General features: G+C 48.0%; 2 protein-coding genes across 2 annotated transcripts; both read right to left on the bottom strand.

The window, feature by feature from the left end:
* Window positions 1-24,268: 24,268 nt before the first annotated feature.
* On the bottom strand, window positions 24,269-30,269 carry LOC127571513 (60S ribosomal protein L22-like 1). Its single transcript, XM_052017939.1, has 4 exons — window positions 30,212-30,269; window positions 28,349-28,450; window positions 27,486-27,607; window positions 24,269-24,521 (listed from the first exon to the last, which is right to left on the bottom strand). Exons 1-4 carry the CDS (start codon window positions 30,218-30,220, stop codon window positions 24,377-24,379), a joined length of 378 nt encoding a protein of 125 aa, XP_051873899.1. The 5' UTR covers window positions 30,221-30,269; the 3' UTR covers window positions 24,269-24,376.
* A 7,881-nt stretch (window positions 30,270-38,150) lies between these two features.
* LOC127571465 (eukaryotic translation initiation factor 5A-1-like) lies at window positions 38,151-52,405 on the bottom strand. The gene is made up of 5 exons (XM_052017857.1): window positions 52,252-52,405; window positions 48,268-48,456; window positions 45,680-45,784; window positions 39,542-39,673; window positions 38,151-38,911 (listed from the first exon to the last, which is right to left on the bottom strand). The coding sequence occupies exons 2-5, from the start codon at window positions 48,430-48,432 to the stop codon at window positions 38,846-38,848; spliced, it is 468 nt and encodes a 155-aa protein (XP_051873817.1). The 5' UTR covers window positions 48,433-48,456; window positions 52,252-52,405; the 3' UTR covers window positions 38,151-38,845.
* Between the last annotated feature and the right edge of the window lie 19,525 nt (window positions 52,406-71,930).

Below are 71,930 nucleotides of genomic sequence, written 5' to 3'. Positions count from 1 at the left end.
TTGGGGAGGAGGTCCAGGGTTTGGACCCAGTGATGATGAAGGAACGATGATGTATAGAGTCAAGAAGTTATGCTGAAGCTTTATAAAACTTTAGTTAGGCCGCATCTGGAGTATTGCATTCATTACAGGAAGGATGTGGAGGCTTTGGAGAGGGTGCGGAAGAGGTTCACCAGGATGCTGCCTGGACTAGAGGACATGAGCTATGAGGAGAGGTTGGACAAATGGGTTGTTTTCTCTGGAGGGGCGGAGGCTGAGGGGAGACCTGATAGAGGTTTATAAGATTATGAGAGGCATAGATAGAGTAGACAGCTGGTATCTTTTCCCCAGGGTGGAAATGTCTAATACCAGAGGACATACATTTAAGGTGGGGAGGGGGGGTAAGTTCAAAGGAGATGTGGGGGGGGGGGCAAGTTTTTTACACAGAGAGCGGTGGGTGCCTGGAATGTGCTGCCAGGGGTGGGAGTGATAGAGGCATTTAAGAGGCTCTTAGCCAGGCACATGGATGTGCAGAGAATGGAGGGATGTGGACTTTGTGTAGGCAGAAGGGATTAGTTTATTGGGCGTGTTATTGCTGATGTAATTGGTTCGACACAACATTGTGGGCCGCAGGGCCTGTTCCTGTGCTGTACTGTTCTGTGTTCTATGTTCTATATTTCCAAGTCAGGATGGTGTATGGTGAATGGAACCTGTAGGTGGTGGTGTTACCCATGTGCCTGCTTACCCGTAGCCTTCTTGATAGTAAAGCTTGTGGGTTTAGGAGGTAATTGAATCAGAGGACAATGGGGATTAATAAAAACTTGAATACTAACAACTAGTTTACTGCAAACTGTATCTGGGGTGAAGATATTTGCACCTTGCTCCGCCCCGGGAACAGATGGATTTATCGGAACTACACAACAGAAAACTATTTTTGACGGTGCAGCCTGTACCATGCACAGACGTGGCAGGGGTGGTCAGAGTTGATTTGGACATGTTCCAAATGTTGCTTTCTTCAGTGTTGGGTCAGGGAAGAGGGAAACATTCTGTGCTTCTATAAACAGGCTGGCATTGAGTTGTCGGGACCTTTTCAAGTCTTTCCTGACTGATTTCAATATGGGGAGGGGTGAAACAGTTGTTTGGGATGCTTTGGCCTACTTTTCATTTCGCCAATCTCCACAATCTACCCCACTGATTTAATTTCAAAACCGAGTGCTTACCGCAATCTCCCCAAGTGTACTGTTCCACTAAAACCAAGGCTCAGGGGTGTGTGCAAGGTCCAACAGCCACTGTTTCAAAGGGGAACAGAGGATTAGTTCCCCTGGTGTCCCGAAGCCAATACTTATGTTACAACCAATAGCACTAATGCAAATGATCCAACTATATCACACTGCTCTGTGTGTAAGCTTGTTGTGTGCAAATTCACTGGCTTTTGCCCCTCAAGTAAGCTTCTTCATTGGTTGTGAAGTGTTGAGGGCACCCTGAGGTCATCGAGCCATGCAGTCATAGAGTGATATAGCACGAAACAGGCCCTTCGGCCCAACTCGTCCATGCTGAACCACCTGAGCTAGTCCCATTTGCCCATGTTTGGCCCATATCCCTCTAAACCTTTCCTATCCATGTACTTATCCAAATGTCTTTTAAACGTTGTTATTGTACCTGCCTCAACCACTGGCAGCTCACTCCATATACGCACCACCCTCTGTGTGAAGAAGTTGCCCCTCAGGTCCCTTTTAAATCTCTCCCCCCTCACCTTAAACCCAAGCCCCCTAGTTTTTTTGTTCCCTTTCACTAGGAAAAAGATTGTGGGCATTCACCCTATCTATGCCTGTCATAGGACCCTCAGTCTCCTACGCCCCAAGGAATAAAGTCCTAACCTGCCTGACCTCTCCCCGTAACTCCGGCCCTCGAGTCCTGGCAACATTCTCGTAAATCTCCCCTGCACTCTTTCCAGCTTAATAACACCTTTCCTACAGCAAGGTGACCAAAACTGTACACAATACTCCAAGTGTGGTCTCACCAATGTCTTGGACAATATAACCTCCCAATTCCTGTACTCACTGCCCTGACTGAGAAAGGCCAGCATCCCAAACACCTTCTGCACCACCCTGTCTGCCTGCGGTACCACTTTCAGCAAAATATATTGAAAGGTACTATAGGAATGAAATCCTGTCGGATGGGGTGTCCTACACACAAAGCGCTGGAGGCAGCATCTGTGGACGGAAATAAGAGATAAGGTATCTTTTAGTCACATATTCATCGTAACACACAGTGAAATCCATCTTTTGCGTAGAGTGTGGTGGGGGCAGCCTGCAAGTGTCACTACTCTTCCAGCGCCAACATAGCATGCCCAGAACTTCCTAACCCGTACGTCCTTGGAATGTGGGAGGAAACCGGAGCACCCGGAGGAAACCCACGCAGATACGGGGAGAACGTACAAACTCCTTACAGACAGCGGCTGGAATTGAACCCGGGTCACTGGCGCTGTAATAACGTTACACTAACCGCTCCAACGTTTTGGGTCAAGACCCTTCATCAGGACTGGGTGTTCTGTTGTTCTACAAAGATTGGCGTGCCCAATATTTTCTGTACCTGGGAAGGTTCTTTGACGATAAAGGTTTGCAGTAAGGCTGTGGGGTTTTGCCAATACAAGAACAACGGCTTTAAAAATACATGTTTTCTCAATTCAGAATTATCGTAAACTCTTCCAGCTCACTGGGGAAAAATGTGGCAAACAATCAGCAGATGCCCTGCCAAGGGAGCAAGCAGTGATCAAGGTCTTTGAAGAACAAGTTGAAAGGGATTTTAGACTCCTTTACACGTTGCTGCGTGCCTGTGCACATATGGAGCACACATGGCTGCAATTGGTACCTGCCGACATCGTTAACCCAGCAGAGTACGATCTGGCACCCACTCCGCCAGACTCAGCCAGGGAGGAGGCTGCCGGTGAAGGGGAGAGGAGCTGGGGTGAGACGGAGTGAACATAGAACATAGAACATGCATGTAATGCAGTGACCACAGCTGGATCCAGTGCTCCAGCTGTGGTCCAATAGTGTCAGATACAGTTCCAGTGGAACCTCTCTGCTCATCTATTCTCCACCTCTGCCAATAACAAGCTCCCTGTTTGCTTTGCGACCTCCCCTCCCACCTTGCCGACCTGTTTTGCTTCCTTTACGGATCAGTGGACAGACGTTCCTAGGTCCCTCTGTTCCTCCACACCACTCAATATCCTCCCATTACATACATTCCTTTGCCTTTTGCACCGCCCTAAATGCATCACCTCACATTCTCTGGATTAAGCTCCATTTGCCAACCTTCTGTCCAACTGTGCAACCCATTAATACTTCCCTGCAGTCTAAAGCTTTCCCCTCACTGTCAACCACAGGGCCAACTTTTGTAAACTTCCTTATCATTCGTATATGTTACAAGCAGCAAGAGAGCAAGTTCTGAATCCTGTTGAAGCTGCTGACAGACATAAACACCCGCCTACCATCCCTCCCTGCTTCCTGCCACTGAACTAATTTCAGATTCAGTGATGTGTCTCCGTGTCAGTTGTTTAAAAGCTCCTGTGGAGCATCTTTACCATGTGAAGTGTGCAAGTCTGCAGACTTAGTGCATCCAATGCTTCCGACAGATCCGCATGGTGTCTCCCTGTTGAGAACCACAGCTTTCCCCAGTCTCACAGCCTCTCCAGGGTAGTCAGAGAGTCACAGAGTTGCAGAGTCATACAGCACAGAAACGGGCCCTTCCGCCCAACTGCTCTGTGCCGACTAAGGTTCTCATCTACGCATTTGCCTACGTATGGCCCATATCCCTCTAAACCTTTCCTATCTAATGTTGTTAATGTACCTGCCTCAACTACTTCCTCTGGCAGCTCGTTCCATATACTGACCACCCTCTGGGTGAAAAAGTTGCCCCTCAGGTTCCTATTAAATCTCTCCCCCTCACCTTAAACCTATGCCCTCTAGCTCTTGATTCCCCAACCCTGGGAAAAGACTGTGCACATTCACCCTATCTATGCCCCTCATGATTTTATACTCCATTATAAGATCACCCCTCATTCTCCTACGTTCCAGGGAATAAAGTCCTAGCCTGCCCAACCTCTCCCTATAACTCTATCCCTTGAGCACAGCAGAGGTTGTGGGGGCAGATACATTAGGGACATTTAAGAGACTCTTAGATAGCCACATGAATGATAGAAAAATGTGGGGCTATGTGGGATGGAAGGGTTAGATAGATCTTAGAGCAGGATAAAATGTCGGCACAACATTGTGGGCCGAGGGGCCTGTGCTGTGCTGTAATGTTCTATGTTCTATCTATGAGTCCCGGCAACATCCTCATAAACCTTTTCTGCACTCTTTACAGCTCAATAACATCTTTCCTATAGCAGAGTGACCAAAACTGAACACAATATTTCAGGTGCAGTCTCACCAACACCTTGTACAACTGCAACATAACGTCCCAACTTCTGTGCTCAGTGTCCTGACTGATGAAGGCCAGCGTGCCAAACGCCTTCTTCACCACCCTGTCTACCTGCGACACAACATTCAGGGAAAGCGCCCATGACAGGGTACAGGTAGGAGAACTTATAATCTCAAGTGACATTTAAGAGCACTCCAAGCTTTGCCCTGCTATTCTGTCTACAGGCAGTGTCACACTGTAGCACAGAATGGTCATTCTGACCTGCAGCACTGCCCTGAGTGGCTCCATCTCTGGGCAGGCTCACATTGGGGTGGAGACTCCTACGTCAAGGGGTTCAGTGCCGTTCCCATGACTCACAGGACATTGCAGAGTTTGTTACAGCCAATGAAGTACTATTTGAAGCTGAGTCCTCGCAATTATAGCAGGTAACTCGTGTGTTGCAAGATCGCACAAACTGCTTTGATGTAGTGTCCAGATTGTCTGTTTGATAATTGATAATTGGTTTATTATTGTCACATGTACCGAGATACAGCAAAAAGCTTTTGTCTGCGTGCCATCCAGACAGATCATTCCGTACATAAATACATCAAGGTAGTACAAAAGGAAAACAGAATATAGTGTTACAGTTACAGAGAAAGTGCAATGCAGGCAGACAGTGAGGTGGGGAGACTGAAGGGAAATGGTCCTGAGGGAGAAAAGATCAGCCGTAATTGCGATGTATGGTGGAACAAACTCAAGGGGCCGAATGGCCTAATCCTGCCTCTAATTGTATTTTCGGGCTGGTCTCTGAAACCCTCGATTGGCAGACTCAGATACACAAGGGTGGTTAGTAGGTAATTTATGGACTCTCCAGCCCTAGCTCCCCACCAACATACTTGACGTGAGCGACAAATCTTTGCAGGTTGAGGGGAAGAGCTGGGCAGCACTGCGCCTGAGCGGTGTGACGGGAAGTTGTGCCCATCATCTGAACTGAAGGAACTCACTCTGCTCCAAGTCCTTCCCTGGTTGATTCAACAGGACTGTCTCCAGTGACGACAGGGCTTTGTTCCACCTCTCTAACTTTCTGGTCGATGGTTTATGCTTGGTTTACCTTTCTATCTGTTCCTCTTGCTAGTTCTACCACTGAGTTTCTGCACTGCTCCCTGCCCGGAGGGAGAGGGGCCAAAGTTTCTACCCACCCTGCTTACCTCCAGTGCTATCAAAGGGAGGGAGCGGTTTGGGATCCTGGGATCTTCCTACTCTCGCTGCTGAGGATGGACGTGAAGAATGTGCCGCCACCACAGTGGAACAGCTCCAGCGACCCGGGTTCGATCCTGCTCCAATGGCACTGTCTGTGTGGAGTTTGCATGTCCTCCCTGTGATCTCCGGGTGCTCCGGTTTCCTCCCACGTCCCAATGACGTGCGAAGACACACAGGAGACTGCAGATGTTGCAATCCGGAGCAACAAGCAATCTGCTGCATCAGGACTCTGAACCCTGGATCAGGACTCAAAATGTCGACCACTCCTTCCCCCACCCACACAGATGTTCCTCCAGCAGACTGTTTGTTGCTCCAAAGGTGTGTGGGTTGGTCGGTTAATTGGCTGCTCTAAGTTGCACCCCCCCCACTACATGTGTGGGTGAGGGGTGGAATCTGGGGGGGATTGAGGGGAATGTGGGGAGGATTTGGGTGCTTTAGGGTTGGCACAAGCTTGATGGGTCGAAGGGCCTGTTTCCGTGCTGCATGATTCTGTAATAGCCCGCTGTTAATTGCCCACTCTATCACAGCCCCCTGTAAGTCTGTGCCAGAGGGGGTGAGACTGGTCCACGCCAGTCCCCTACCCAGAAACAACTTGTATTTATGAGCTGTCCCATCACACAGGCAGTGTGTGCGGACCCGGTGAACAGCAGCTTCAAATAATTTCAGGGCATTTAGCCTGAAATTCATGGACAGGCTTGGGAATGCTGGAAGGAACTGAACTGGAAGAATCCGTCCCGACCTGGAATTGTTTAACTGATGCCGAAGCAGATGCTGCAAACCTGAGACAAAAACAGAACTGCCGGGCATCCCCCCAACCCTGAGGAAAGGCTGAAACGTTAGCTCTGTTCCTCCCTCTACAGGTGCTGCCTGACCCTCTGAGTATTCCCAGCACCTTCCGGTTTAACCAATGCAGCGTGTTCAACAGAATCACAAGAGAGACTGCAGATTCCGGAATCTGGAGCAACACACTGGAGGAACTCAGTGGGTCGAGCAGCGTCTGTGGGGGGAAAGGGGTTGTTGACGTTTTGAGTCAAAACCCTACACATTGACAATTCCTTTCCTCCCACAGATGCTGCTGGAGCCATTGAGTTCGTCCAGCAGATCGCTTGTTGCACCAGCACGTTTAACACCTTGGACTTCAGCCGGGTACAGGCGAACCTGCATTAAGGCTGTTCAGGTAACAGAAATTTCCCCAAACAGAATTCAGAAATCACAACCCAAAACACAATCACAATCCACCCTCACAGAATTTATGTGGGAAATGTAAATAAATAACACAGAACTGATTTTTTACCATCTCGCACTTCTTGACACATGCCTGTTACAGAAAATCGTGATACAGTCCGTTATCTAGGAGCGCACCTCCCCGTAACGTGGGGGTTGCCTTTCTACCTGCTGCTGATGCTTTTGTATCTTTCTGTTCCTGTCCTGAGGAACCAGGGGAAGTGGTCCTCAGGACTCACCGGCTGTGAGGTGGGTCACATCCACCAGGCGTGGAATTCCGAACTGGAGCTCCAGTCTCGGTCTGCTGGGACTAGCACAGGCCCCAAACCCCAACACTTCCGGACACCTTGACAGGCTGGCAATTGTTGGGTTGGAGTGAGGTGCCTGAGCTTGGTCTGAGGAGCCGCTGGAGGCATGTGCTGGGGTTCACTGGGTTGTTGACTCACTGCTGAGTCTTAAGGTTCTGGGCTCAAGCCCAACTCCCGGGACTGAAGCACAGAGAGGAACAAGAATCAGGTTTATTATCACTGACTTATATGTCATGAAATGTGTGGTTTTGCAGCAGTAGTACAGTGCAAAGGCATAATTACTGTAAATCACAAAATAAATATAGTGCAACAAAAAATAACGAGGTGGTGTTCATGGGTTCATGGACAGTTCAGAAATCTGATGGCGGAGGGGAAGAAGCTGTTCCTGAAGCATTGAGTGTGGGTCTTCAGTCTCCTGTACCTCCTCCCCGATGGTAGTAACGAGAAGAGGGCATGTCCCGGGTGGTGAGGGTCCTCAGTGATGGATGCTGCCTTCTTACAGTTACTCATTTGGGTACCCAGACAGCACCTCTCAAGGAACAAGGGCAGCACTCTCTGCTGGGTCCCCACCATCCTGACTTGGAAATCTATCACCGTTCCTTCACCGTCACTGGGTCCAAACCCTGGATCTCCCTCCCCAGCAGCGCTGAGGGAGCACCTTCCCCAGAAGCGCTGGGGGAGCACCTTCCCCAGAAGGACTGCAGCAGTTCAAGAAGGCGGCTCACCTCCACTGTCTCAAGGGGCAATGCCGGTGAAGCCGACATTTTAAGGAATTAATTTAACAAAAACTTGATGCCCTCATGCAGTACTGAGGGAGTGCTGCAGTCACAGGTGTGTCCTTTAGATGTTAAACCGAGACCCCGAACTCTCCAACAAACTTCTACAGATATACTGTCGAAAGTATCCTGACTGGTTGGGTCACGGTCTAGGACGGCAATTCCAACGCGCAGGAACGTAAGAAGTTGCAGAGAGAAGTGGACTCTGCCCAATTCATCTCAGGCACATCCCTCCCCACCATCGGGAGTATCTACAGGAGGCATTGCCTCAGGAAGGCAACATCCATCATCAAAAATCCCCCACCATCCAGGCCGTGCCATCTTCTCACAGCTCCCATCGGGCAGGAGGTACAGAAGCCTGAAGTCCCCACACCGCCAGGTTCAGGAACGGCTACTTCCCTTCAACCATTCAGTTCTTGAACCAACCACGACAACCCGAATCACTGCCTCAGTACAGCAACACTGGGACAACTTTGCACTGCAATGGACTTTGTTTTGTTTCTTCCAGTTGTGTTTTTTCTCATATGATTTATGTTTAATTAAAGTTTTTCTTGTGAATGTTGTGTCTCTAATGCTATGTGCCTACTCAGGTAAGTTATTCATTGTACCTGTGCATACATGGACTTGTTCATATGAAAAAAATTTTACTTTGACTTTGGCCCTCTCAGATGCTTTTACTGTGGTTGGAGTTTCCTCAAATGGACCTCAGAATACTTAATAGACATTGTTAAAAAGTCTTCATGATTTGTTTGTTGGATTGTACCGTGCACACGCAGTCACCAGACTTGAATGAACTCTTTGGCCTTGCAATGCTCAGGGTCACCTTGGAAAGGCACAGCAGAAAGATTTCAGGGCTGTGAGTTAAGAATGAGCTGAGGAAAACGACTCAAAAGGCGATGATTTAAAGGGGGAAATGACCCGGGCCGGTCACAGCTGCCAGCTGGTGAGTTTATGAGTCATGGCTATCAGGAGACAGGAAAAGGCTTTCAGTCTGAGAGCTTGTGTTTACACAGTCCCTTCCTGCCTGCGCTCACTCACAAGCACCAGTGTCACTGAGGACATCACACAGTCAGTCTCCACTTCAAATTTACCTGCAATGACCCAGGAGATGGGAAAAAGTCACCCACAGTAATCACACTTTGCACATACAGCTGTATGACATCGCTGTGTAAAACACAGGGGGGGAATGGGAACATGTTGCATCACGTCTCAGAGAGCAGCTCAAGGTTATTGTGCAGAGCGAGCGGGGATCAGAGTGGGAGAGCGGGGAGTGGAGGGCGAAAGGGGAGAGATTGGAGGGGGGAGGATTGGTGATCAGAGAGGGAGGAGCAGGGGGTGGGGGGGGAGAGAAGGACACACACACACACACAGACCCCACTCCTCGATCCGCACTCACCCTACATCGCTCACCAATGTACGGTGCTACACATCCCAGAGATGTGCGGGGTCAATGGGTTAATCGGCCACTGTAAATTGTCCCCAGTGTGTGGGTGAGGGGTGGAATCTCGGGGGAAGTTGATGGGAATGTTTCAGGAATGGTTTGGGGAAGGATTAGTGTGAACAGGTGGTTGATGGTCAGCACAGACTCAGTGGGCCGAAGGGCCTGTTTCCATGCTGTCTCTCTACAACGAGGCAGCCTTTCCTCCTTCCAGAAGACATAAGAGCAGAATTAGGCCATTCGGCCCCTCGAGTCTGCTCCACCATTCGATCATGGCTGAGTGGACAAGTGTTAGAGTGGGGGACTGAGGCTTTGGCTCAAGAGGCTTCGGTGAGGGGTGAGAGGAGGTGGAGGCTGAGGTAAGTTTCTTTCTTTCTCTGGTTTTTCCTTTAGTGCCAGGCCAGAGTAGGGAGAATGGCTCCAGGGTCAGTGGTGTGTTCAGCTTGTGAGATGTGGGAGTTCTGGGAGACCTCCAGTCTGCCTGATAACTACATCTGAACAAGGTGCATCCAGCTGCAGCTCCTTACAAATCATGTTAGGGAACAGGAGATGCAACTGGATGACCTTCAGCTCCTACGGGAGAACGAGGAGTACATAGATAAGAGCTACAGGGAGGCAGTCACTCTGAAGCTGCAGGAGGCAGGAAGCTGGGTGACTGTCAGGAGAAGGATGGAGAATAGGCAGGTAGTGCAGAGTTACCCCTGTGGCCGTTCCCCTCAATAACAGGTACACCGCTTTGGATACTGTTGGGGTGCACGACCTACCAGAGGAAAGCTGCAGTGACCAGGTCTCTGGCACTGAGCCTGGTCGTGTGGTGCAGAAGGGAATGGGGGAGAAGAGGAGAGCGGTAGTGATTGGAGATTCCATAGTAAGGGGGGCAGACAGGAGATTCTGTGGACGTGAAAGAGAATCCCGAATTGTATGTTGCCTCCCGGGTTCCAGGGTCAGGGACGTCTCGGATCAGGTCCACAGCATTCTGAAGAGGGAGGGTGAACAGCCAGAGGTCATGGTACATATTAGTACCAATGACATAGGTAGGAAAAGAGATGAGGTCCTGAAGAGGGAATATGGGGAACTAGGTAGGAAGCTGAAAAGCAGGACCTCAAGGGCAGTAATCTCTGGATTGTTGCCTGTGCCACGTGCCAGTGAGGGTAAGAATAGGATGATTTGGCAGATGAATGTGTGGCTGAGGAGTTAGTGCAGGGGGCAGGGTTTCAGATTTGTGGATCATTGGGATCTCTTCTGGGGAAGGTACAGAGACTGCGAGGGGTGTAGGGGCCGGAGGGGGGTTACAGGGACTGCGAGGGGTGTTGGGGACGGAGGGGGGGGAGTTACAGGGACCGGGAGGGGTGTATGTTGACAGGCCGACTAGAGGGAATGCCATATTAGATCTAGTTTTGGGTAATGAACCGGGTCAGGTGACAGATCTATCGGTGGGTGAGCATTTGGGGGACAGCGACCACTGTTCCATAACCTTTAGAATTGTCATGGACAGGGATAGGACCAAAGAGGACGGGAAGATATTTAGTTGGGGAAAGGCGAATTATGAGGCTTTAAGGCGAGAACTTGAGAGTGTAAATTGGGGTGACATTTTTGAAGGGAGATGTGGTCGATGTTCAGGGATCTTTTGCAGGATGTTAGGGATAAATTTGTCCTGGTGAGGCAGAGAAGGAATGGCAGGGTGAAGGAACCGTGGGTGACGAGAGAGGTGGAACAACCAGTTAGGAAGAAGGCGGCAGCATTCATAAGGTGTAAGCAGCAAGGATCGGACAGGGCTCATGAGGAATATAGAGTAGCAAGGAAGGAACTTAAGAAAGGGCTGAGGAGACCGAGAAGGGGACGTAAAATGGCTTTGGCAAGTAGGGTTAAGGAGAATCCCAAGGCTTTTTACTCGTACGTGAAGAGCAGAAGGATGGCTAGAGTAAAGGTGGGTCTGATTAAAGACAAAGGTGGGAAGATGTGCCTGGAAGCTGTGGAAGTGGGTGAGGTTCTCAATGAATACTTCTCTTCAGTATTCACCAAGGAGAGGGGTCTTGATGCTGAGGACAGTGTTGGTAAGGGTAATGTTCTAGAGTATGTAGATATCAAGAGAGAGGATGTGTTGGAGCTGTTAGAAAATATTAGGACAGATAAGTCCCTGGGGCCTGACGGAATATTCCCCAGGCTGCTTCGTGAGGCAAGGGAGGAGACTGCTGAACTGTTGGCTAGGGTGGCGAATGTTGTCCCCTTGTTCAAAAAAGGTAGTAGGGATAGTCCAGGGAATTACAGACCAGTGAGCCTTACGTCTGTGGTGGGTAAGCTGTTGGAAAGGATTCTAAGAGATAGGATCTATGAGCATTTAGAGAATCATGGACTGATTACGGACAGCCAGCATGGCTTTGTGAAGGGAAGATCTTGCCTCACAAGCCTGATAGGGTTCTTTGAAAGGTGACCAGGAAGATTGATGAGGGTAGTGCAGTGGATGTGGTCTACATGGATTTTAGTAAGGCGTTTGACAAGGTTCCGCATGGTAGGCTTCTTCAGAAGGTCAGAGGGTATGGGATCCAGGGAGGCTTGGCCGTTTGGATTCAGAATTGGCTTGCCTGTAGAAAGCAGAGGGTTGTGGTGGAGGGAGTGCATTCGGATTGGAGGGCTGTGACTAGTGGTGTCCCACAGGGGTCTGTTCTGGGACCTCTACTTTTTGTGATATTTATTAATGACTTAGATGAGGGGGTGGAAGGCTGGGTTAGCAAGTTTGCAGATGACACAAAGAACGGTGGTGTTGTGGATAGTGTGGAGGGCTGTCGAAGCTTGCAGAGGGATATTGATAGGATGCAGAGCTGGGCTGACAAGTGGCAGATGGAGTTCAATCCGGAGAAGTGTGAGGTGGTACACTTTGGAAGGACAAACTCCAAGGCGGAGTACAAGGTAAATGGCAGGATTGTGGGCAGTGTGGAGGAGCAGAGGGATCTGGGGGTTCATATCCACAGATCACTGAAAGTTGCCTCACAGGTGGATAGGGTAGTTAAGAAAGCTTATGGGACGTTAGCTTCCATAAGTCATGGGATCGAGTTTAAGAGCCACGAAGTAATGCTGCAGCTTTACAAAACTCTGGTTAGACCACACTTAGAGTACTGTGTCCAGTTCTGGTCGCCTCATTATAGGAAGGATGTGGAGGCGTTGGAGAGGGTGCAGAGGAGATTTACCAGGATGCTGACTGGATTAGAGAGTGTGCATTATGAGGAGAGACTAAAGGAGCGAGGGCTTTATTCATTGGAGAGAAGGAGGATGAGGGGAGACATGGTAGAGGTGTACAAAATATTAAGAGGAATAGATAGAGTGGACAGCCAGCGCCTCTTTCCCAGGGCACCAATGCTCAATACAAGAGGGCATGGCTTTAAGGTAATGTGTGGGAAGTTCAAGGGAGACGTCAGAGGGAGATTTTACACCCAGAGTGTGGTTGGTGCATGGAATGTGCTTCCTGGGGTGGTGGTGGAGGCTGATACGTTGGTCAAGTTCAAGAGATTGTTAGATAAGCATATGGAGGAATTTAAGATAGAGGGATATGTGGGAGGAAGGGGTTAGATAGTCTTAGGTGTGGTTTGAAGGTCGGCACAACATGGTGGGCTGAAGGGCCTGTATTGTGCTGTATTGTTCTAAGGTTCTATGGTTCTATGGGTGTAGGGGATGGAGGGGGGGGAGTTACAGGGACCGGGTGGGTGTAGGGGCCAGAGGGGGGTTACGGGGACCAGGAGGGTGTAGGGGCCGGAGGGGGGTGTTCACTCAAGTCTGGGGGCCACCGAGGGAAAGAGAGAGGGGAAGAGAGAGAGGGGGAGGAGACAAAGGCCGTCCTTTTCACCAAATTTAGCTTTTTTCCTCAAAGCATTTTCTAGCCAGATCGGTCTCATTTTCTGCAGGAGGTGTGGCCACCACCATGCACAGCAAGATCCCACAGTCATGTGACAATGAACAGTTAGTCTGCGTTTCCTGTTGATGACTGAGCAGATCATTGGGACATACCTCCCTTCAAACCAGCAGCCGTAGGATCTGCCACTGAGCTCACAGCTCCAGAGACCCGGGCTCCATCCTGACCTCAGGCGCTGCCTGTGTGGAGTTTGGACCTTCTCACTGTGACCACATGGGTTTCCCCTGGGTGCTCCAGTTAACTCCCACATCCCAAAGATGTGTGGGGCGGTGGGGTAATTGGCCGCTGTACGTTATCCCCAGTGTAGGTAATTGGCAGGTTGTTTGACATGTCATCCAACAGATGGGCCTGGAACAGTGCAGGTCACCCTCAGTGCTGCACCGCGAGTGTTGGGTTCAGACCTGAGGGCTCTGTGGAAGTGCCAAGGACGCAGCGGTGTGAAGTTGAGTCACCAGGCGCTGTGGTGGCTGCATCTCTGCCGAGAGGGGCGCATGGTTGCAGTTTTACAAACAACGTCTCCTGAGACCCAGGCTGTTGTTTCAGAGCCACACAGCACGGAAACAGGCCCATTGGACCACTGAGTCCATGCAACCACCAACCACCCATTTACACCAATCCCAAACCAATCCCATTTCATTCTCCCAACAGCTCCCCGCAGATTCTACCCTTTACCGACACACCAGGGGCAACTTACAGTCAATCTGCACATCTATTCCCCACCTCCCTCCCTTTATTCCATGGTCCGCTGCCCTCTCCTACCAATTCCTTCTTCTTCAGCCCTTCTACCCATCACCTCCCAGCTTCTTGCATCTCCCCTGCCCCACCCACCTACCTTCCCCCTCTCACCTGGACTCACCTATCCCCTGCCAACTGGTGCTTCTCCCCCTCCCCCTCCCCCCCACCTTATTCTGGCTTCTGCCCTCTTCCTCTCCAGTCCTGACGAAGGGTCTCGGCCCGAAACGTCGACTGTTTATTTCCCTCCGTGGATGCTGCCTGACCTGCTGAGTTCCTCCAGCACTTTATGTGTGTTAATCTACCTACCTGCATGTCTTTGGGATGTGCAAGGAAACCGAAAACTGTGCTATCCCTTCTGAATTTACCAGTAGCCTCATCCCATGAACCCCCAACAAACCCTGTTGATTTTAAAGGCCCCTGTGAGATAACCCCGACACGATGGGCCAAACAGCCTCCTTCTGGCTGCTAAATTTCCAAGCTTCAACCTTCACTTTCCTGGTGGAGAGACCTGCAGCCCAGCCCCATGGCTATAACCCCTCACAACTATTGTCATCCCTGCCTCTCACCTCTCCACCTTCTCCCATCTCCAATATCCCTTTGGAACGCAGAGATTGGATCCGCTCCGAGTGTGGTCCAACCGCCAGCAGTTTGTGAACTTCCTTGCCTTTTGAATCCACTGCCCTGAAACCCAAGCCTGGCGTTGTTTACGTTTCCAGGGTCTCTGACACTGACTGATTTATGCGTCTGAATTCTAAAGGGGAGATTTCTCCAGCTGTGACCTTGTAGGGAGATATTTTATTGTGCCTGCCTTGGATCCCACTGCAAGCAGAGCTGGGCTATTTTTGCATTTTTACAGAGTGAGGTTATGACTGCTTTATGTTCCTGTACCTGGAACAGTCACAGACTCCGGACACAGCCTCTTCCCTGCAGCTTTTAACTGTCCATTGCTGAGTATGGCAGAAAAAGGGGCAGCGTGTTCCAGGGTTGGGGCCAAGCTGTCTGTCTGCCGCGAGCTCACACGATCCCTGAGGCTGGTGACAGAGGACCCAGGTCAGACCTCCGACCACAGTGAGTCGCCAGGACCTGGGGCACACAGTGCATGTAAATTCAGGAGCAACTCACGTGGGGAACCCAGGTTTGTACTTGAGGATTAAAAACTGCAGGGAGGAGATCATAGAGGACTTCTACACGGCCTCATCCTCAGGAGACCCTTGAGCTGAGTACAACCCAAGCCCCCTCCCGGAACTGCGCACAGTATCCTGACTACCTGGCGTGGGACTGACCTTCTACCCAGGGGGTGGGATGGTGTTTAGAACACAGTACAGCACAGGAACAGGCCCTTCGGCCCACAATGTCTGCACTGAACATAATGCCGAATTAAACAAAATCCCATCTGCCTGCACGCGATCCATCTCCCGCCACTCCCTGCACATTCATGTGTCTGTCTAACAGCCTCTTAAACACCTCTATCGTATCTGCCTCCACCATCACCCCTGGCAGCCCGTACCAAGCACCCACCACTCTCTGTGTGTCAGGAAGTCATGTTGCAGCCATATAAGTCTTTGTTTCGGCTGCACTTGGAGTGCAGTTCTGGTCGCCCCACTGCAGGAAGGATGTGGAGGCTTTGGAGAGGGTGCAGAAGAGATTCACCAGGATGCTGCCTGGATTAGAGGGTATGAGCTATAAGGAGAGGTTGGACAACTTGGGTTTAGGTTTATAAGATTATGAGAGGCTTCTCCTTTGAACTTTCCCCCTCTCACCTTGAGCATGTCTTCTAGTATTTGACATTTCTATCCTGGGAAAAAGATTCTGTCCACCCTGTCGATGCCTCTCATAATCTTATAAACCTCCATCAGGTCTCCCCTCAGCCTCCACCGCTCCAGAGAAAACAACTCAAGTATGCCCAACCTCTCCTTATAGCTCATACCCTCTCATTCAGGCAGCATCCTGGTAAACATCTTCTGCACCCTCTCCAAAGCCTCCACATCCTTCCTGCAGTGGGGCGACCAGAACTGCACTCCAAGTGCAACCGAAACAAAGACTTATATGGCTGCAACATGACTTCCTGACACACACTACCCTCTGGATGAGAGGGGGGGGTCATCTACACCCAGTGGACTCCACAGTATCCCGGTGGATATCTCCCTGGATCACCTGGGTGGAGCTCAAACTGGAAATGTGACAGGGAGGCAGGAATGGAGGTTTCTCATGAAAACCCCTGGGGTAGGGATGGTCTACAAATGTTTCAGTGTCACTGGGGTAGGGATGGTCTACAAGTGTTGCAGCCCCTGGCCCTGAGCTGGGGTTGGAGATATGTGTGGGTAATTCCCTCACCAAGAACTGCAGTGCAAACTGCTCCATGGACAAGGATTTCGAACAAAGGCAGGATTTTACAACTGAATTCAAATTCTCATTCAGATTTTTTTGCACTCTACTTTTGTAATTTACAGTAACTTTATGTTTTTGCACTGTACTGCTGCCGCAAAATAACAAATTTCTCGTCGTCTAAGTCAGTGATAACAAATCTGATTCTGAGATAAATTTTGAATTGCCTTGACTCTGTGGAAATAAGAACACATCACAAGTGCAGGTGATGCCAGAGGTGTCGGACTGTGTAAAACCCTGCCGCTTCACTGAGGGTGTCCGGGGGACGAGGTCTGTGTCCGTGCCCAGCCTAGACTCTTCATGACTCCGGTCCCACACAAGCATGGCTGACTCTGCCGCGGATCAAGTAAGTTGCGGAGCTGCTGGTGACAGGTGTGCATGGTCACAGCTACTGGTGACACCCACGTCCCCAGAGTAAACGACATAGAAACAGCAGGAACCCTGGCTGAATCTTTTGGTTCTATTCAGGGTCACTGAGGTGGTTGACCTCGCCCACCCTTGCATTGCTGAGGTCAGCGAGCTGGGGCGGAGGCTGGACCTCAGTCCCAAACTGCTGCATCAGAAACATCCCAATGAATGCTGTGCCACCCGTCACCTCCCAGCCACTGTCGCTATCTCCACCCTTCCCTCCCCCACTCTACGCAAAAGATGCATTTCACTGTGTGTTTCAACGTACATGTGACTAACAAAGAAATCTCATCTTATCCTCACCTGGATCTATCATTTGCCGCCCTCACCCCACCCCTCCCCCTCACGTTGTACTAGCTATCTCCCCTCTACTATTTGTCCAGATGAAGGGTCTTGACCCGAAGCATCAACTGTTCACTTCCCTCCACAGATGCTGCCCGACCCGCTGAGTTCCTCCAGCAGCTTGCAGTTTGCTCCCAGTGAATGAGTAGACAAGGACTGCCCTCTGGTGGCAGTTACACAAAGAGTAGATGGAGAGGAACATACCAGCAATGTAGGTCTGCCATGGGTTAGACATGGAAGCTCCCTCTGTACTGTACAGTCACACTCTCAGGGCAGGATCAGCGTGGGGTGGATACAGAGTAAAGCTCCTCCCACCAAACACTCCCGGGACAGGGACTGACAGAGTTCCCTGCCCTTCACTCGGACTTCTCAGGCCCTGAAGGGACAGGTGAGATGGTGGAGGAACGAGCTGCATTTCACTTGGGCTCATGGCCAGAATCTCCAGCCGTGCCGTCACAATGGGTGTCGATAGGGCCCATGAGTGTGTGGTGAACCCAACCAGGCTTGAGTCCTGCCTGGCTGCAATTGCTCATCAGACACAGACCCCGAAACTCTCTTCAGGAGCCGGTCCCACACAACAGCAGCCATCCCTCAGAAATGCGGTCTGCATTGTCGCACGAAACAAGGGAGGTGTTTCCTGTACGGGCCGCTCCTGCACACTCTCCACTCCCTCACCCTCGTCTGCCATCCGGACACACACTGGCAGTCCGTTCTGCCATCCAACAGCAAAGGACACCGAAACACTTGTAGACTATCCCTACCCCAGGGGCTGAAACACTTGTAGACTGTCCCTACCCCAGGGGCTGCAACACTTGTAGACCGTCCCTACCCCAGGGGCTGCAACACTTGTAAACTGTCCCTACCCCAGGGACACTGAAACACTTGTAGACCGTCCCTACCCCAGGGGCTGCAACACTTGTAGACCATCCCTACCCCAGGGGCTGAAACACTTGTAGACCGTCCCTACCCCAGAGCTGAAACACTTGTAGACTGTCCCTACCCCAGGGACACTGAAACATTTGTAGACCGTCCCTACCCCAGGGGCTGAAACATTTGTAGACCATCCCTACCCCAGTGGAGATCTCCCTCTGCAGGACTACTTCAGGACCTGGGCTGGAGACTCTTGCACAGGGCAGTGCTGTGCAAAACGTTGTTCAGTTGATTCACGGACCCCCAGCCGCCTGCCACTTCCGTGGCCTGAAGGAGTCCGTGTTCGACGTACATATGCAGTGTGAGAGGCTGCAGCCCCGCTGAGTGTTTGAAGGGGCTGCTTCTCAAGTTCTGGTTGCACTTCAGCCCCGCTCCCGATCATTAGGATTGCGACTGGTCACTCAGGCCACCTCTTCCTTGGTCTGCTCCGGTGCCAAGGTGATCATTCAGAGATCCAGGAATCAGACTGAGGGGGTCATCTGTACTGACTGCCCTTCTTCTGAGGATTTATTAGAGTCATAAGAGTACAACAGCACAGAAACAGGCCCTTCAGCCCATCTAGTCCATGCCAGCCTGATCTGCCTAGTCCCATCTACCCGCACCCGGACCATATCCCTCCAAACCCCTCCCATCCATGGACCTCTCTAAACTTCTCGCAAATGTTCCAATTGAACCTGCATCCACCACTTCCGCTGGCAGCTCGTTCCACACTCGCACCACCCTCTACGTGAAGTAGTTCCCCCTCAGATTACCCTTATATATTTCGTCTTTCACCCTAAACCTATGTCCTCTAGTTCTAGTGTAGCGGCTAGCTACACACTACGAAATGAAAACACAGAGTTGCTGGTTTCGAAATAGGAGGTCGAATGCCGACTGGGGCGCAGTGCGCCTTTAATAGCCGAAAACTTCCCACGCTACAGTTCCCACACTGACGTCACGCGTGGGTCACCTGACCTTCCCGCGTGCAGGCTTTCCCAGCCCAACACTGGGGAAGAAGGAGGGCCCTGCGCTATCTTGGATCGGGGCCTCCGACAACATTGCGATGTCGGGAGCCAGTTCGATGCCGGTGCGATGAGTCGCTACATAACTCCCCCCAGAACCGGCAATACCGTCGCGAAAACCAGAATTAAATAAACTATGACTTGGGTGGCCTGCCCTGCGCCGCGCTCGCTGTACCACCATGGGTTGGTCCGAGTCTAAATGAGCCGGCTTCTGGTGATACCCGCGGACGAGGTCGACCTTGGAAAAAAATGGACTGCCCATGTAGGTTGGCAGCAAAGTCCTGAATGTGCGGCACGGGGTACCAGTCCGGGGTAGTAATGTCGTTGAGGCGTCGGTAATCGCCACAGGGCCGCCAGCCTCCGGCTGCCTTGGGGACCATGTGTAGCGGAGAGGCCCAAGGGCTGTCCGACCTGCGGATGATCCCCAGCTCCTCCATTTTTTTGAATTCCTCCTTCGCAAGGCGGAGATTGTCTGGGGGTAGCCGCCGGGCGCGGGCATGGAGGCGAGTGCCCTGGGTGGGGATGTGATGCTGGATGCCGTGCTTGGGCAGGGTGGTGGAGAACTGGGGCATTAGTACGGACGGGAACTCTGCCAGGACCCTGGCAAACTCGTTGGTCGACGTGGTGACGGAGTCGAGGTGTGGGGCCGGCAGCTTGGCCTCACCCAACGAGAACATTTGGAAGGTCCTGGCATGTACCAAACGTTTACCCTGCAGGTCAACCAGCAGACTGTTGGCACGAAGGAAGTCAGCCCCAAGGAGTGGTTGCGCGACGGCGGCCGGGATGAATCTCCAAGTTGCAGGTGCCGAACTGGAGGTGTACCAACCGGGTGCCAAAGGTCCGAATGGCGCTGCCGTTGGTGGCTGTGCGGGCGGGTCCTGGTGTGCAGTTGCGAGTCTCGCGGTCGTTGGGAGGCATGACGCTGACTTCGGCTCCGGTGTCCACTAGGAACCAATGTCTGGAATGCCTGTCCCACACATGCAAGAGGCTATCGGGGTGGCCAGCCGCTGTAGCCATCAGCGGCGGCTGGCTCTGGCATTTCCCGGAAACCTGCATGGTGGCCGGCATCTGCAGATGTCAGCGCCCCACCGCTGGTGGTAGAAACACCATTGGTCAGTCAGTGCCTCAGACCTGGTGGCGGGTGGGGAGCGTTCAATCGCCGGGTCTGGCCTCCTGGGCCGCTGGATACGTGGCGCGGCAATGCGCTCGACGGACGCCCCGCTCTCCTTTTTCGCCCGCCAAAGGACATCCGCCCAGGCAGCCACCTTCTGGGGTTCGCTGAAATCGGCATCCGCCAGGATCAGGTGAATGTCATTGGGTAACTGCTCCAGGAAGATCTGCTCAAACAGCAAGCAGGGCTTATGCCCGTCGGCCAGGGCCAACATCTCATTCATGAGCGCGGAGGGGGGTCTGTCGCCCAACCCATCAAGGTGGAGCAGGCGGGAGGCTTGCCTGCGTCGGGTAAGGCCAAAAGTCTCGAGGAGGAGGGTCTTGAACATCGTACTTCTCCTCCTCCGGGGGCGCCTGGATGAAATCCTTGACCTGGGCGGCGGTGTCTTGGTCGAGGGCGCTCACCACGTAATAGTACTTGGTGTCGTCCCTGGTGATCTGGCGAACCTGGAACTGGGCCTCGGCCTGGTCAAACCAGACACTGGGCCGGAGGGTCCAGAAGGTGGGCAGTTTAAGGGCTACTGCCTGTACCTCTTGCTGTGCAGACATCGTGGATCCAAAAACCTTTGCGCCCGTCGGGGTCACCAATGTAGCGGCTAGCTACACACTATGAAATGAAAACACAGAGTCGCTGGTTTTGAAATCAGAGGTCGAATGCCGACCGGGGCGCAGTGCGCCTTTAATAGCCGAAAACTTCCCGCGTTACAGTTCCCGCGCTGACGTCACGCGTGGGTCACCTGACCTTCCCGTGCGCGGGCTTTCCCAGCCCAACGCTGGGGAAGAAAGAGGGCCCCGTGCCATCTTGGATCGGGACCTCCAAGGACGTCGCGATGTCGGGAGCGGGTTCGATGCTGGTGCGGTGAGTCGCTACACTAGTCTCACCCAACCTCAGAGGACAATAGCCTGCACGCATTCACCCTATCAATTGTCAGTGTCCAGGTGTTGCTGCCGGTGGGGCACACAGTCCGCTGGCTTGCTGGAGGAATGCAGTAACTCCCAGTTGCCCTTACCGCCCCTGTCCATTGGATGACCCGAGCTCTCTCAGGCCAATTCCAGATTTGGTTTTCACTCCACAATTTGGCGGGGAGGTCCAAATATCATTGTTGCAACTTTGCTGATGCCGCAGAGTTCAGTGGGAGGGGGTATGGGGAAGAGAATGTAAAAAGGCTTCAAGGGATGAAGGCAAGTTGACTGATCGGGCAAGAACATGACAAATCATACTGTGGGCAACAAAACAGACAGCAGAGTGATTTTTAAATGGTGAAAGACCAGAAATCCTTGAAAGCGATCCAGTACATGTTTGGGAGATCAGTTAGGTAGGAATAGAGTACATTGGCCTTTATTACCTGAGGATTTAAGTACAGATGTCTTACTGCAATTGTAATGGGCCTTAGCAAGTGAGTCCTTGGAGTTTTGTGTACAGTTTTGGTCTCCTTACCTCAGAAGCAATGGAGGTAGTGCAACTGTTTCACCAGACTGATCCCTGGGATGATATGGCACACAAGGTGAGATTGAGTAGACTTGCTCTCTATTCTCTGTTTATAAAATGAGAAATGATCTCACTAAAACTTACAACATTCTCCTAGGGCTGAGGATTCTAGGCCCAGGGTCACAGTCTCAGAATCAGTGATGTTTTACAGATGCACCATAGAAAGCATCCTATCTGGATGCATCATGGCTTGGTACAGCAAATACTCTGCACAGGACCGCAAGAAACTAGGGTTGTGGACAACTCTGTAGTTCAGCAGAGCTCAGCTCAGCACATCACAGATACCAGCCTCCCCTCCATGGACTCTGTCTACACTTCTCACTGCCTCGTTAAAACAGCCAGCATAATCAAAGACCCCTCCCACCCCGGACATTCTCTCTTCTCCCCACTCCCGTCAGGCAGAACATTCAAAAGCCTGAAAGCACGTACCATCAGGCTCAAGGACAGCTTCTATCCCACTGTTATGACTATTGAACTTCCATCGGGTAGAAGATACAGAAGCCTGAGGGCACGTACCACCAGACTTAAGGACAGCGTCTACCCCACTGTGATAAAGACTATTGAACGGTTCCCTTATACAATGAGATGGACTCTGACCTCACGATCTACCTTGTTGTGACCTTGCAGCTTATTGCACTGCACTTTCTCTGTAGCTGTGACTTTACTCTGTACTGTTACTGTTTTTACCTGTACTACATCAATGCACTCTGTACTAACCCAATGTAACTGCACTGTGTAATGAATTGACCTGTACAATCAGTTTGTAAGACAAGCTTTTCACTGCACCTCAGTACCAGTGACAATAATAAACCAATACGATAAGATGGACTCTCAACCTCACAATCTACCTCATCATGACCTTACACCTTATTGCCTGCCTGCACTGCACTTTCCCTGGAACACTTTATTCTGCATTCTGTTACTGTTTTCCCTTCTACTACCTCGATGCACTGTTGTAATGAAATGATCTGTATCGATGGCATGCCAAACATTTTACTGCACATCAGTATATGTGGCAATTAAATTTAAATTTGATATTATTTACAGCGTGGCAACAGGCCCTTCCGGTCCAACAAGTCCGCACTGCCCATTTTAAACCCCAAATTAACCTACCCATACATCTTTAGAATGTGGGAGAAAACCAGAGCACCCAGCGGAAACCCACGCAGACACGGGAGAATGTACAAACTCCTTACAGAATTGAAGCCCGATCGCTGGCGCTGTAGTAGCGTCGCGCTAACCGCTACGTTACCATGCCGCCAATTTAAATAAACCAATTTATGCCTTTTAGAATTGAAGAGAAATTTCTTCACTCAGACTGGTGAATTTTTATCCTTATTGTGTTCATCCAAAACAGATTGATATTTATGGATATTGCAAGAGATGGGGATAAGTACAGGAAGATGGCACTGAGGTACACCACCCAAGATCTTGATGAATGGTGAACCAAGCTCAAAGGGCCAGATGGGCAACTCCTGATTCTCATGTTATTAATGTACATTCACAGATCCTTAAAGGTTGCAGAACAGGTCAAGATGATTAAAAGGGAATAAAGAATGTTTCTTTTATGAGCTGAGGCGTAGAGTCACACAGCAGGGAAACAGGCCCTTCAGCCCAACTCGTCCATGCCAACTGTGTTGCCCAGCGAGCTGGTCGCATCTGTCCACGTTTGGCCCATAGCCCTCTAAACCTCTCCTATCCATGGACATCTAGAAGGCTTTTAAATGTTGCTAATGTGCCCGCCTCAACCACTATTTCTGGCAGCTCATTCCAAATACACACCACCCTTTGCGTGAAGCTGCTGCGCCGATGCCCCTTTTAAATCTCTCACCTCTGATCTTAAACCTGTGCCCTCTTGTTTTTAGCACCCCCTCCCTGGGAAAAATACTGTGTGCTTTTACCCTGTCTGTGCCCCTCATGATTTTAAATACCTCAGGTCACCCCTCAGTCTCCTACCTTCCAGGGAATAAAGTCCTAGTCTACACAACCTTTCCTTGAACTCTCCACAGAAAGCAATACCAAGTTTATACCAGAACTTCATAGTTAAAACAATTTGTACTGCACACTGCTCTGGAAAGATATCTTGCAGAGTTACAACTTTTACCAGGTCTCCGGCATTACAGCCTATGTATTTGACTATAGCACTTGTAAGGCTGTCCTGTGGTTATTACACCACATTAATCTTTTACACTGTGGTAATAACATGTTTTGAATGTTATCAAATTCTTGCATACTCGCCCCCAGTGGGGTCTGGCCTGGGACATGCGGTCTGCAAGGTGGGAACAGATTTAAGAACTTTCAAAAGTAAATGGGAGGAACTCAGGAAGGAGAAAAACGGCAAAATTTGAGGAAAGAGGGAAGGGATTAATTGGAAAGCTTTTGAAAAGACAGCACGGCTAAACAGGCTGACTGCGTCCTCCTGTGCTGTGTGTCACTGCACCACTGAAGTCAACATCTCTCCCAAAGCCCTCAGCTGGTTTCTGTCCAGCAGATGAAAGAACATGTTTTCTGCAAAGTGGTCTTTCAGTATGTGATGTTTTATTAATAATTTAATAACTGTCTGTTTTTTTGAAAATAACACACTCCTTGCGTACAGAACAGTCCTTTGTCTGTCAGTCCCGGCACCCCTTCAATCCTCCGCTTCGGACTCCTCCTCCTCCTGGCTGATCTGGAAGTAGCGGAGCTCGTAGCTTTCCTTGTCAGAGGCAACCACTCGCAGCCAGTCACGCAAGTTGTTCTTCTTCAGGTACTTTTTGGTCAGGTATTTCAGGTACCTGAGGCATGAGAGAGAGAGTTGAAGTTTCAAACGCCTCACCTTCAGTCTCTGTGCAGTCATTCCCGAGTGATGCACACAATGTGCAGGCGAGCAGAGGGCTGTAAACACAGCTCAGTCACGAAGACCCACCTCCCCTCCATGCACTGTTTACATTTTCCACTGCCTTGGGAAAGCAGCCAACATAATCAAGGACCCCTCCCACCCCAGTCATTCTCCCCTCCTGCGCCCCCCCCGCCATTGAGCAGAAGATACAAAAGCTTGAGGACACGAACCACCAGACTCAAGGACAGCTTCTATCCCACTGTTATAAGATTCTTGCATGGACCTCTTGTACAATAAAGATGAACCATTGATCTCTCAATCTGACTATTGAATGGTCCCCTCGTACAATAAGACAGACCCTTGACCTCACAATCTACATCATTATGATCTTGCACCTTATTGTCTGCCTGCACTGCACTTTCTCTGTAACTGTAACACTTTATTCTGCATTCTATTACTGTTTTCCCTTGTACTACCTCAATGCTCTGATGTGGTGAAATGGTCTGTATGGATGGCAAAGTTTTTCACTGTATTTCAGTACATGTGACAATAATAAACCAATCGACATCATCATGGCCCTTGCACCTTATTTGTCTGCCTGCACCTTCTCTGTAACCCTAACACTATATCCTGCATTCTGTTTTCCTTTTGTACTACCTCGCTGTACTTAGGTATGGAATGACCTGTCTGGATTACATGCAGACCTCAGCACATGTGACAATAATAAACCAATTAAGCCTTGCCCAAGACCAAGCACACAGCCTGCCCTGGATAAACCAAAGATGCATCTGCCCTCTCAGATGGACACAGAAGACCCCATGAGCAATAATACAGCAGGTTGCTCCCCCCACTCTCCTGTGACATCGGTGAGACAGATGGGACATTATCATACAACTGCTCCAGGAACTTGAGTGTGCAAACCAGCACTGATGAGTGGGCAACACTGGAAACAGGGGCAGGCACTTTTGGATTTACCAGAGGATCAGCCTCAGCGGGGCCCTCACAGTCTCCAGTACCACCCCAGTGCTTCCTCTCCTGCCTCAGCCCTCACCTTCCTTGAAGAGCTCAGGGTGCTGGAAGCCACCACGGCCAAGAGACCCAATGCAAGATTCTGCAGCGAGCAGGCACGACCCTCTGAAGTGGGGTACTTGAAGTACCAATCCGCACTGCACCAAGGCACTGGGCAAGACTCAGAGCCTGCTCTGGTCTACATTCCCGTCAATCACTAAGGATGACAGAAAATAAACACATGGAGCCCCTAAAACCTCTGTTCCCAAACCACCTGTTAGAATCGACTGAAAATCCCAACAATTTCTGGCTGATGCAGCTCAAAGCAGTTCTAAATTTATTTTCCATTAAATCATAAGATATAGGAGCAGAATTAGGCCATTCAGCCCATTCAGTCTGCTTCACCATTCAGTCATGGCTGATTTTTTTCAACGTCATTGTCCCACCTTCTCCCCATAACCCTTAACCCCCTTACCAATCAAGAATCTTACCCAATGACTTGGCCTCCACAGCCCTCTGTGGCAACGAATTCCAAAGACTCACCACCCTCTGGCTGAAGAAAGTCCTCCTCATCTCAGTTCTAAAGGGACGTCCCTTCATTCTGAGGCTGTGCCCTCTGGACCTGGACCCTCCCACTGATGGAAACATCCTCTCCACATCCACTCAGTCTGGGCCTTTCAATACCCAGAAGGTTTCAATGAGAACCCCCCTCATCCTGAACTCCATCCAGTACAGGCCCAGAGACATCAAACGTTCCTCAAATGTTAACCCTTTCATTCCCAGGATTATTCTTGTGAACCTTCTCTGGACCCTTTCCAGGGCCAACATGGCCTTAGATACGGGGCTCAAAATTGCTCATAATATTCCAAATGCGATCTGACCAACACCTTATAAAGCCTCAGCAGTACATCCTTGCTTTTATATTCTAGTCGTCCCCAAACAAATGTTAAGGGGGATTGGCAAGGCCAGAATTTACTGCCTACCATTAATTGACCTCAAGAAGGTGAGAGTGCTTCTTTAATTGACTGGCAGCACAGGTAGATAAGGTCGTAAAGAGAGCTTTTGGCACTTTGGCCTTCATAAATCAGGGCATTGAATACAGGAGTTGGGATGTTATGTCGAAGTTGTATAAGGCGTTGGTGAGGCCGCATTTGGAGTATTGTGTGCAGTTCCGGTCCCCTACCTACAGGAAAGATATCAATAAGCTTGAAAGAGTGCAGAGAAAATTTACACAGATGTTGCTGGGACTTGACGACCTGAGTTACAGGGATAGGTTGAATAGGTTAGGACTTTATTCCTTGGAGCGCAGGAGAATGAGGGGCGATCTTATAAAGATAGACAAAATTATCAGGGGTATAAATGGGGAGGTGGGGGGGGGGGGGGGAGAGAGAGAGAAAGCCTGCATCCTAAGGGTGGGTGAGACTAGAAGTAGAGGACACAGGTTTAGAATGAAAGGTGAAATATTTAAGGGGAATCTGCAGGGAAACTTCTTCACTCAGAGGGTAGTGCGAGTGTGGAACAAGCTGCCAGCGGAAGTGGTGGATGCGGGTTCAATTGTAACATTTAACAGAAGTTTGGATAGGACCATGGATGGGAGGGGTTTGGAGGGATATGGTCTGGGTAGATGGGACTAGGCAGAAGATCAGGCAGCATGGACGAGATGGACCGAAGGGCCTGTTTCTGTGCTGTAGTGCTCTATGACTCTATCCCCTGATCCTAAATATCTTGTGAATGCTGCTTAGATGGTGCATGTACCGTGATGCTGATATTACACATGTGCATATGACAATAAATTCGACTTTGACTTCTTATGAGCCCCAACTGACTTCCCTCCCATGGACCCTCTCTAGAGAGGTACACAGACACTAATCCACACAAGCCCTAGAGGAGGACAGATGGCGACGGGGCTCACCTCTTGGAGAACTGTTTGGCCGAGGTGACGGTGATCTGGTTTCGCAGGCGCTCGATCTGCACAACGCTGCCCAGGTTTCCGGCCTTCCCTCCAACCTTCACCTTCTCCCTCAGGAACTGCTCCTGTCAGTAAAACAAAGGCGTGGGACACTAGGGAAGGAACCCTAGGCACGAACTAGGGACGGCAACCCTAGTCAGAACAGGCAGTTAGCAGGGCCACAGCAATGACCAAGCTGAAACCCAGAGAGAATCCTGCTGCCCATTACACATTTCTTAAACTGCTTACTTCCCGCTACACCGAGAGACCAAGTGAAACCACCCACCGAACCCCAACATTAAAACCCCCACTACTACTTCTGGGCTACTTAGATGTATAATGTGAAAACTCGAGGCTGATGAAGGGATCACTGGTTTTATCATCTATGCTGGGGAGCTTTCCGTTAGAAGGGCAGGTAAACATAGAACAGTATAGTAACAGGCCCTTCGGCCTCCCATGTCTGTGCTGACCATGATACCAATTAAAACCAATCTACCTGCACATGGTCTACATCCCTCCATTCCCTGCTTGTTCACGTGTCTGTCTAAATTCCTCTTAAACCTTGCTATCATATCTGCCTCCACCACCTCCCCAGCAGTGCATTCCAGGCACCCACCGCTGTGTCCCCCACTCATCTCATTTAAACCTCCCGCTCCCACCTTAAACCTATGGCCTCTGGTATTTGACATTTCCACCCTGAGAAAACGACTCTGACTATACACCCTATCTATGCTGCTCAATGTTCTAGACTTCTATCAGAGGTACAGGGCATCAGCACCCTTTGGGGAAGGAGAAGGAACTGAAAGCCCAACAACTGAAGTCCTTACAAAGTTGGCAGAGTCAAGAATGCCATCTTCCACTGGGTTGGTGATGTTCAGCATGAACCGCCAAACCGGTTTCTTCTTGCCCTTGACCGTAGACTTCACCGTCTGTTGGGAGAGAGGAAATTCAACAAATCAAACCCTCAGCACCATCCGGGCATTGAGCTCAACAACCTCCGCACAATACAGGGAGTAAACATGTGTTCCCCACCACCTGAGCAGTCCCCACTGGGAGAGGGGTCCATCTGTAGGGCATATGTTACACTTCTAAATTTGAGGTGTAGGAAGGAAATAGTCAGTGGGGGGGTTGGCAGAGAACGAGAGGCAGGCAGCAGGAAATCAGAGGACGCAGTGCAGGAGGGACGAGGGGGAATTATAAGGGGACAGACAAGATCAGTGACAGCAGCAAGTTTTAAGAGAATTACTTTAGTTATGGGAAGACTTTGGACAGGATGGGCTGGTTCTCCCTAGAGTGAAGGAGGCTGAGGATGATCTGATAGAGGTTTGTAAGATTAAGAGGCATGGATAGCACAGTCAAAATATATTTTCCCCAAGGTAGGGTGCTGGAGCTGATCGAGGCCAAGAGTGGCCACTTCAGCCGTGACTTGGAGCTATTGCGCATTCTGACCAAGAGGGAATGTGAACCTTTTGATGCACTCTGTGAGGAGACAGAGCAAAAGGCACCTCACCACCTGCTGGGAACCACCTGACAACAGCACGGTGGTCTAGGGGCTCACTTAGTGATGGGGCAGGGAGAGGTAGGTGGGCTGAGAGATGGGGAGATCTGCTCAGTGAGTGGGAAGATTGACTGTTGGGGTAACGGCAGCGTTGGGATGCAGGACAAGTGCAGTGATGCATTTTGGGCAGTCAAACCAGGGCAGAACTTGCAGAGTGAATGACACGGCCCTGGGGAATGTTGGAGAACGGAGACCTAGGGGCACAGGTACATAGCTCCCTACAAGTGGTGACACAAGACAGGGTGGTGAAGATGGCATTTGGTACACTTGCCTTCATTGGAAGGGACACAGACATTGAGTGCAAGAGTTGGGACATCACATTGCACCTATGCAAGATGTTGGTTCAACTGCACTTGGAAGTATTGTGTGCAGTTCTGGTCTCCACACTATGGGAAGAATGTTATTGAGCCAGAGAGGGTGCAGAAAGATTTACAAGGATGTTACTGGAACAGGAGGGCTTGAGTTATAAAGAGAGACTGGACAGGCTGGGGCTTTTCTCACAGGTGTATAGGAGGCTGAGGGGAGATCTTGTAGAGCTTACACTTGTAAATTTGAGGTGTAGGAAGGAAATAGTCTATATCTATACAAGGTGGATGGTCACAGTCTTTCCCCCTGGGTTAGGGGCGTCCAAAACTGGAGGGCATAGAAGGTGAGAGGGGAAGGATCGAAAGGGAACCCGAGGGTGGTGGGTATATGGACCGAGCTGCCTGGGGAAGTGGTAGAGGCGGGTACATGGATGGGGAGGGTTTAGAGGAATATGGGCCAAATGGGACTGGCTCAGATGGGAATCCTGGTCAGCATGGACCAGTTGGGCCGAAGGGCCTGTTTCTGTGCTGTGGGGATGGAAGCCCTGCAGGACTGGAGCCCGGGGGGGGGACCCAGTGCACGGTCCGGGCTATGCTGAATGATGCCCGAGGGGGACAGCAGGGGCAGGACGGGCCGAAGGACCGGTCTCCCAGAAAAGGGGGGGGGGGGGGGAGGAGGTGTTTGGCCGGACAGTCCGGCCCGGAGGGGCCGAAGGGCCTCCCGCTGGGTTAATTCTCGGGGAGTTGGTGTTGAACGCCCCCGAGCCTCGGCGCCGCGGTGCCGGGCGGCCGGGAGGGGGGCCCCGGCCTCCCGCTCCCCCACATACCGGCGCCATCGCTCGCCGCCCCGGCGCGGAAAAGAGCGGCCGCCGCCCGCCGCCGCCTTATATACCCGACGCCCCACCCCAGCGCGCTGACCTCAGCACGTCCGAATCCGTGCGGGGGAGGGGGCCCGCATCACGTGACGGGGGGGCGCCGCGGCTGCCACGTGTTGCTCCCTGGGCTCCCCCCCTCCCGTCCCTGTGACTAGGTTCGGTCAGGGGCACACGTGGTGGGGCTGCAACCGGTTACAGAGCAATGCAGATCACCGGCTCTGCAGCGAGCAGCGACCACCCGCCTCCACTCGTTGCATTTTATTCATTCCCCCCACCCCCCCCCCCCCCCCCCCCAGTTTCTACCCCTCACCCACACACCAGGGGCAACTTAGTGACCAGTTAACCCACCAGCTCACCTCTCGCTGGGGTGTGGGAGGGAACCGGTGCATCGAGAGGGAACCCACGGGTCACAGGGAGAAGGTGCAAACCCCACGCAGGCAGCACCGAAGGTCGGGATTGAACCTGGGTCTGTGCTGCCTCGGGGGATGTCCAGTGTTAGGGTCAGGAATAAATCATTTGTTGGGAATTCAGCAGAAGCCTCCTTTCCCAGGGAAAAATGCTTTATATTTCCACTGCACCTTTCAAATCCTTCTCAGGAAGTGTCAAAGCTTCTGGCGGACAATACGTTAACTAAATATGGTCAGTGCTGTGCACAGCCCACAGCCAGCTCCCACAGACTGCATAACCTTTCCCTCCTGCTGGGATAAATACTGACCAGGATATCAGAGACTGTTCTTCAAAATGGTTGCCAGTATGTACACGTTCCTGCCCTTTGTAAACACCTAAACAGTCCTTGCAGGTGAGGCAAATATTCATGTTACTCATAGAACAATACAGTACAGAACAAGCCCTTCAGCCCACAATGTTGTGCCGATATAGCCATTCCCTCATACCTACAGAATGCCCATATCCCTCTATTTCACTCATTTATATGCCCATCCAAGCCCCCCTTAAAAGCCCCCAATGAATTTGCCTGCACCACCCTATCAGGCAACGCATTCCAGGCATCCACCACTCTCTCAGTAAAAAACATACCCCTCATGTCTGTTCTGAACCCACATCCTCTCACCTTAAATGCATGCCCTCTGGTACTGGATCGCTCAATAATGGAAAAAAGATATTGCTTGTCCACCCTATCTATACCCCTCATCATTTTACACACTTCCAACAGATCACCCCTCAGCCTCCGCCGCTCCAGAGAAAAGAGACCAAGTTTGTCCAGCCTCTCCTGATAGCACATGCCCTGTAATCCAGGCAGCATCCTAGTAAACCTCCTCCGCACCCTCTCCAAAGCCTCGACATCCTTCCTAGAGTGGGGTGACCAGAACTGCACGCAATTCTGAACTCTAACCAGAGTTCTATAGAGATGCATCATAACTTCTTGACTCCTGTACTCAATACCTCGATTAATAAATGCAAGCATTCCATAAGCTTTCTTAACCACCCTGTCTACCTGCGCAGCCATTTTCAATGAGTGATGGGCTTGCACCCCAAGGTCTCTCTGCTCTTCAACACTGTTAAGGGTCTTGACCTTAAGAGTGCCTCTTGACATTAGTCCCACCAGGGTGCAACATCTCACATTTATCCCAGTTAAACTCCATCTGCCATTTCTCTGCCCACATCTGCAGCTGATCTATATCACGCTGTATCCGTCGCCAGTCCTCTACACTATTCACAACTCCACCAATCTCGGTATCATCTGCAAACTTACTAACCCACCCATCAACATACTCGTCCAGGTCATTTATGTACATCACAAACAGCAGAGGTCCCAGTACAGATCCCTGCGGAACACCACTACTCACAGACCTCCAGCCCGAATAAGTCCCTTCAACCACCACCCTCTGTCTTCTACATGCAAGTCAGTTCTGGGTCCACACAGCCAATTCTCCACTGACCCCATGCATCTGAACTTTCTTGATTAACTGATTATATGGGGCCTTGTCAAATGCCTTACTGAAGTCTGGAGAGATGACATCCACAGCTCTACCTTCATTAATCACTTTAGTCACCCTGTCAAAAAACTCAACCAGGTTAGTAAGACATGACCTGCCCTGCACAAAGCCATGCTGGCTTTCCCTAATCAAGCCATTGGATTCCAGATGCTCGTATATCCCAAGAATTTTCTCCAGCAATTTCCCTGCAACTGACGTGAGACTCACTGGTCTATAGTTCCCCGAATTTTCCCTTGTTCCTTTCTTAAATAGAGGAACAACATTAGCCACTCGCCAGTCCTCCGGGACCTCACCTGTGGTCAAAGAGGACACAAAGATACTGGTCAAGGCCCCAGCAATTTCCCCTCTCGCCTCCCTCAGTAACCTGGGGTATATCCCATCAGTTCCTGGGGACTTATCCACCTTAATACTGTTTAGGAGATCTAACACTACCTCCTCCTTGACCTCTAAATGCCCTAACACGTTTCTGCCCTCAGTTCCAATTTCTGCCTCCTGCATGTCCCTTCTCTGGGTAAATACTGAAGAAAAATACTCATTCAGAACCTGACCCACATCCTCTGCATCCAAACATTGATTCCATTCTTTATCCTTAAGTGGTCCTACCCTTTCCCCGGTTATCCTCTTATTCTGGATGTGGGTAATAGATTGCCTTTGGATTCTCCTTAATCCTACTTGCTAAGGACTTTTCCTGGCCCTTCCTAATTCCTTTCTTGTTCCTCACCACCATCCAGGGACCTAAACAGTCCTTCCAGGTAAGACAGAGGTTCACGTGCACCTCCTTCAACCCTGTCTACTGCATTCAGTGTTCACGATTCCATACCACCCACCCCCCAATCAGCCATTTCATCTCCCTTCCAGTTCCATCCATCTATTACCCACACACTTCACCCACCAGATCCCCTGCCCCATCTGGTTGCATCTTTCTCTCTCCACTAATGGTTCCTTCCCATTCTCACCTTGCTTTCTTATCATATTCCAGCACTGGTAACCTTCATGTTCCTACTTATCACTTTCCAGCTTGTCTCCACCTTCAGCCTTCCCCCACCTCTGTTGCCCATTACTTGGCTCTTTCTTCCCCACCCTGCCATTTTATACTGGATATCCTCCCTCTCCACTCTCCTGATGCAAAAGAAAAAGAAAAATCACATCAATAAATCCTCTCCCCACCACAAATGCGGCTCCACCCACTCAGTTTCTCCACCGGTTTGGTTTTTGCTCCAGATTCTAGCACTGAAATTGGTGACACACACAAAGTGCTGGAGGAACTCAGCAGGTCAGGCAGCATCCACGGAGGGAAACAAACAGTCAACATTGAGCAGAGATCCTTCGTCAGGCTTTTTGACCAGTACTTTTTGCGTATCCTGAAGGGTCTCAGCTCGAACCATCAACTGTTTATTTCCCTCCACAGATGCTGCCTGACCTGCTGAGTTCCTCCAGAACTTGTGCATTGCTCAAGATTCCAGCATCTGCAGAATTTCTTGTCACTGAAATTGACAAATTTGTTTATTACTGTCACATGTACCGAGGTACAGTGAAAAACTGTTTTGCATGCCATCCATACAGATCATTTCAGTGTGATAAGACTATTGAACAGTTCCTTTATACGATGAGATGGACTCTGACCTCACGATCTACCTTGTTGTGACCTTGCACCTTATTGCATTGCACTCCGTAGCTGTGAAACTTTGTACTGTTATTGTTTTTACCTGCACTACAATGGACTCTGTACTAACCCAATGTAACTGCACTGTGTAATGAATTAACCTGTACGATGAGTATGCAAGACAAGTTTTTCACTGTACCTCAGTACAAGTGACAATAATAAACCAATACCAATGACAGTGCATTGAGGTAGTACAAGGGAAAACAATAACAGAATGCAGAATAAACAGTTACAGAGAAAGTGCAGTGCAGTCAGACAATAAGGTGCAAGGCCAATGACGAGGTAGATTGAGTCCACCTTATTGTACACCTGGTACTACAGAGCTCCCATATCTGGTGTATGAGAGCAACTTCACAGACTGGCCAGAACCTGAAACCTTTTGCTACAGAAAGTAGCCAAGACAGAAAAGGAGAGGAAACCACAACAGCCAGAGATGAAAAAAGGTGGAGAGGTTTGTGGTGAATGGAAGTTAGCATGGACTGGTTGGGGAGAATGACTCGTTTACTGCAGTAACGGCAGCAGCCTGAGCTTCTGGCCCTGGTTCTCCGCACCACTTACATCAGCTCTCCACCCCCGCCTCAACCCATTTGCTTCTGAAAGCAATTCCTGGCCAGTCTCCCACCTTCCAGAACCTGTAACCTCATCCAAAACTGTGTGCCCTAAATGGTCATATACCCTTGACCCTGTGCACACCGACCCACAACAGCAATCACTTACACACTTCAAAGTTAAAATTCTCTTCCTTGTGCTCTACCTCCATGCTTTGGCCTTTATCTCCAGAATCTCTTCCAGCCTGAAATCCTCTCGAGCTCGCTGCACTTCTCCATTTCTAGTCTCCTGTCTACTTTGCCTTTACTTATCCAAGACTCTCCCCCTTGGTATTAAACCTCCCATCTCTTCCAAACTTCCACATCTAAACAGTGTCCTGTTTACTCAGCTGGCTGTTTCAAATTCCATGGATGTTTTACTGTGATGTAGTTCAGTTAATGCAAGATGTTACCCCATCGGTCAAATTTTTGTAAGCCAACGTAACTATTGTAATGTCATTGCTGCTGCATTGAGGCAATGGTCACATGCATCACAAAGTAATTAGACCAGAGAACAGTACAGGCCCTTCAGCCCATTCTGTTGTGCCAAACTAATTAAACTGATGACTCCTAATTAATCTAATCCCTCTTCCCCACACATTGACAACATCCCTCCCTTCGCTGCACGTTCACGTGCCTGAGAGTCTATTAAACACTCCCATGCTATCTGGCTCCACCACCACTACCCCTAGCAGTGCACTCCAGACCCCACCACTCACCTCACCCATCTCCTTTGTATTTTCCCCACTCACCTTACACACCCTCTAGTAGTAGACTTTTCAATCCTGGGAAAAAGATACTGTGTACTTGCAAAGGAGAATGCTTAACCAACACACACGTTGCCTCCAAGCTCCTGCTGCAGGCTGCATATTCTGGTCAATATTACATCCTTAGAAAGCAAGGACACCATACAACTCTGCCTTCCAAAGGGATTCAAAATTCCATGGATTCCAGAATGGTTCCTGCAGATGGAAACAATGTAAACCACATGCACACAAATACTAACCTGTTGGCCTTGTACTGAGAAGATACTGGAATACATGATAAAGGATTAACAGAACACCTAGAAAATGATAGAATTGAGCAGAATCAGCATGGATTTACGAAAGGGAAGTTAGGTTGCACCAATCTACTTGAGTCCTTTGAGGATGTGATATAGCACAAGCCAGTTTGTGTATTTAGTTTTAGAAGGCTTTTCATATGGTCCCATGAGAGGTTGGTTAACAGAGCTAACGCACATGGAATTAGGGGTGATGTACTGAGAATTGGTTATTGGGACAGAAGGCAGATGGCGAGTGAACAGATGCTTCTCAGACTGGCGGGCTATGACTAGTGGGGAATTGCTGGGATGGATGTGAATAACTGGGGCCCACACAATCTGTATCAAGTCATGTGCTAGCTGATACAGAATCAGATATTGACAAGCCAAGTAACCCAGAAAGAACAATGTGGAAAAATGAGGTCATCATTTTGGTACACAGTATTTTTTTAAAAAATACAAAGGAGTTCAGAAAATGTTTGCAAGATTAATACCTGGAATGGTCAGGTCATCTTAGGAGGAAATGCTGGTCCCACAAGTCTTGCACAAGCTGCAGCTTCGAAGGGAGGGCAGGTGATTTAAATATGCAAGATTCTGAAAGGTTCTGACAGGGTGGATGTGGAGAGGATGTTTCCTCTTGTGGAAGAGTTTAGCCTATCCATCTCAGATTGTGGGCTCAAACTCAGCAGGTCTGTATGTCCTGGTTTTGCAGATGTGAATGCAGGAATAAAAACAATCTACTAATGACAATAAATTATCCAAACAAGGTTTAATAGTTTACATTTTTTTGCAAAATTCAAATTGGTATTTGCATCAGTTCTCTAATGGCATCACAAGCATTCAGATTTTGTTTTAAACAGTTCTCTTTGAGGCTCTCCCCCAAATGAAATATTATCCAAGGAGATTCCTTTTCTAATCTATTGGTCAAATTAAGCATTTAAGTTCTAATACATATTTCGAAAGACTATATTGTGTCACTTATCAGAACCTCAAAATTACATTTGCTTTCTATGGAGGAAAGCTCTCAATACAAACTCATCCAGTTCTTTTGCATGCGTTGACTGCAAATGTTAATTTGGTTTGTAAAGATTACATCACAATATCCAGCAAGGTTTATGGCATACACAAATACAGCACAAACCTGTCAGATGGAGCACAGTAAGCTCAAGACAGCATTTATGGAGAACCAGATTCTTGTTGACAGTTTTAGACAAGCGGATTTCAGTAATTATGAGATGTGGATCTTTTGTATTTGTATTTGCAGCTCAACGTGGCACTTGGAATAACTCCAATCATCCCTGCTCAGTGAACCAGCATGTGGTCTATTCCTCCAAATGGGTATTCCTGACAAATCCAGCATTCCAATGGAATGGGAGGAAGACTAGGATATAGGGCTGACATGCTCATTGTAAACTAAACTGTGATCACAAATGATGCACTCTCTGTAAGAGCAGGAGAAAGATTCACCAATATATTTTATGACTTTAATACTCGGAAGGGTAAGATCCTTTGCATTTTTATACACAAGGAGCAGTGCTCTGGGATAACACCCAGCACAAACCTGATGAGCTTGTGTTGTGCCAACCTATGCTCAGAACATAAAATTAAATGCATTGGGTAAGAGTGCCAAAGAGTAAACACTGATTTACTAGTTTTATCGGGCAAGCCAGCACTCTGGGAACCAGGTCAAGTTCCTGCTTCCTTCCCACTTCCCTAGTTTGTTCAACATGAGGGAAAATTTCAAGCTGTGCTAGGTTCCAAGCTGGTTCTCTGAGGGGTAAAAGGAGAGTGCCTCATTCAGTAATCTAGCATTTATGAAAGCAATAATCCCTCAAATTTCAAGCAGACCATTCAGTAGGGAATGGCAGCTCACCTGACTTTTGCCATGTTTATACCAGCAGCAGATGCCATTCAAATGCAGTACACTTCCTCGACCAAAGGTTTAATTCTGCCGCACAACAGCAAGACTATCAATTGCAAATGGTTTACCTACATTAGATATACAACACCCAACAATCGAGTATGCAAGGTTATAGGTTTGAAGTGAAATGCCAAGTGCCCAGACACTATGCACACACTTTCAGGACAGGGCAATATTCAGGTTCCTAAACAGGTAGCACAAGCAAATCACAAGAGTAGTGATGATTCAGAAATCAGCTTACAAACCAATAGGTTAAATGCTACAGGCCAGGACTAATGGTCTGGAGATGTTTTTAAAATCCCACCGAGGCAACTTCAGTTAATAACTAAATCTGGAATAAAAAAGTTATTATCAGTAATGGTAACCATATACTAGATACTTGCAAAACCACATCCAATTCACTATCATTAGGGAAGGAAATTTGTCTTCCTTGTCTAGTCTGGCCTGAGACACCACACCCACACTGATTTTAATGCATCCTGTTAAAACTAGGCAACGAAGAAAGCTGCACACTGCCAAGACATTACATTTACTTGAAGCATTTTTCTCTCTTTAGTGGACTGATGCACCTCAGTGGTGGGAGTGCATCGTTCCAGGGAAATAATGAGATTTCTTCTCCTATCACCCATCCCTGCCATTAGGGTCTGATAAGATCCCCAATGACACAGGGAACAATTCACCCCAAACCTGATAAAACCAACATCAAATGCATCTCACAAAGACAAATTCCAGGAAAATGCTTCACTCATTTTAATATCATTGCATGATAAATACAATAAAATAAGCAACCAAATAATTTCTTTTATATTTGTGTTCTCAGTCTGGTGACAAAGGCCTCGAGTGAGATTTCGCAGCATGACATCCCCACCCAACCCCTGGTCTCCAGATTTGTATCAGCATTCTTATAACGCCAGCATAAAACATTCAGAACACCCATCCAGGACAAGTGCCAGCATCGTAATAATGGAAATTTACAAGATGAGCAGCCTAAATAAAAACTTAGAAAGCGCTGGGGTTATAACCGAGGTAATACAGCTTGGTTGCTCTTGGCTGCTCAAACTATTTTTTTTACAGAAACCCTCAAAGCAAGGCAGATTGGCAGAGACAATCACAGGGCAGGTGGCTGTATGAATTCATTCTACAGGCCAGGTCTACTAACAAAGAGGACCAACTCCAGTAAACTTTACATCAAGCTTTTATTTGGGAGCACCAACAGCTGTGATTTAGTACAATGCCGATCGGCCTGCAGTGACAACTGGCAAGCTGACTGGGCAGCAAGGTCAGGTCCATCCGGCATCATCTGGAAAATAATTTGAAGGAAATGAGGTCGTGTTGTGAAGGCCATTACTTTGGCGATAATTAATCCAATTTAGATCCAAGAGTTTGGCCTGAGTGGTCAGTACTGGCTTCCCAATTCCCATTTACTGTTTGGCCATTGGCTTGATGGCAACGGCAGCCTCTTCATTCATGGCATGCTGAACTGTGATCTAGGGAGGAGGAAAAAATAAATCAGCAAGGCAAGTGAGACAGGAAGCAGCTTTGTTCACCCGGACCTCATCATTTCATTCTTTCATGTTGCAAGACCACCCAAGGTTTCTTCTCAACTCGGTCTTGAATGGCCAACTGTACTTTGAGACTGTGACCCAAATCTAGACACACCCAGACATCAGTTTTGTATCTCCTCTGCAAAGCCCCTTAAGAATCCTGTGCATTCAATAACATCACCACTTTACCCAGATACTGAAAACAGACCCTGTCCTCACCCATTCTACAGCTGCCTCAAGCACCACTTTCTGAATGTTACCCACAAAAATCAGCATTTGTCAGATGCACAGGCAGGACACTACTCAAAAAAAAATCAGTGTTCATTCACAGAAACCACGAACAAGGACACAGGATTATCTTCCCCTCCACAAAGAAAAATATCTTAAAAAGCAAGCTTCAAAATGAAGACTAGTTACTGAAATGAATAAAAGGACTTCACTCCCAGGGAGAGCTCACTTTTGTTTTGATTTGCTCAGTTTTGTGAATGACCCAACATGGTGATGTTTTGCTATCAGCACCCAACACTGATCAAGCACATACAAATTCATTATTGGACATCCAGATCACTGTACCATTAGATCTTCTCCGGCTTCATATTTCTGTTGGATTTCCTTTCCCAGATCACCTTCTGCCAGCTTAAGATCCTCACGAATTTCACCATTATCCGTCATCAGAGAGAGATAGCCATCGGTAATTCCAATCAACTATAGGAGAAAAAAATCTCAATACAAATCTTTTATCAAAATACAAGAAATTAACTGCAGAAATTTTTGGCAAATTATTGACAATTGTCAGTAGAGTTCCACATACACCACACTCAAGGACATTGCTGGTAGAGGGGAAATAGAGCACCTACCCCACAAAAGCTACTGGCATGTTCCAAGTCATACATCATTGCTAGTAGAAATGGAAAGCTATTCAATAGACAGTGGTGCTCAAACCACAGGTAATGCTAACTCATGAAGAAAGCAAAAAGTCCAAGGTCTATCTTATTCCAACTCTTAAGCTCAAGAAGAGCATAGACACCTACTAAACCATGTGTAGACTTCAAAAGTAACTGCCAAACTTTTGAAAATATTTCACAAAAACATAGAGGTAGGCCATTCAATCCTCAACACCTCTTCCGCACCATCACCAGACCCCTTAATTTCCTTAGAATCCCAAAATTTACCAGTCTCTATCTGGAATATATTCAGCAACTGAGCGTCCACAGTCCTCATGCATAGTGAATTACAAAGATTCACTACGCTGTGCAAAGAAACATTTCTGGATCTGTGTCAAGAAACAAAACCTTGAAAAGATAATAATCCATCTTCAGGTATAGACTGGGTAATACAAATTGGCAATGGTTTGGAGGACGTTCACAGAACGCATTTCTAACATTTTCCATTGGAAATAAGCGAGCTGCCCCCAGAACACGATACACAAAGGATGCATTTCACTGTGCGTTTTGATGTACATGACTAAAAGATATATCTTATCTAATTGAATCAAAATTATAGACATGTATAAAGGGCGGAGAATTTGTTAATTAAGGTATTCTCCAAGGAAGGGCATCACATTATGGTAACTTTATATTCAGTTCAAGAGGGTTTATCAATCAGAAATTAGAACCCTAAACTTGATATCAACGTGAGATTGGTAAAGGCTAAGGATTAGATTGAAAATTAGATTATTACCAGTAGATAAGCAATGCCAAACATTTACATACATTCTTCTAATTCTCAATGAATCTCCAGTCCATTGAGATATAAAACTCCACAAGGAAAGCATTCCATACATGATGAATTGAAAAGCTTAAGATCACAATAAGACTAAAATAATGCTGGAAGAGTAGCAATCCTGGGTATTGAGTGTTAGGATCAAGCTATGGGTAGTCAAAAACAAAATTGCTGTATGCCTGTGATGTTGCTGCAAGTAAGTTTTTCATTGCACCTGTGTACACATGGACGTGCACATGACAATAAACTTGACTTTGAATGAGAATAAATTAGCAATAAGTAGAAAAGATAAGGGCTTCCATATGTTCATATAAAGTGACAAACAGCGAAAGGAGATGCTGGTTTCTGAGGCAAAGACAAACTATTAGAAATAAGGAAACCAGCAGGTATTTCAATGTCTTCATTGTAGCAGCTAATAAACTTAGCAGAAAGTGTGGGGAACCAATAACTGAATGAACACAAGGAACAAAGTAACTTTTATTGAAGTACTGGAGAAATTAAAGACGGATAAATCCCCTGGATCTGACAACCTGCATCCTAGGGTTTTTAAAAATGGCATCTGCAGATAGAGTCATCAGTGGTAATCTTCCAAAATTTCCTAAATCCTGACACAGTCCCAACAGGCAAAGATAGCAAATGTGGCACTACTAGTCGAGGAAATTAAAGAAAACAGAACTACAGGTCACCGTCAAAATTCATTGGATTACATATAGTCAGCATGATTTTGTGAAAGGTCACTGATGCTTTCAGTATGATAAGGAGGGAGGATGCAAGCAGCAGTTTAAACAGGGGAAAAAAGATCAATGGATATAGCATCTCTCAGTGATATAACAGAGGTACTACAGAAAACGTGTGGCACCTTTATCAATAGAAGTCATACAGGTTTGATGAAATACAGTGAGGTCGGGTTGCAGTAAGTTAAATATTAGATTGATTAAAGGACAAAGATAATTTCCAAGGTCCAGTCTGACAGGGCGGTATCAGTCGTTGGATGCCACAAGGGTCGGAGATGGGACACTCAACCAACGACCCAGATGAAAAAAGGTAACAAGTTAGCAAATGATAACACTTATTGGTAAATAGAGGTGCAAGGACTCGAGTTCGTAAATGGATAGAGACAGGTTAAGCAACGCAGGGCAATGGCAGTTGCAATATTAAATGCACTATTCATCTTGGTAGAAATATTTTTTGTAATGACAAACAAGGAAATGCTGGTACACAGAAAGATCCCCGTGTGCTAACTAATGAAATGCAGATTCAGTAGTAATTAGCAAGACACACAGCACAAGAAGTCTTTCATCTACAAAGGGTCCTGATGAGACTGTGCAGGATGACTACATGCAGTGTTAGTCTTCAAAGCCAAAGAATGCTCTGGTGTTATGTAGAACAGAATCGCAGGATTGATCCCTGTGATGTGATGTCTGTCCCAACGACAGACAGAACTGTCTATACACAGATGAGTAAAGGATTAACACAATAGATGCTGAGAAGTAGCTGAATGTTCGGAACTTTGGGAGAGCTTCAGGATGCAGAATGTCTTTGAACTAAAATGAAAAGAAACAAGTCATAAGAGTAGTGAACCTTTAGAATTCCCTACCACTGCTGTATATCTAAAATGGAGGCACAGATTTTTGGACACTTGAAGAATCAAAGGACATACGGATCAGACAGGAAAGCAGGATCAGGATATAGAAGCAACTTAGTATAGATAGGCATAGCTGTTGGCAGATGTGGTGGGCCAATGGGCCAGTTTCTATGCTGTAACCAGTCAAATGGCAACTCTTTAATTTGAAACCGGTTCTAGATGCACCCACTAGGGTAAACACCCTCTCTGCATTCACCCTGTCAAGCCCCCTCAGAATCATGTGTTTCAATGGGACCACCTCACTCCTCCGTACTCCAATGGATATATGCTCAACCTCTCTTCATACATCAACCTCTTCATCACAGGAATCAATCTGATGAATCTGTTCTGCCCCGCCTATCCACGGAAAGCCATAATTGATGCACTAATTACAGATTTTCATCTTTCACACTGCTTGTTGAATGCATTATATTCCGGAGTACTTTCCATTAGAGAAATCTTAAAATTATAGAAACGTTTAAGACAGAAACAGGCCCTGTCAGCCACCTTGTCCATGCCGATTGCGTTATATATCTGTGCTATTCCCATTTGCCCACTTTAGAACACAGAACAGCACAGCACAATACAGGCCCTTCGGCCCACAATGTTGTGCCAACCTTTAAACCTCGCTTAAAACTATCTAATCCCTTCCTCCCACATATTCCCATTTTAAATTCCTCCATATGCTTATCTAGCAATCTCTTGAATTTGACCAATGTACCTGCCTCCACCACTGCCCCAGGCAGCACATTCCATGATACAACCACTCTCTGGGTAAAAAGCCTTCCTCTGAGATCTCCCTTGAACCCCCACCCATTACTTTAAAGCCATGTCCTCTTGGATTGAGCACTGGTGCCCTGAGAAAGGGGTGCTGGCTGTCCACTATCTATTCCTCTTAAGGTCCATATCCCTCAACGCCTTTCCTACCTGTCCAATTGCCTTTTAACACCTTGTATCTGCCTCCACTACATCCTCTGGCAGCTCGTTCCAGATATTCACCACCTTGTGAGAGAAAAATTTACCCCTTGGATCTCCTTTAAATTTCTCCTCTTTCAGTTTAAACCTATGCCCTCTAGTTCTAGACTCCCTCAAAATGAAAATAGCACAGCATACCAAAGAATCAAGCCAAGTACACCTTTCAGCCACAGGGAGTCTCAGTTAACAGAGAGAGTGAGGTGGATTCAAAACTGGCTCGGAGTTAGGAAGCAGAGGGTGGTGGTTGAAAGTTGTTTCCTGGAATGGAGGCCGGTGACTAGTGGTGTGCCGCAGGGGTCGGTGTTGGGACCCTTGTTATTCGCTATTTATATAAATGATTTGGGGGCAAATGCACAAGGCTTGATCAGTAAATTCACAGATAACACGAATTGGGAGGTGCCGTTGAAAGTGAAGGCTGTCATAGATTACAGGGGCATCTTCATCAGTTAGGGAAGTGGCAGAGTAGCAGCAAATGGATTTCAATACAGGTAAGTGTGAGGTGATGCACTTTGGAAAGTCAAACCAGCGTAGGACTTGTACTGTGAATGGTAGGGCAGTAGGGAGTGTAATGGAACAAAGGGACCTAGGAGTACAAGTGCATAGGTCGTTGAAAGCAGCACAGGTAGACAAGGTGGTGAAAAAGGCATTTAGTACCCTGGCCTTCATCAGGCAGAACACTGAAAAAAAGGAGTTGGGACATTATGTTGCAGTTGTATAAGTTGTTGGTGAGGCCCCACTTGGAGTGCCACGTACAGTTTGATTACCCTATTATAGAAAAGATGCAGTTAAACTAGAAGGCAGAGAATATTTATGAGGACGTTGCCAGGACTAGAAAGCCTGAGTTATAGGGAGAGGTTGGCCAGGCTGGATCTTTATTCCTTGGAATGTAGCAGAACGAGGGGAAACTTTATAGAAGTGTTTAAAATTATGAGGCATAGATAAGGGGGACGATAACAGTCTTTTCCCCAGGGTAGGGGTGTCCAAACTTGTGGGCATAGGTTTAGGTGAGAGGGGAAAGATTTAAAAGGACCTGAGGGCAACTTTTTCTTCAGGTAGAGGGTGGTGAGTATATGGAACGAGTTGCCAGAGGGAGTGGGTGAAGCAGGTATAACAGTATCATTTAAGCAGCACATGGATAGGTACATGGAGGAATGAGGCTTGGAGGGATATGGGCCGAATGCAGAAAATTAGGACTAATTGGGTGGGCACCGTGGTCGGCATGGACTGGTTGGGCCCAAGGGCCTGTATCCATACTATAACTGCAGCACCTGTGAAACCATTCAGGTCGGGCTCAATAAGCTGCAGGCTAAAGGGTGTGTCAGAACGAGCAGAGCATTGGTTCATCAACCAATCCCTAAACACCAAAATCAACGTTCTCTCGCTGCTAAAATACATCTTGCCTGCTCAGACGGAAACCCAGGATGAATAGGAAGCTTCCACTTTCACAAAATTTGTAATTTTCCTACAGCTATTTTTTGTTATCATGAACTTGGCAGCAAGGAAAAGGCAAACTGCCAACAGAATACACATCAGTGAGAGCAGTGATTTTACTCACTGCCGAGTCAGTCATTCCTACCATTCTACTTGTCAAACAGGTTTTGCAGTGAAAGTTTCTTCTGCTCATAATACCACATGAATCTGAAAAACTGCAAACCCATTGCATTGCCAAGGAGCCAGCCAGGCAAAACCAGCAGCTAATAGTGCATGCAGAAAATAAATCCCCATGAAATGGGCACAAAGGGTACACCGTCTCAGACTCAGCCACACTGAAAATTTGTCCAGCCCCCTGCAATCTAGGTTATTAGACAACAAGAGTTCACACCACACTGCAGTACCTGCTTCTCAGTGGTGCTTGTAGAGCAGCTGATTCAGCTCTCTCAGCACATTTACTGCATGAAAATTCTGTTTAAAGTCAACTAGTAAACAGTAAAAGACTCAATGTCACAAATTCATTTCAAAATCTACAAACTTTTGTTTAAAATCTCCTGTTGTGCCCTTTTGCACAATGAGAAATATATTTGGCTGTGGAAGCGAAGATCCGATACGACCAGCTAGCACCCTCTCGACTGCTGCCTGAATAATCCAGGCACTGGTGCACAGTGGCAAAGCATTTAAATCACAGAACTAGTTTTCAGAAGTCATGACTATTGATCCAGGGCTGTAAATTAGCTCCACCATGGCAGCTAGGGAATTTTGAACTCAACCAACTCAACCAATTTGGAATGAAAAGCTAGAACTGGATATGGTGACTATGAAACTACTGCACTGTCCTGCAAAATGCACCAGCAAGTTACAAACCAGCAGGCAAATAAGGTTGGACCTTGGCAGAAGTGTCCAAATGCTATTCAACAAATAAACAAAAGACTTTTTGATTAATCATAGCAGCTCACCTGATAATCATTTCTCTTGACATTGGGGACTTCCACGTTATGGGTGGAGGGGCAGATATCTTCATACTTCTTTGAAGTGAATATATCAAGGCCAACCATATGAACCTGGAAAAATATAATGCAGACCAATCATTTCTGTCCCTTGTTGTTAGGACCAAAAAGCTATAGGGTTTAAAAAAAATGCAACATGCTTTTCTTATTAAGGCTATTCCACAAGTAAACAAAATTGTTTCCTGGTATTTCATTCTATGTAGTTCTTTGATTGTAAGCCAATTTTGAAAGGACAAAATCTATAACTGTACTTTTGGGTTTACTAAGAGAATTTTTACAGATCAGTGAAATATCTATGAAAATGATAGGGTAAAGTTTTAAATGCTTTTTGGAATGTTCTGCTGAAATACAAGTCACAGGTACGCTTCAACAAACATCAGCCATAGCCAACTTGCTAATACACCTGGATTTTACCCAAATTCCAATTTAAAGTGCAAGACAAAGGAAATCTTGTATGAAAATAAGCACAGGAGTAAGCCATTTGGCCCCATGTTCCCCTCCAACATCATTTACCCTTGTTCTAACCCTATATCACTTGAATCCCTCGATATACAATTTCTGCCTTGAATATATTCAACCACTGAGCCTCCTTGGGCAGAGGATTCCAAAGATTCACCATAATTTGGGTTAAGAGGTTTCCTCACCTCAATCTCAATCGCTGACCCCTTACTTCACATTTTCCCACATTATTTTCTACTTGTCGTGTTTTTGAGAACTCACTTATTCCATCCAACTCCTCAATGGAGAGTGTTCAATGCTGTAGGTCAGGAAATAACCTGACTCACCTCCTGTGCAATAGGCACGTCAAGAATACTGGCTGGCCAAAACTCCTATGCCAAAGAGATTATTTTGGATGGGATCTATATATACCGTGTTCACCAGGTTGGGGAAAGACAGCTCCAGACAAAAGTCACAGGGAACATAAAATCTGATGAGACAAGTTCAGACCATACCAAGTATGTGTGCAATATAAAATAATGAACATGGGTCCACAAAAAATTCAAACAGGATCTGCTTATTTCTGTCCCAGATCTGTAGCACTGCATGCTTAGCTTTCAATAACCAACACGTTTATAATGCTATTATTATACACACACATACAAACAAATTAAGCCACATTGGATTTTTGGAACTGTTAAGGTAACAGGAAAGGCATATCAATGACAATAAATTATAAAGCAGTTTTCAGTAGAATTTGAGCTGAAGGAAACTAGGATGTACGTAGAATATGCATAATAAATACTCCTTAGCAGCAATCTTTATAGTTTGTAAATGTATGCTCCAGCTCACACTGTAGAAACAGGGACACGCATCTCTTTGTCTGAAGTGCTGATTCCCCATCACGCTTTCCAGCTCTTGCACCATAGACTCACGTAGCTAGGGATAACTTTAAGCATGATGCCTCAACAATCATCTCATACAATGAATTCCAAAAGCCTGCCACCATATGGGTGAAAAAAAAATTCCTCAATCCCTCTAATCCTTCTACCAGTTACTTTAAAACAATGCTCCTTGGTTACTGACCACTCTAGCTAAGTGAAATGGGTTCTTTTTATCCACTATTCCACCTTTTTATAATTTAAGACCTCAGGTTAATTTCCCCTCAACAAACAATCTAATCTGATCAAGCTTTCCTCCAAGTCAAAATCATTCAGTATTGCCTCATCCAGTGGCAACTACATTAAGACTGGCAAATAACTCCCCATAAGCATCTCCTGTACAACCAGCTTTTTTTTTAAAAAGCACAACTAAACACTGGTTAAATAAGGTACAAAAAGTTAAATGATTTAAAACTGGATTGCTGGATTCAAAGCTCCACTGCCTATTTCCAAATTCTAATTCTCAACATCAATGCTGCTCTAGTTAAAAAGCTTTCCAAAACCTCCCCCACCCCATCCCTGAAATTTTAGAATTTAATTCAAATTACCTATAAAAACTAAAAGTATGCAAAAACCCTTAGTATATGAAGCAGCCAAAACTGGAAACCCATTTACAAACTGAATCAGCCTATCTTTTAGAACTAACATTTGTGATCAATAACCTTGCAAAGATTTTTTAGCAATTTGTTCTATTTCAGATTTCTGGAATTTTCTGTGCTTAAAAGAAATAAACTAGGAACTTAAATCCCATAGCAACCCAACAAACTTGCTCACTAAACTCATCCCTGATCAATCATAAAAACATCACAATATTTCAATACATGGTGGTCAAACTTCTCACCAAATGCAAAAATTAGACCTTTCTGATTTTAATATTCATGAATACTTCAGTTAATACTGGGGGATAAAAAAGCACTTAAAAACTCAGCTGAAACTCCAGCTTGATAGGTCAAATATCGATACAAAAAGCAAGCAAGATTTAATGGAGCAATAATGGTCCTCCATAGTTAGGTACATTTGGTCCCATCATAAAACAACCAATTAATTCTAGTCCCAAGGAACTGTACCCACATGAGGATTTCACACTCTGAGAAAAGGAGGAAAAGAGGCAAAAGGAACCATTAACCCAGGTTAGAGCACAAAGCGATTATCACAAACCTTAGCATGCCCATGCTTGCCAGTTTTGGATGTTGACATTTCAACAATCTTGCAAGGGCGCCCTTTCAGAATCACATATCCGTTCTTGCGCAGAGAAGAGCACTGCATAGGATAGGTGGCAGACGCCCCAGCATCTCCAGTGGTGAAATCCAGGTTGTCATCCATAGTTCCTGTGTTTTATTGGAGACACTAAGGAGAGGGATTCACGCATTAGGCAATGTTGTCAAAAAAAAATCAGATCAAGCAGTTCCGAACTAAACTGTAAAACCACACCCACAAAGAAATACAAATTAGCTGGTGGCATTTCAGGGTTCCATATTTAATGAATAAAAACAATTCACGAGTGAAAAATCAAAGGCACGACATCTTATAGCACCTTTAATGTAGTAAAACGTCCCAGACTACTCTGCCAGAGTACTAGCATTCCAAATATGACACTGGCTTATCAGGAGCTATTAGTGTGGATTTCTACAAGCCTTCTCAGCTTAAAAGTCAGATTTAAAGAGCATCTTTTAAGGGATATGAGGGGAATAGATGTCTGGAGGAGGGAGAGGGAAATTCAAAATAAGAGCCAATGTAGGTAAGCAAGTGCAGGGGCATAGATAGGGTGGATTGTGAGAAACTTTCCCCGACAACAGTCATCTAAGAACCATAGGTTTAACTTGAAGAGAGAGGGGAAAACATTTTCAAATATGGAACACTGCCCAAGATGGTGGAGACAGTCTCTCTCACATTTAAAAAGTATCTAGAGGACTTGAATCACTAATATCAGGTGCTGGTAAATGGGGTTAGTATAAATGGTTGGCATGGACACAGTGGGCCAAAGGGCCTGTTTCTCTTTGGAATAGAATTGACGTGGGTTGGGTCACAGGCAACAGAGTTTTGGGCGATCTCAAATTTAGACAGTGGAATGAAAGAAGCCAACCTAGTGGAATCACCGAGTGTTGAGGTATTCTTGAGATCAAACACGACAACAAGATCAAGATACTCGAGTTCCACCTCTGACAAATGCTACAGAGAAAGATAGAGGCAATGGCAAAAGATTTTACAACAGAGTGAAAAGATAAAGATGAGAATTTTGCACGTCAGAGTAGTCCAACAATTCAGAAATAGAATGGGTCGGGAAAGATAGAAGATGGAACTAGGTGCCACTAATGTGTGAAAACTGACTGTTTACTGACGATTTCATGAATACCTTAAACCAAGAAAACACCCTTGGGGTTTACCAATGGAGAAAGACAAAGCAGGCAAGCTCAGCCCCACCCAACAGGACCACCATGGAATGATTTAAGAGAAGATCAACCTTTTCACAAGTTGTTTACAGGTCAGGGCTGTTAGCCATAGCCACACAGGATTTCAGTTGTGGGTTTGATACAAGCCATTTCAAGAATAGGAGGCCTGGGTGGGAAAGCTGGGCATCCAAATACAGAGCTGACAGATTTTGCAAAGAGAGGGGTCAAGCCACAGGTTATTTCTGTGATGAGGGCAGATTTGAATGAGAGGGAGCGGTAACTGAGCAGACAGAAACATCAGCCCAACCAACTTCATTCAAGTGTCAGGAAAGTTTGGCAGGAATATGGTCAAGGAAGCAGGTTAAGCCCGATCCAATTTGCCTTCCACCCAAGGCTCTGAGGCTAACTGGTGTCCCTACCAGCCCTGTACCACACAATGATGCATTCACCTATCGTGCTCTAACCCAGCACCTGAAGAGAAAATTCAATATTTTATAAAAGTTCACACAAACACAGTATCTTTTTTACAAATCAGATAACCAGACTGATTGTGCTAGTGCTGGGTCAATTACCCATGCTCTATCCCAAAATCTCCGAAGCATTTATCCTTCTGAGGCTACAGTGAACTCCATTTTGAAAATTACTGCTGAACCTGCTTCCACTGCCCCTCAATTTTGATCAGAATAGCTGTAATGCAAGACAAAATTCTGATCTTCATTTGCCACTCTCCTGCCCTTGGAAACAGTTACTTAGTAACCACCATTAGCAAAATCCCTTTTAAAAGGAAAAGACTTTAAAAGGCACAAAAACTTTCATGTTAAATTTACATTTCCCACCCACAAAAGCCAAGAGATCAGCTTTCCAGCATTCACCACAGCCATTTAAGCACTAAAATATTTAGGTCCCGCGTGTGAAACAAGAGGAAAAGGGCACAACAAGCAAACTGCCTCAGTTTTGCCAATGTAAGTTGTTGGCACATCATGCCCCACCACCTCCCCCCCTCCGATTACACCCATCCTCACCCCTCACCCATTATCACCACCATCTTCTCAGAAAACAGAGGGATATAGGCATTCTGTAGGGATTAGCTACGTCAGCACATTGTGGGCCGAAGGGCCTGTTCTGTGCTGAACTGTTCTACTGCATTATATTTTACACACTGCCCCCTTTACACCTACCCCTATTTCTCCTCAAACCCCACATTTTCCCTGCTCCCTTTACCCACAGCCTTTAAGCCCCCAACTGTACACGCACTCCCTCATTTCCCCCCGCACCCCCTACCTCCATTAATCCTCATTTTCCCCAGAATAGACGCCCTCCCCCCCACCCACCGACCCCCCCCAAACCCACCAAAGCAACAGGAGCCCGCCAACAAACGCTCCCCTTCCTCCGGGACCAACACCCACCCTATCCGTTCCCCCCCACTCCCCCGGGAATTCCACCCACTCCCTCCCCCATTCTTGAACCGATCCCACTCCCTACCCCTCCTGAAGAGAACCCACCCCATTGACCTCCACTCTCCCCGGACCAACCCCCCCCAACCCACACTCCCCCCCCACCCCGAACTGACCCCAACCCACACCCCCCCAACCCCAGACCGACCCCCACTCCCTACCCCTCTCCTGGAGAGAACCCAGCACAACTCCCCCCACCCCACCGACCCCCACCCCAACCCCCACCCCTCCCCACCACCATGGACCGACCCCACCCCACCGACCCCCATCCCTCCCCACCACCACGGACCGACCCCACCCCACCGACCCCCATCCCTCCCCACCACCACGGACCCACCCCACCCCACCGACCCCCATCCCTCCCCACCACCACGGACCGACCCCACCCCACCGACCCCCATCCCTCCCCACCACCACGGACCGACCCCACCCCACCGACCCCCATCCCTCCCCACCACCACGGACCGACCCCACCCCACCGACCCCCATCCCTCCCCACCACCACGGACCGACCCCACCCCACCGACCCCCACCCTTCCTCCCCCCACCAACCCCCACCCCTGCGGACCGACACCCACCTCAACTCCCCCCCACCCCTACCCCTCCCCACCCCCCCGGACCAACCCGCACTCCCCCCAACCCTCTCCGATCCCCACCCTCTCCCCCCACCCCACCCTCTCCCCCCCACCCCACCCACTCCCACCCTCTCCCCCCCACCCCACCCACTCCCACCCTCTCCCCTTCTCCCCCCACCCTCTCCCCCCCACCCCACCCACTCCCACCCTCTCCCCCCCACCCCACCGATCCCCACCCTCTCCCCCCCACCCCACCGATCCCCACCCTCTCCCCCCTCCCCACCGATCCCCACCCTCTCCCCCCCTCCCCACCGATCCCCACCCTCTCCCCCCCTCCCCACCGATCCCCACCCTCTCCCCCCTCCCCACCGATCCCCACCCTCTCCCCCCCTCCCCACCGATCCCCACCCACTCCTCCCCCCCCATCCCACCGATCCCCACCCTGTCCTCCTCCTCACCCCACCCTCTCCCCCCCCCAACCCCCTCTCCCCCGGCGCCTCCTGACTCGGAAGTACCGGCGGCCCGCAGGCCCGGACCACGCCGCCCGCCCGCCCGCCTGGGCAGGGCCGAGGCCGCCGTCCGCCGTGCGCGCAGACGGCCGCCGCGCCCGCTCCCTGCCTCCCTCCCCGCGCCGCAGACGGGCTCGGCTCGGCCGGGCGCGGCCGCCGCCCTCGGTGCCTCGGTGCCCCGCCGCCCCCCGGCCCCGGACCGCCGCCGCCTCACCCGCTAACGGTCGGCAGAGAAGGCGGCGCTGCGCATGCGCGGCCGCCAACACTGCGCCAGCACCCCTTGCGCGGGAGAGGGGTCTCCCCAATCAGCAATGACTCGCACCCCCTGCACGCACGTGGACGCCGCGTGACGTCAGCGCGTCGGGCTGTCCCGCCGCCGCCGCCGCCGGACCTCAGGGCATGCGCACCGGGTCGGCAGCCCACTGTCCTTGGAGCATGCGCACTGCCTGCCCCTGGGACCATGTGCTGGGTTGTGTGAAGGGATGGGGGTTAATGTGTGTGGGTCACAGAAACAGGCCCTTCAGCCCAACTGGCCCATGCTAACCAACATTCCCATCTAGGCCATAAGTACCAGAGGACACGGCTTTAGGGTGAAAGGGGAAAGATTTAGGGTATTGGTTTATTATTGTCACTTGTACTGAGGTGCAGTGAAAAACTTGTCTTGCAAACCGATCGTACAGGTCAATTCATTACACAGTGCAGTTACATTGAGTTAGTACAGAGTGCATTGATGTAGTACAGGTAAAAACAATAACAGTACAGAGTAAAGTGTCACAGCTACAGAGAAAGTGCAGTGCAATAAGGTGCAAGGTCACTACAAGGTAGATCGTGAGGTCAGAGTCCATCTCATTGTATAAGGGAACCATTCAATAGTCTTATCACAGTGGGGTAGAAGCTGTCAAGTCTGGTGGTACGTGCCCTCAGGCTCTTGTATCTTCTACCCGATGGAAGAGGAGAGAAGAGAGAATGACTCATTGACCATCACCTTATTGTCTGCCTGCATTACTGCACTTTCTCTATAACTGTGACACCCTATTTCGCATTCTGTTGTTGCTTTTCCCATGTATTGGTATTGGTATTGGTTTATTATTGTTACTTGTACCGAGGTCCAGTGAAAAGCTTGTCTTGCATACCGATCGTACAGGTCAATTCATTACACAGTGCAGTTACATTGAGTTAGTACAGAGTGCATTGATGTAGTACAGGTAAAAACAGTAACAGTACAGAGTAAAGTGTCACAGCTACAGAGAAAGTGCAGTGCAATAAGGTGCAAGGTCACAACAAGGTAGATCGTGACGTCATAGTCCATCTCATCGTATAAGGGAACCGTCCAATCGTAGTCATTTCTGGACATCGGAAGATCGCCAGACCTGTAAGAAGATTTGAAAGAACATTATTAGTATAGAGTTTAAGTTTAAAAGTGTGCAACGATTATAGTAAGGGTAATAAGTAGATCTCTAGAAAGCAGCTTGCAACTCGTCGCCATGCTCCGGCGCCATCATTAGGGGGAACTTCTTCACTCGGAGAGTGGTGGGAGTGTGGAATGGGCTGCCATCTGACGTGGTAAATGCGGGCTCACTCTTAAATTTTAAGAATAAATTGGATAGATACATGGACGGGAGAGGTCTGGAGGGTTATGGACTGGGTGCAGGTCAATGGGACTAGCGGAATAAAGTTTTGGCACAGACTAGAAGGGCCGAATGGCCTGTTTTCTGTGCTGTAGTGTTCTGTGGTTCTATGGTTCTAGTCCCATTTGCCCATATTTGTCCCATATCCCTCTGAACCTTTCCTATCCATGTACCTGTCCAAGTGTCTTTTAAATGTTGTACTGGTACCCACCTCTACCACTTCCTCTGGCAGCTTGTTCCACACACCCACCACCCTCTGTGTAAAAAACGCACCCCTCAATATCCTTTCAAATCTCTCCCTTCTCACCTTCAACCTATGCCCTCTGGTGTTCGATTCCCCAATCCTTGAAAACAGACTGTGTGCAAATCTTATACATTTTATGACTTACTATTGTCACAGGTACCGAGGTACAGTGAAAAACTTTGTTTTGCATGTCATCCATACAGATCATTTCATTACATAGTGCATTGAGGTAGTACAGGGGAAAACAATAGCAGAATGCAGAATAAAGTGTTACAGTTACAGAGAAAGTGCAGTGCAGGCAGACAATAAGGTGCAAAGCCATACAAGGTAAATTGTGAGATCAAGCATCCACCTTGTACTAAGGAACCATTCAATAGTCATATAACAGCAGGATAGAGGCTAACCTTGAGCCTGGTGGTATGTACTTTTAGGCTTTTGTATCTTCTGCCCGATGGGAGGGGGGAGAAGAGAGAATGTCCGGGGTGGGTGGGGGTCTTTGATTATGTTGGCTGCTTTACCGAGGCAGCGAGAAGTGTAGACAGAGTCCATGGAGGGGAGGCTGGTTTCCATGATGTGCTGGGCTGTGTCCACAACTCTCTGTAGTCTCAGGCATAGCCATTGTCATTTCAAGCTGCGATGCATCCGAGTAGGATGCTTTCTATGGTGCATTGATAAAAATTGGTGAGGGTCAAAGGGGACATGCCAAATTTCTTTAGTCTCCTGTGGAGAATATGCGAACTACACACAGACAGCAGCGGAGGTCAGGATTGAACCAGCATCACTGGATCTGTGCACTACCCACTGTGCCACTGTACTGCTCCATGTTGGGCTCCCTTCCCCACCATCCAAAACTCTGCTGCCTGTGACCCCAACTCACACCAGCTCACATTTAGTGATCACGCTGTGCTCTTGGCCCACACTGGTTCCCACATCAATGGCAATTCAACTTTTGAATGTTCTTGTCCATGCTCTGAACCCTCTGTGGTCTCACCCCTCCCTAACTCTGGAACCATCCTTAGCCCAACAACCTCCCCAGATCTCCACATCCCCCAGCTCTGCCCTCTTAGACATCCCTGATTATAATCACTCTGGCACTGGCAGTCATGCCTTCAGCACCCTGTGGCCTGAGCTGTTAATTCCCTCCCTGAACCTCCCTATGTCTCTAGTTCTCAAATTAATTCTTTGTTACATACCAGATTTATTTTTTCTGGAAGCTTTTTTAAGTCCTCAGGACATCATAGAGTCAAAGTAATACAGGCCCTTCAGCCCACCTTGTCCATGCCAACCAAGATTCCCATCTAAGCTAGTCCCATTTGCCCACGTATGGTGCATATCCCTCTAAAAGGGACATAGGCATTCTGTAGGTAGGAGGGATTAGCTATGTCGGCACAACATCGTAGGCTGAAGGACCTGTTCTGTGCTGTACTGTTCTATGTTCTAAAACTTTTCTATCCATGTACCTGTCCAAGTACCTTTTCAATGTTGTAATGGTACCCACCTCTACCACTTCCTCTAGCAACTCGTACCATATACCCACCACCCTGTGGGTCAAAAAGTTGCCCCTCGTTCCTTTTAAATCTTTCCCCTCTCACCTTAAACCTATGCCCTCTAGTTTTTGATTCCCTTTCCCTGGGAGAAAGACTGTGTGCATTCTCCCTATGATTTTATACACCTCTACAAGGTTACCACTCATTCTCCTATACTCCAAAGATTAAAGCCCTAGCCTGCCCAAACGCTCCCTATAACTCAGGTCCTCATGTCCGGGCAACATCTTGGTAAATCTTCTTTGCACCCTTAATGACATCTTTCCTATAACAGGGCGACCAAAACTGTACACAGTGCTCCAAGTGCAGCCTCACCAACGCCTTGTACAACTGCAGCATAATGTCCCAACTCCTGTACTCATGGCCCTGACTGATGAAGGCCAGCGTGCCAAACGCATTCTTCACCACCCTGTCTACCTGTGTTACCACTTTCAGGGAACTATATACTTGTACTCCTAGGTCCCTCTGTTCTACAACACTCCACAGAACCCTAACATTCACTGTGAAAATTCTACCTTGGTTTGACTTCCCAAAACTTCCCACTTATCAGTCAATGAAATATGAAAAAAGGATATATGCTGGGTATACTCAGCAGGTCAGGCAGCATCAGTGGAGAGAGAATCAGAGATAATGATTCAGGTCAATGAGCCTTTGTCAGAATGGGAAGAATAAGAAAACACATCTGTTTAAAGTTGCTAAGGTGGGGAGAGGACAAAGAGAATGTCTTTGTAAACTAAAGATCAAACAGTTCAGTCACATGAATGTTGTTGGTTCGCTCTCACTCCTGCAAGGGTGACCCTGAATTTCTAGTTGCCAGACACTTTAATTCTCAATCCCCATTCCCACTCTGACCTCTGTGTTTTTAGCATCCTATGCAGTTCCAGTGAAGCCTAATGTGAGCTCGAGGAACAGCACCTCATCTTCAATGTGGGCACGTTTGTTGGTTATTGTACATTATTGCACAGTTTTGGTCGCCCTGTTACAGGAAGGCCGTCATTAAACTGGAAAGAGTGCTGAGAAGATTTAGGAGAATGTTGCCACGGCTCAAGGGTCAGATTTACAGGGAGAGGATTGTCAGACGAGGACTCCATTCCTTGAAACATTGGAAATGGAGAGAAGATTTTGTAGATGTGTATAAAATCATGAGAGGCATAGTTAGGGTGAATGTACACAGAATGTACACAGAATGTAGGGGCAGGCACAGTGGTGTACTGTTTAGCATAACCCAATGCAGCACCAGCGACCCGGGTTCAATTCCGGCCGCTGTCTGTAAGGAGTTTGTACTTTCTCCCTGTGTCTGCTTGGCTTTCCTCCGGGTGCTCCGGTTTCCTCCCACATTCCAAAGACGTACGGGTTAGGAAGTTGTGGGCATGCTATGTTGGCGCTGGAAGCGTGCTGACACTTGCGGGCTGCCCCCAGGACACTATGCAGATAGATGCGTTTCACTTTTTTTTATTAAACCAAAATAAACTTTATTCACAACAAAAGACAAACAATATACAATAATAAAACAGTCCAAGCTTTTACATTCTTGTACAGATTAATCATTAGTGTTACCTTTTTATATAAAAAGCACAGCACTGATGCCACTCATGTGGCTCCCTGGGGTGATACCCCAATCCCATATTTACAATATTTAAGGGGCTTCCTCGCCTGACCCCGCCCCTCCCTCTCCAGCAGCAGAAGAACCCTAAGCTGTAGTCCTTCCCCACCTGTGTGTTTCGATGTACATGTGACTAATGAAGGTATCTTATCTTATCTTATTTTCCTCGCACTCCCTCCATGGCAAGTAAATCCGCTTTTTATGTCGGGAGGCTAAAACTCCACACAAAACTCCAGGTGCGCTCTCACCAAGGTCCGATACAAAATGCAGCAAGATACCTCCTCTCCTGCACCCAGATCCTCAGTAACTGGGAGCATCAGGTGGATCAGGTGTGGTGATGCTGGGGAAGGACAGTATTTGGATCACATCCCCACCCTACCTCACAGACAAAACATCTGTCTGTATTTTATTGCAGAACGGTAAAGCAAAGAAGACCATTCAGCCCATCAAGTCTGTGTCAGCTCTTTGCAAGATTATTCCCGCTCCTTTGCTCTCAGGGAATGGGGAATGGAGCAGTGAGGGGGTGGGGAATTGGGACTGAGGAAGGTAGGGAATGAGGGGAGTGAGGGGGGTGGGGAATGGGGGAGTGAGGGGGATGGGGAGTGGAGCAGTGAGGGTGGGGGTGAGGAGTGGGGGGAGTGAGGGTGGGAGTTGGGAAGTGTAATGTGAGTGGGAGTGAGGAATGGGAGAGTGAATCCAGAGGAAAGGTCTCAACCCAAAATGTCGACTGCCCACTTCCCTCCACAGATGCTGCCTGACCCGCTGAGTTCCTCCAGCAGTGTGTGTGTTGCTCCAGATCCCAGCATCTGCAGTGTCCGGTGTCTCCATTGCTCTCTGAATTGGGCTAAACAAGACACCAATCCCAATCTTCTACCAAAAGTTCTGAATGGGACAGTGGATAGCGTTTGGTTTAATGTGTTATCAAAACAGATGATGAAATCAAAGCAACTATAAATTTGAAATGTTAAGACAAGATCCCAAATACATCTGTTTAAACACGATTTAGGAACCAGAAATTGGTTATTTTACTACACTTCTGTTTGAAGCAGTGGGATTTGGACAGAGAATGTAGAATGAGTAAGTCCTTGTGGGCTTGAAATTGAGTGAAGCTGAGGCTAGTTTAGCCGACACAGGATGATTCAGAAGATTGTTGATAGAAGGGACCCTTAAAAGGCCAGTTTATTCCCATACTCTGCTGAGTCACACTTTGAATATTGAATTCTTGGAATGGCTCCATCTGTTTCATTAAACCTTGCCAGTAAAGGCCAGTTGCCAAAATCATGCTAACTGCCTCTGATGAGAGGTCTATATCTGTAGGAGGAGAGGTTATCTGGAGAGATTTAACCAGCTCTCCATCCTTCGCCCTGTTTCAATAAAATCACTTCCCGTTCTCCTAACCTCTATGTCCAATCCTTTTAGGATGACCACCCTCACCTTTGTCCCCGGAATCAATCTGGTGAACTGACTCTGCACTCTATCTCTTGCAAGTGTATCCTTCCTTAGTTTGGGAGAGCAGGACCTGTGCATTGTACTCCAAGTGGTGGTACCCTGTAAAAGTTTGTATGTGACTTTTTCATGTTTGAGGCTAATGCCTAGGTTGATTCCTGCGGGAGTCGAAGAGTATTATGGAACTGAGGGACCTAGGAATGCAAGTGCATAGTTCACTGAAAGTGTTGTCTCCAGTAGACAGGATGGTGAGGAAGGTGTTTGGCACACTGGCCTTCATTGGTCAGGGCACTGAGTATAGAGATTGGGAAGTTATGTTGCAGTTATATAAGACATTGGTGAGGCTGCACTGTGCACAGTTTTGGTCGCCCTGTTGTAGGAAAGATGTTATTAAACTAGAAAGAGTACAGAAAAGATTTCCCAGGATGTTGCCCAGACTTGGGGGTCTGAGTTACAAGGAGTGGTTGTGTAGACTAGGACTTTATTCCCTGAAGTGTAGGAGATTGAGGGGTGACCTGATAGAGGTGTATAAGATCGTGAGGGGCACAGACAAGGTGAAATCACATAGTCTTTTTCCCAGGGAGGGGTTGCTAAAAACAAGAGGGCATAGGTTTAAGCTCAGAGGTGAGAGATTTAAAAGGGACATCAGGGGCAGCTTCTTCACACAAAGGGTGGTGTATATTTGGAATGAGCTACCAGAAATAGTAGTTGAGGAGGGCACATTAGCAACATTTAAAAGCCATCTAGATAAGTCCATGGACGGGAGAGGTTTAGAGGGCTATGGACCAAACGCGGGCAGATGGGACCAGCTCGCTGGACAACACTGTCGGCATGGACGAGTTGGGCTGAAGGGCCTGTTTCCCTGCTGTGTGACTCTAGGACTCTGTAACAGCCTGTCACAGAGTCATACATCACAGAAACAGGCCCTTCAGCCCAACACATCCATGCTGACCTTTCGGCCCATCTACAGTAACCTCACTTGCCTGCACTGGGTCCATATCCTTCTCTGCCCTGCCTATTCTTTCTCCCTGTGCGGATGAGAGTGGAGGCTGTAGGAAGGATGAGCAACCGAACTGTGGCACCGTGGTTCAGGGAGCCATTCCAGAGGGGATGAGAAGAGAAATGGAGCTGTCATTGGGGATAGTATAGTCAGGGGAATGGACACAATTCCCTGTCGCAAGGATCGAGAGTCCCGAAGGCTGTGTTGCCAGCCTGGTTCCCGGGTTCAGGACATCTCATCTGACCTGCAGAGGAATTTGGAATGGGAGAGAAAGATCCAGTTGTTGTGGTCCATGTGGGTACCAACGATGTAGGTAGAACAAGGAAAGTGGTTCTGCTGAGGGAATTTGAGCAGCTTGGGATTAAATTAAAAAGCAGAACCAAAAAGGTAATAATCTCTGGATTGCTACCTGAGCCACGTGCAAATTGGCACAGGGTCAATAAGATCAGAGAGTTGAATGCATGGCTCAGTGATTGGTGTGGGAGAAATGGGTCTGAGTTCATGGGACATTGAAACCAGGACTGGGGAAGGAGGGAGCTGTTCCGATGGGACAGGCTCCACCTGAACCATGCTGGGACCAGGGTCCTGGTGAATTGCATAACTAGGGGCTGTGGATAGGTCTTTAAACTAAATAGTAGGGGGGTGGGTTCAACAGATCGGAAAAGTATGGATAAAGTAAAAGGGAAGGAGAGGTTACTGAAGTCTCAGAATAAAGAATAAGATGGAAAGTTTAGAAAGGGATAAGATTTTAACTTCAGACATCATGGAGACAAATTTGAGAAGGGTGGTGAATGCAGGACTGAAGGTGTTACATTTGAATGCACGCAGCATACGACATAAGGTAGATGAGCTTATAGCGCAGTTAGAAATGGGCAGGTATGACGTTGTGGGCATCACAGACTCATGGTTGAAAGTAGATCACAGCTGGGAGCTAAACATCCGAGGATACGCGTCCTATCGAAAAGACAGGCAGATGGACAGAGGGCGTGGGGTGGCTCTGTTGGTAAAAAATGAAATCAAATCCTCAGCAAGAAGTGACGTAGGGTCAGAAGATGTCGAATCCTTGTGGGTAGAGTTAAGAAATTGCAAGGGTAAAATGACCCTGATGAGAATTATATACAGGCCTCCGAATAGTAGCCAGGATGTGGGGTACAAATTACAACAGGATATGGAAGAGGCGTGTATAAAGGGCAATGTTACGGTGGTCATGGGGGATTTCAATATGCAGGTAGATTTGGAAAACCAGGTTGGTGCTGGATCCCAAGAGAAGGAATTTGTAGAATGCCTACGAGATGGCTTTTTAGAGCAGCTTGTGGTCGAGCCCACAAGGGAAAAGGCAATTCTGGATTTGGTGCTGTGCAGGGAGCTCAAGGTAAAGGAACCCTTAGGAGGCAGTGATCATAATATGATAGAATTCACCTGCAGTTTGAGAGGGAGAAGCTGAAATCAGATGTATCAGTATTACAGTTGAGTAAAGGTAACTACAGAGGCATGAGAGAGGAGCTGGTCAAAGTTGATCAGAAGAGGACCCCAGCAGGGATGACGGTACAGCAGCAATGGCAGGAGTTTCTGGGAGTAATTCGGAAGATGCAGGATCAGTTCATCCCAAAGGAGAAGAAGCAGCATTCTGGAGAGAGGATGAGGCAACTGCGGCTGACGAGGGAAGTCAAAGACAGCATGAAAGCAAAAGAGAGGGCATACAATATTGCAAAATTTAGCTGGAAGCTAGAGGATTGGGAAGCTTTTAAAAACCAACGGAAGGCAACTAAAAAAGCAATAAGGGGCGAAAAGATGAAATCTGAAGGTAAGCTAGCCGATGATATAAAAGAGGACACCAGAAGTTTTTTCACATATATAAAGAGTAAAAGAGAGGCAAGAGTGGACATCGGACTGCTGGAAAATGATGCTGGAGAGGTAGTAATGGGGAACAAAGACATGGCAGATGAACTGAATGCGTATTTTTTGTTAGTCTTCACTGCGGAAGACACCAGCAAAATGCCAGAAATTTGAGAGAGTCGGGGGGGGGGGGGCGGGCAGAAGTAAGTGTAGTCGCTATTACTGAGGAGAAGGTGCTTGGGAAGCTGAAAGGTCAGAAGGTGGATAAGTCCCCTGGACCAGATGGACTGCACCCCAGGGATCTGAAAGAGGCAGCTGACAATATTGTGGAGGCATTAGTGGTGATCTTTCAAGAATCACTAGAGTCAGGAATGGTTCCAGAGGACTGGAAAACCGCAAATGTCATTACACTCTTAAAGAAGGAAGGAAGGCAAAAGACAGGAAGTTATAGGCCAGTCAGCCTGACTTCAGTGGTTGGTAGGATGTTAGAGTCCATTATTAAGGATGAGGTTTTGGGATACTTGGAAGCTCATGATAAAATAGGCCGAAGTCAGCATGGTTTCCTTGAGGGGAGATCTTGCCTGACAAATCTGTTGGAATTCTCTGAGGAAGTAACAGGCAGGATAGACAAAGGAGAGTCAGTGGATGTTGTTTACCTGGGTTTTCAGAAGGCCTTTGACAAGGTGCCGCACATGAGGCTGCTAAACAAGATAGAAGTCCATGGTATTACAGGAAAGGTACCAGCATGGATAGAAGATTGGCTGACTGGCAGAAGGCAAAGAGTGGGTATAAAGGGCCCTTTTTTTTGGTGGCTGCCAGTGACCAGTGGTGTTCCGCAGGGGTCAGTGTTGCTACCTTTCATGTTGGGCGTTAATGATCTGGATGACAGAATTGATGGCTTTGTGGCCAAGTTTGCGGATGATACAAAGATAGGTGGAGGGGCAGGTAGTGTTGAGGAAGCAGGGAGTCTGCAGAAGGACTTGGACAGGTTGGGGGAATGGGCAAAGTAGTGGCAGATGGAACACAGCGTAGGGAAGTGTACGGTCATGCACTTTGGTAGAAGGAATAAAGGCGTAGACTGTTTTCTAAATGGGGAGCAAATTCAGAAATTGGAGGTGCAAAGGGGATTTGGGATCCTAGTGCAGGATTCCCTGAAGGTCAACTTGCAGGTTGAGTCAGTACTAAGGAAGAAAAATGCAATGTTAGCATTTATCTCGAGAGGACTAGAATATAAAAGCAAGGATGTAATGCTGAGGCTTTATAAGGGGTTGGTCAGACCATATTTGGAGCATTGTGAGCAGTTTTGGGCCCCGTATCTAAGGAAGGATGTGCTGGCACTGGAGAGTGTCAGAGGAGGTTTACAAGAACGATCTTGGGGATGAAAGGGTTAATGTCTGAGGAGCGTTTGATGGCTCTGGGCCTGTACTCGCTGGACTTTAGACGGATGAGGAGGGATCTCAATGAAACGTACTGAATATTAAAAGGCCTGGATGGAGTGGACGTTTTCAGCAGTGGGAAAGTCTAGGACCAGAGGGTACAGCCTCAGAATAAAAGGACATTCCTTTAGAACAGAGATGAGGGTGGCGAATCTGTGGAATTCTTTAAAACTTTATTTTTGAAACTTTATTCACACGGCACAGTAACAGGCCTTTCCGGCCCAACGAGCCTGCGCTGCCCAATCACCACAGACAGCTGTGGAGGCCAAGTCTTTGGGTATATTTAAGGTGGAGGTTTTTAGGTTCTTGATTAGTGAGGGTGTCAAAGGTTGCGAGGAGAAGGCAGGAGAATGGGGTTGAGAAGGAAAAATAAATCAGCCATGATCGACTGGTGAAGCAGAATCGATGGGCCGAATAGCCTAATTCTGCTCCTATGTCTTATGGTCTTATGGTCATGCAAAACCCTGAAAGCACATACACCAGGCTCAAGGACAGCTTCTATCCTGCTGCTATAAGACTATTGAACGGTTGCTAGTACAATAAAGTGGACTCTTCACCTCACAATCTACCTCATTATGACCTTGCACCTTATTGTGTGCCTGCACTGCACTTTCTCTGTAACTTTAACACTATATTCTGCATTCTGTTCTTGTTTTACGTTGTACTACCTCAATACACTGATGAAATGAATTGATTTGTATGGACGGTATGCAAGACAAATTTTTCACTGTACTTTACAATTTACCAGACTTACCAATTTACAGAAACACGACCAAATGCAGAAATTAGCACAGATGTAATATACATACGAGTTATCAAATTACTGTAAACCGGTGACCCTGGTTGTAGGGAAAAGAATTTTCTAATGCAAGATCGTGCTTTATGTGCAGAATTCGAACTGCAGAAAGAGAAGTCCCAACATCTTGTTGCAACGTGGCTTGGTAACGCCTTCCTGTCATCGGAGCGGAGTTACAGGAGGAGAGCAGCCAGCAGAGGGAGCTCCACACCAGAAGGTAAGCAGGCATGCCAACACCCAGCTGGAAATTGGTTTACATGTCACCGAGATACAGCGAAAAACTTGTCCTGCATACTGTTCATACAGATCATTTCATTACACAGTGCATTGAGGTAGTACACGGTAAAACAATAACAGAATACAGAGTAGTGTAGCAGTTAGCGTAATGCTTTACAGCGCCAGTGACCCAGGTTCAATTCCAGTCACTGTCTGTAAGGAGCTTGTACGTTCTCCCCGTGTCTGCATGGGTTTCCTCCGGATGCTCCGGTTTCCTCCCACATTCCAAAGACGTACGGGTTAGGAAGTTGTGGGCATGCTATGTTGGCGCCGGAAACGTGGCGACACTTGCGGGCTGCCCCCAGAACACTCTACACAAAAAAGATGCACTTCACTGTGTTTTGATATACATGTGACTAATAAAAAATATCTTATCTTAGCTTATCTTATGAGGTAGATTGTGAGGTCGAGTCCATCTCTTGGAGCAGCCAGGATGGAATGGGCAGAACTTTGTGTCTCGAAGGCCAAACCCTTCATTTTCAGCCCCTATTCCTTCCCCAGCTCCTGCCTGAGGTCGAGCCGCATCATCCCCAACTGCTAGAGGAGCTCAGTGGGTCGGGCAGCGTCTGTGGAGGGAAACGGACAGCCGCCGTTTCTGGTCGAGACCCTTCGTCTGTCTGTTGAGGGAAATGGACAGGACCAAGTGGTTCACACCACAGAACAAAAAAATAGGAACAGGTAGTATTCTTGGCTATCACCCAGAGGCATGAGTTCAAATTTCAGTACGGTAGTTAATTATCTGATTTTCTTTTCCATGAGAACACAAGAAAACAGGACACTCGGCCCCTCAAGCCTGCCCCGCCGTTCAATATGAAGGCTGATCTGTGCTGGCCTCACCTCATCTCCTGATGCTATTTCCCTTCACCCTCAATCCCCTGAACATTCAAAACTGCATCTCCCTCCTCTTCAGTGATCCACCACCACAACCCTCGGGGACAGAGAATTCCGGAGATTCACCCCCCTCTGTGAGAAAACGTTCCCGCACACCTCAGTTTTAAATGACCAGCCCCTAATCTTGTAACTAAGTCACCTGGTTCAAGGCTCCCCCACTAGTGAAAGCATCTCAACATCTACCCTGTCAGGCCCCCTCAGGATCTTATGTGTTTGAATAAGATCACCCCTCGTTCTTCTAAACTCCGAAGAATATGGAACTCAGACAATCAAGTGTGGGAAGCGTTGCCGTGCACGTGCCAAGGCATTGGTCCAAATCATCGCTGGTGTCCTCTCTCACGGCTCCTTCCATCTGTCAAGGTATTGACGTCCTTCAAGGCAGAGAAACATCCCAGGGTTTACCACACAGCTCCCTGTTCCTCCACCCTCCGAGGGAACAGCTCCCTGTTCCTCCACCCTCCGAGGACACAGCTCCCTCTCGGTGCCAGTCCCTGTGATAACACAGCTCCCAGTTCTGACACTGCTGGTGGGGCCGGGACGTTTGTGCTCAGGTCCCTGGAGCACCATTGCAGCCCCTGACCTGATCTGTGCCAGCGAGCAGGGACACGTCAGGGGACAGCGGCACGAGGCGGGCGGGGATGCCTTTGATCTTGGTGTTGCAGGGAATGCAGGGACACCTTCCAGTCCTCAGCGTAACTACCTGTATGCACTGCATTCAGGGGGTTCATGTGTTCGAACCCCAGCCCAGAGACAAGCACACAACCTGCTCTAACACAGTACAGCTCTCACTGTGTCCTGGGCACTGGCACCGATGTAAAGAACAGCAGAGAGATACCAAGCTTCAGCCAGAGCTGACACCTTCAGTGCAAGGGGGAGGACCCTCGGGGGCGGTGAGGAACCTGTCACAACAAACGCAGATAATCATGGAAATGAAAATTGGAAACAACAGGCTTGTTAAGTTTACATCGGTCTTCACAGGATGGTAACATACCTGACAACCAAGGGCAGCTTAATGGTGCTGGGAACAGCTAACTGTGAAGAAGTGAACGGTACTGGGAAAGATAACAGTGCTACAGACTGCAAACCCCCAGGACACGGTAGGTTAGACAATCTCACCATAATCTTCCATTCAGGATTTGACCCTTTAGTTGGAAAACTGCAGATGTAACTCTGACTATCCTGCTATCCTCAGGGATTTCTGCATGTGCCCTCCCAGATCTCTGTGTTAGAACATGGAACATAGAACGTGGAACAGTGCAGCCCAGGCCCTTCGGCCCACCATGTTGTGCCGAATTTACTAATCTAATGATTAAATGCCTCACTAAACCAATCCCTTCTGCCTACACAACGTCCATGTTCCTCCATCCTCTACCTATCTAAGAGCCTTTTAAACATCTCTATCATATTTGCCTCCACTGGCAGCACATTCCAGGCACCCACCATTGTGTGTAAAAAACTTGCCCCGCACATCTCCTTTAAACTTACTCCCCTCACGTTCAATGCATGCCCTCTAAAATTAGACATTGCTATCCTGGGGAAAAGATACCGACTGTCTACTCCATCTATGCCTCTCATAATCTTATAAACCTCCATCAGATCTCCCCCCATCCTCCACCTGTGTTCTACAGATGTTCCCTGACCTACTGAATTCTTCCAGCTGTTCGTTTGCTCCAGATTGCAGCATCTGCAGTCTTTTGTGTCTCTGCTTCTCCTCCTTAATGTGTCTTCTCCGGATCCAATCCCACCTTCCCACCAGCATGGCCAAGTTTTGAATCATCTCCAGTTGTTTTGTATTCTCAAGGAATTATTGCAACATTAGAGATTGACTCAGGATCTGAGGGTTAGATCATGGGGAAAGAATACACAACCAAGAGATATTTGTTGCAATGAACAAGGCTTTAAGATAATTTTATTTAGGGATTTGAAGGGGACAATTAGACTAGATAATAAGAAAATTTTTCCACAGATGAAGAAGTCAATAAAAACAAGGGATAACTTTGCAAGAGAGATGGGCTGTTCAGGAGAAGGTTTGGATACAGTTCGCCACACAGCGGGTGGGAGTGGAGTAGATTCTGGGGCTTAGTTCATCATTGATACATTTTTTTGTCATGTAGCATGGTAGCATGGCAGTTAGAATGACTCTATTACAGCGCCAGCAACTGGAGTTCAATTCCGGCCACTGTCTGTAAGGAGTTTGTACGTTCTCCCCGTGTCTGCGTGGGTTTCGTCCGGGTGCTCCGGTTTCCTCCCACATTCCAAAGACGTACGGGTAGGTTAACTTGGGTTTAAATGGCCAGCGTGGACTCATTGGGCCGGAAGTGCTGTATAAGTAAAGTTTAAAGTTTAAAAAAACGGTTGTGAAAGCATATGGAGTCAAGGTGTGTAGATGGGGTTAAACTACAGATTTACCTAAATCACACTGAGTGGTAAATTAATAAATTGTTAAATTGGTTTATCATTGTTCCGTGTACCAAGGTACAGTGGAAAACTTTGTCTTTCATGCCGTCCATACAGATCATTTCATCATATCAGTGCATCGAGGTAGTACAAGGGAAAACAAAAACAGAATGCAGAATGAAGTGTTACAGTTACAGAGAAAGTGCAGTGCAGGCAGACAATAAGGTGCAAGCCATAACGAGGTAGATTGTGAGGTCAAGGATCCATTTTACTGTACTAAGGGACCGTTCAGTAGTCTGATAACAGTGGGATAGAAACTGTCCTTGAGCCTGGTGGTACGTGTATTTGTATGTTCAGCTTTTGTACGTTCTGCCCGATGGGAGGGGGGAGAAGAGAGAACGTCGGGGGTGGGAGGGGTCTTTGATTATGCTGGCTGCATTACCGACGCAGCGAAAAGTGTAGACAGAGTCCATGGAGGGGAGGCAGGTTTCCGTGATGTGCTGAGCTGTGTCCTCAACTCTCTGCGGTTCCTTGCGGTCCTGGGCAGAGCAGGTGCCGTACCAAGCCATGATGCATCCAGATAGGATGCTTTCTATAGTGCATTGATAAAAGTTGGTGAAGGTCAAAGGGGACATATTGAATTTCTTTAGCCTCCTGAGGAAGTAGAGGTGCTGGTGAGCTTTCTTGACCGTGGCATCTACGTGGTTGGACCAGGACAGACTATTGGTGATGTTTGCTCCTGGGAACTCGAAGCTGTCAACTCTCTTGACCTCAGCATCAAATGGCCTCTTCCGCTGCACCTTTAGCTAGTCAGGGTTGGGGAATGGGTCAAGCCATGCACTGCGATCAGTAGACAGTTGGATTTGGGTTGAATCAAGGAATTGATACTGAGGTAAAAGTTTAGCCATGATGTTTATGAATGCCAGAGCTTATCAGCATCCAGGACAGAGCAACAGCTCAATCAGCACCCCACCCACCACCCTCAACAATCCCCCCTCCACCACCGGTGCACAGTGGCTGCAGTGTGCACCACGTACAAAATACACCCAGGCTACTCCGACAGCACCTCCCAAACCCGCCACCCCTCCCCCCAAGGATGAGGGCAACAGATGCAGGGGAACGCCACCCCCTGCAGATTCCCCTGCAAGCCACGTGCCATCAATGGTCCGTCATTGTCGAAGGGTCTCAACCCTGGAACCTCCTCCCCAACAGCACCGTGGGAGCACCTTCACCAGGAGGACTGCAGCAGTTCAAGAAGGCGGCTCCCCCCCCCCCCCCACCTTCTCAGGGGCAGTCGGAGGTGGACAGTAAACGCTGGTCTAGCCAGAGAGGCCCAGATCCTGAAAGGTCTGAATGACCGAATCTTGTTTCTGTTTCAGATGAGATCCTGAATATTTCCCACTTTAAGAAAACACAGAAGGAGCGATTGAGTAACAGTCTCTCATCACTGGTTCCCTGCTGGGATAAACCAATTTTGGAAGATTGTGTTCAATTAACATAAAGTCGAAGCTTATGTTTGCTGAGTAGTGGTGGTAGGAAAATCCCCATAGCATGGGCTGAAGCAGAAAGGAAGAAAGATTCTGGGGTAACTGAGGGAAAGTGGTGACCGAGAGGCACTCAAGGTATTAATGAGAGTCATTAGTCAAACCTGGAGTCGAGAATGCTCTTCACAAATGCTGTTGTGCACTTATTTTTGCTGATACAAATATTTGAAGCTTCATTTGAGGCAGTTACACATTAACAAAGCAGAGTCGTTAACCTTTTGTTTTTCTCTATCTGTGGAATCTGGTCGGTAGCTTGCTCAGTCCCTCAATAACAGGAGCAGCTTGGATCAGACTAGTCCAACAATGAGCGAAAAGCAAACTGCTGGAGGAACTCCACAGGTAAGGCGGCATCTGTGGAGGCAGATGGATGGTTGATGTTTCGGGTCGAGACCCTGCATCAGGACCTCCACAGCTGCTGCCTGATCCACTGAGTTCTTCCAGGAGTTTGTCCTTTTGCTCCAGATTCCAGCATCAGCAATCTCTTGTATCTCCGTTATCCACTTGGTCTGACTTCAGAAGGGACAGGCTCAGTAAAGGTCAGGTAGTCTGGCATAGTGTTCAGGGAAACATCGATTCCCTGATTAAGGACAGTCAGCATGGCTTTGTGTGTGGGAAGTACTGTCTGACAAATCTCTTGGCATTCTTCGAGGAGGTAACCAAGAGGGTAGATGAGGGTAAGGTAGTGGATGTTGTCTATGTGGACTTAGCAAGGCCTTTGACAAGGTCCCTCGCGGCAGAATCACTGAAAAAAAAACTGTTTGCTGTGAATTGATCACAGTGTGGTGTGTGGGAGCTTGCTGTGCTGAAGTTGGCTACGTTACAGCAGTGGTTACACTTCCAACCGTGCTCAATAGGATTTGGGCATAGTGAGGTCATTAAAAGGTGGTAGAACTTGGACTTGGAGAGTCCTGATGCAGGATTTCAACCTGAAACGTCGACAATTTAGTTCCTTCCACAGATGCTGCTCGACCCACTGAGTTCCTCCAACAGATTGTTGCTCCAGATTCCAGCATCTGCAGCCTCTTGTGTCTCCATCAGGAGCAGGAATTAGTTACCGGGCCCTTTGACCCTGGACCACGGCTGATCTTCTACCTCAGCCCCATTTTCCTGGGTACAGAGTTCCTAACGATCACCATCCTTTGAATAAAGACATTCTCCTCATCTCAGTCCTAAATGGCTTACACCACATTATCAAACTATGACCCCCACAGTTCTACTTGCTCAGGAAAATACCATACCTATATCCAGCCTGTCAAACCCTTCAGAATTTTGCAAGTTTCAATGAGATCTCCCAATCTTCTACCCGCTAGAAAGTAAATCCCAGTCGGCTCAATCTCTCCTCATTCGACAAAGCACCATCTCCACAACAGTCCAGTGAATCTTCATGGCATCCTCCTGTGGCAGTACATTCTTCTTATGTAAGGAGGCCCCCAGGTGTACTCGCAACAAAGCCCTTGACAGTTCCTGACTCCTGCTATATAACAGACCATTTTCCTTCCTCATATCCTGTTGAACCTGCATATTGGTCTTCTATAAAGTGTAACCCTGTCCCCTTGAAGGTCAACACTGCCTAAACTCTACTTAACAAGTACTCTGGGGACATCATCCCTCCCTATCTGGTTCCATTTATCACCTTCCAGCCTCCGTCTCTAACCCCACCCTCACCTCCCTCCATCTGCTCCCTTTAATCTCTCCCTCCTTACCTGTCTCTACCATCACCCACCTGCCACGGTCTCCCAACTCCACCCTCCTGGCTCCATCTGCTCATCATCCCCCACCTCACCTGGTTCCACCTATCACCTACCAGCCACTGCCTCACCCCTCCCTCTCACCTCCCTATACGGGCCATCTCCCCGCGACACTTTCAGTCCTGATGCAGGGTATCAACGTGAAGCAGTGATCATCGCTTTACCTCCACAGATGCTACCTGACCCCCTGAGTCCCTCCAGCAGTTTGTTTTTAACAGATATTCAGCTTTACTGTCACATTTACCGAAATGGACCTCACTTTTACCCTCATTCTGTTCTACCAGCCATGCTCTCCCCACTCACTCACCTTGTCCACATCCCCAGAATTGGTTCCACACACCCCTCCATGCTCCAAGTCCCACCTGATTTAGTACCATCACCAAACTAGGAAATATGAGAGTTGGTCCACTCAGCCAACACTGGGGAAGACGGGTTGTTCATCTGTTTCCATTGGTATTCATCAAGAGAGGAATGTTGGCCGGGAAAAATGAGAGAACTCTCAGTTCTGTCACCGTGGGAGGTTGGGCCACCCAATGGGAGCACAGTCGCTCTACAGCACATGGTGTATCTGCAGCAGTTTGTGTCTTATTCCTGAGTTCCTTGACCTTCGCCCCTGGAAATGACCCAGGAAGACATTTTGTTCCATGGCCATTGGGGATAGGTAATAAATGCTGGCCTATCCAACATAGTCAAAGACCCCTCCCACCCCAGATATTCTCTCTTCTCCCCCCTCCCATCGGGCAGAAGATACAAAAGCCTGAAAGCACGTACCCCCAGGCTCAAGGACAGCTTCTATCCCGCTGTTATAAGGCTATTGAATAGTTCCCTAGTACGATAAAATGGACTCTTGACCTCACAATCTACCTCGTTATGACCTTGCACCTTATTGTCTGCCTGCACTGCACTTTCTCTGTAACTGTAACACTTTATTCTGCATTCTGTTATTGTTTTACCCTGTACCACCTCAATGCACTGTGTAATGAATTGATCTGTATGAATGGTATGCAAGACAAGTTTTTCACTGGACCTCAGTACATGTGACAATAATAAAGCTACTTACCAATTTACCTATCCGACAATGCACACAGCCCACAAACAAGTGGAATGATGCCCCGTTCAGATCATTATTTGAGGGTTTTTGAGTGGAGAAACACATGGACAATTGACCAAACCTCTGTGCCCACTGTTACGCACAAGGAATGCCTCAAATCCTGGAGAAGAGCTGACTCTGCAACTTAAGTAGACCCACAGAATAACTCTCCCAGTCATCAGATTCCTTGGACCAGTGTCACAAGCATCGCAGCCTCATTAACCTTTATTGATATAATGAATACTGTGTTTGTCTGCCTTCAATTAGCTGGAAATATTTGGTTTTAATAGGAGCAATTATTAGCCAGAAACAGCATAGTTCAAGGTACCATAATCTCAAGAACGTCTGCTGGTTGGAAGCAAAGTTTGTGGCAGGTACAGGGGTGAAAGGGGCATTGCACACTCTTCATGTAGT

This window comes from Pristis pectinata, chromosome 6 (assembly GCF_009764475.1).
Source record: "Pristis pectinata isolate sPriPec2 chromosome 6, sPriPec2.1.pri, whole genome shotgun sequence".
In the NCBI taxonomy this organism is placed as follows: Eukaryota; Metazoa; Chordata; class Chondrichthyes; order Rhinopristiformes; family Pristidae; genus Pristis; species Pristis pectinata.
Note: the sequence above shows the minus strand (reverse complement) of the source record. Positions and strands in the feature narration are given on the sequence as shown.

What these genes read in the sequence shown, in the direction of transcription:
- LOC127571513 (XM_052017939.1), bottom strand. An exon ending in TTCTTGACTCTGCCAACTTT is followed by an intron (nt 27,608 to 28,348) that starts GTAAGGACTTCA and finishes TTTTACTGACAG; the next exon opens with GAGCAGTTCCTGAGGGAGAA. An exon ending in GCCAAACAGTTCTCCAAGAG is followed by an intron (nt 24,522 to 27,485) that starts GTGAGCCCCGTC and finishes CTCATGCCTCAG; the next exon opens with GTACCTGAAATACCTGACCA.
- LOC127571465 (XM_052017857.1), bottom strand. Translation starts at nt 48,432, where the DNA reads ATGGATGACAACCTGGATTTCACCACTGGAGATGCTGGGGCGTCTGCC. An exon ending in TCAAGAGAAATGATTATCAG is followed by an intron (nt 39,674 to 45,679) that starts GTGAGCTGCTAT and finishes TTTCTCCTATAG; the next exon opens with TTGATTGGAATTACCGATGG. An exon ending in AAGCCGGAGAAGATCTAATG is followed by an intron (nt 38,912 to 39,541) that starts GTACAGTGATCT and finishes CCTCCTCCCTAG; the next exon opens with ATCACAGTTCAGCATGCCAT.